This window comes from Protomyctophum bolini (genome assembly GCF_963924005.1).
Source record: "Protomyctophum bolini genome assembly, chromosome: 9".
Lineage (NCBI taxonomy): Eukaryota > Metazoa > Chordata > Actinopteri > Myctophiformes > Myctophidae > Protomyctophum > Protomyctophum bolini.
In genome coordinates this window covers 16312762-16384850 of record NC_137870.1, presented here as the reverse complement: position 1 = coordinate 16384850, position 72089 = coordinate 16312762, and the positions used below count along the sequence as shown (strand labels likewise).

At 40.8% G+C, this 72089-nt stretch overlaps 2 protein-coding genes across 8 annotated transcripts in view; both read right to left on the bottom strand.

Annotated features, from left to right (window-relative positions):
- Positions 1-22386: 22386 nt before the first annotated feature.
- On the bottom strand, positions 22387-48784 carry aasdhppt (aminoadipate-semialdehyde dehydrogenase-phosphopantetheinyl transferase). Of its 4 annotated transcripts, none has more exons than XM_080772293.1 (9): positions 48772-48784; positions 48250-48401; positions 45047-45160; positions 43841-43967; positions 42073-42194; positions 40227-40385; positions 38680-38748; positions 38256-38447; positions 22387-22462 (listed from the first exon to the last, which is right to left on the bottom strand). In XM_080772293.1, exons 1-8 carry the CDS (start codon positions 48779-48781, stop codon positions 38259-38261), a joined length of 942 nt encoding a protein of 313 aa, XP_080628419.1. In that variant the 5' UTR covers positions 48782-48784; the 3' UTR covers positions 22387-22462; positions 38256-38258. The 4 variants fall into 4 exon arrangements, with proteins under 4 accessions (XP_080628419.1, XP_080628418.1, XP_080628417.1 ...); XM_080772292.1 differs by lacking the exon at positions 22387-22462 and adding an exon at positions 37412-37701; XM_080772291.1 differs by lacking the exon at positions 22387-22462 and having other exon boundaries at positions 37412-38447.
- A 5076-nt stretch (positions 48785-53860) lies between these two features.
- The window catches only part of gria4a (glutamate receptor, ionotropic, AMPA 4a), a 152625-nt gene continuing 134396 nt past the window's right edge, over positions 53861-72089 (bottom strand). For 2 of the 4 annotated variants that reach the window (XM_080772323.1, XM_080772324.1), the window contains exons 16-18: positions 65217-65331; positions 62656-62793; positions 53861-57564 (exon numbers count right to left, since the gene is read on the bottom strand). In XM_080772323.1, the coding sequence (XP_080628449.1) occupies positions 57382-57564; positions 62656-62793; positions 65217-65331 (436 nt within the window). In that variant the 3' untranslated portion in view covers positions 53861-57381. Of the gene's footprint in view, positions 57565-62545; positions 62794-65216; positions 65332-67391; positions 67507-72089 lie in introns of all 4 variants that reach the window. The other 2 variants (XM_080772326.1, XM_080772325.1) reach the window with 2 other exon arrangements.

Below are 72089 nucleotides of genomic sequence, written 5' to 3'. Positions count from 1 at the left end.
CGTGCTATAGTATGCCGTACGGTAGGGGCTATAGCCCATGTTCAAAAATGATAAAAAATGAGGATAACATTTTTTTCAAAAATTCAAAAAACAATGGGCTATAACCCATGTTTTTTGAAATTTTGAATTTTCTTCAAATCCTCAAAAATGATGAAAAACGGCGTGCTATAGTATGCCGTACGGTAGGGGCTATAGCCCATGTTCAAAAATGATGAAAAATGAGGATAACATTTTTTTCAAAAATTCAAAAAACAATGGGCTATAACCCATGTTTTTTGAAATTTTGAATTTTCTTCAAATCCTCAAAAATGATGAAAAACGGCGTGCTATAGTATGCCGTACGGTAGGGGCTATAGCCCATGTTCAAAAATGATGAAAAATGAGGATAACATTTTTTTCAAAAATTCAAAAAACGATGGGCTATAACCCATGTTTTTTGAAATTTTGAATTTTCTTCAAATCCTCAAAAATGATGAAAAACGGCGTGCTATAGTATGCCGTACGGTAGGGGCTATAGCCCATGTTCAAAAATGATGAAAAATGAGGATAATTTTTTTTTCAAAAATTCAAAAAACAATGGGCTATAACCCATGTTTTTTGAAATTTTGAATTTTCTTCAAATCCTCAAAAATGATGAAAAACGGCGTGCTATAGTATGCCGTACGGTAGGGGCTATAGCCCATGTTCAAAAATGATGAAAAATGAGGATAACATTTTTTTCAAAAATTCAAAAAACGATGGGCTATAACCCATGTTTTTTGAAATTTTGAATTTTCTTCAAATCCTCAAAAATGATGAAAAACGGCGTGCTATAGTATGCCGTACGGTAGGGGCTATAGCCCATGTTCAAAAATGATGAAAAATGAGGATAACATTTTTTTCAAAAAATCAAAAAACGATGGGCTATAACCCATGTTTTTTGAAATTTTGAATTTTCTTCAAATCCTCAAAAATGATGAAAAACGGCGTGCTATAGTATGCCGTACGGTAGGGGCTATAGCCCATGTTCAAAAATGATAAAAAATGAGGATAACATTTTTTTCAAAAATTCAAAAAACAATGGGCTATAACCCATGTTTTTTGAAATTTTGAATTTTCTTCAAATCCTCAAAAATGATGAAAAACGGCGTGCTATAGTATGCCGTACGGTAGGGGCTATAGCCCATGTTCAAAAATGATGAAAAATGAGGATAACATTTTTTTCAAAAATTCAAAAAACGATGGGCTATAACCCATGTTTTTTGAAATTTTGAATTTTCTTCAAATCCTCAAAAATGATGAAAAACGGCGTGCTATAGTATGCCGTACGGTAGGGGCTATAGCCCATGTTCAAAAATGATGAAAAATGAGGATAATTTTTTTTTCAAAAATTCAAAAAACAATGGGCTATAACCCATGTTTTTTGAAATTTTGAATTTTCTTCAAATCCTCAAAAATGATGAAAAACGGCGTGCTATAGTATGCCGTACGGTAGGGGCTATAGCCCATGTTCAAAAATGATGAAAAATGAGGATAACATTTTTTTCAAAAATTCAAAAAACGATGGGCTATAACCCATGTTTTTTGAAATTTTGAATTTTCTTCAAATCCTCAAAAATGATGAAAAACGGCGTGCTATAGTATGCCGTACGGTAGGGGCTATAGCCCATGTTCAAAAATGATGAAAAATGAGGATACATTTTTTTTCAAAAATTCAAAAAACGATGGGCTATAACCCATGTTTTTTGAAATTTTGAATTTTCTTCAAATCCTCAAAAATGATGAAAAACGGCGTGCTATAGTATGCCGTACGGTAGGGGCTATAGCCCATGTTCAAAAATGATGAAAAATGAGGATAACATTTTTTTTTAAAATTCAAAAAACGATGGGCTATAACCCATGTTTTTTGAAATTTTGAATTTTCTTCAAATCCTCAAAAATGATGAAAAACGGCGTGCTATAGTATGCCGTACGGTAGGGGCTATAGCCCATGTTCAAAAATAATGAAAAATGAGGATAACATTTTTTTCAAAAATTCAAAAAACAATGGGCTATATATAACCCATGTTTTTTGAAATTTTGAATTTTCTTCAAATCCTCAAAAATGATGAAAAACGGCGTGCTATAGTATGCCGTACGGTAGGGGCTATAGCCCATGTTAAAAAATGATGAAAAATGAGGATAACATTTTTTTCAAAAATTCAAAAAACGATGGGCTATAACCCATGTTTTTTGAAATTTTGAATTTTCTTCAAATCCTCAAAAATGATGAAAAACGGCGTGCTATAGTATGCCGTACGGTAGGGGCTATAGCCCATGTTCAAAAATGATGAAAAATGAGGATAACATTTTTTTCAAAAAATCAAAAAACGATGGGCTATAACCCATGTTTTTTGAAATTTTGAATTTTCTTCAAATCCTCAAAAATGATGAAAAACGGCGTGCTATAGTATGCCGTACGGTAGGGGCTATAGCCCATGTTCAAAAATGATAAAAAATGAGGATTACATTTTTTTCAAAAATTAAAAAAACAATGGGCTATAACCCATGTTTTTTGAAATTTTGAATTTTCTTCAAATCCTCAAAAATGATGAAAAACGGCGTGCTATAGTATGCCGTACGGTAGGGGCTATAGCCCATGTTCAAAAATGATGAAAAATGAGGATAACATTTTTTTCAAAAATTCAAAAAACAATGGGCTATAACCCATGTTTTTTGAAATTTAGAATTTTCTTCAAATCCTCAAAAATGATGAAAAACGGCGTGCTATAGTATGCCGTACGGTAGGGGCTATAGCCCATGTTCAAAAATGATGAAAAATGAGGATAACATTTTTTTCAAAAAATCAAAAAACGATGGGCTATAACCCATGTTTTTTGAAATTTTGAATTTTCTTCAAATCCTCAAAAATGATGAAAAACGGCGTGCTATAGTATGCCGTACGGTAGGGGCTATAGCCCATGTTCAAAAATGATAAAAAATGAGGATAACATTTTTTTCAAAAATTCAAAAAACAATGGGCTATAACCCATGTTTTTTGAAATTTTGAATTTTCTTCAAATCCTCAAAAATGATGAAAAACGGCGTGCTATAGTATGCCGTACGGTAGGGGCTATAGCCCATGTTCAAAAATGATGAAAAATGAGGATAACATTTTTTTCAAAAATTCAAAAAACAATGGGCTATAACCCATGTTTTTTGAAATTTTGAATTTTCTTCAAATCCTCAAAAATGATGAAAAACGGCGTGCTATAGTATGCCGTACGGTAGGGGCTATAGCCCATGTTCAAAAATGATGAAAAATGAGGATAACATTTTTTTCAAAAAATCAAAAAACGATGGGCTATAACCCATGTTTTTTGAAATTTTGAATTTTCTTCAAATCCTCAAAAATGATGAAAAACGGCGTGCTATAGTATGCCGTACGGTAGGGGCTATAGCCCATGTTCAAAAATGATAAAAAATGAGGATAACATTTTTTTCAAAAATTCAAAAAACAATGGGCTATAACCCATGTTTTTTGAAATTTTGAATTTTCTTCAAATCCTCAAAAATGATGAAAAACGGCGTGCTATAGTATGCCGTACGGTAGGGGCTATAGCCCATGTTCAAAAATGATGAAAAATGAGGATAACATTTTTTTCAAAAATTCAAAAAACAATGGGCTATAACCCATGTTTTTTGAAATTTTGAATTTTCTTCAAATCCTCAAAAATGATGAAAAACGGCGTGCTATAGTATGCCGTACGGTAGGGGCTATAGCCCATGTTCAAAAATGATGAAAAATGAGGATAACATTTTTTTCAAAAATTCAAAAAACGATGGGCTATAACCCATGTTTTTTGAAATTTTGAATTTTCTTCAAATCCTCAAAAATGATGAAAAACGGCGTGCTATAGTATGCCGTACGGTAGGGGCTATAGCCCATGTTCAAAAATGATGAAAAATGAGGATAATTTTTTTTTCAAAAATTCAAAAAACAATGGGCTATAACCCATGTTTTTTGAAATTTTGAATTTTCTTCAAATCCTCAAAAATGATGAAAAACGGCGTGCTATAGTATGCCGTACGGTAGGGGCTATAGCCCATGTTCAAAAATGATGAAAAATGAGGATAACATTTTTTTCAAAAATTCAAAAAACGATGGGCTATAACCCATGTTTTTTGAAATTTTGAATTTTCTTCAAATCCTCAAAAATGATGAAAAACGGCGTGCTATAGTATGCCGTACGGTAGGGGCTATAGCCCATGTTCAAAAATGATGAAAAATGAGGATAACATTTTTTTCAAAAATTCAAAAAACAATGGGCTATAACCCATGTTTTTTGAAATTTTGAATTTTCTTCAAATCCTCAAAAATGATGAAAAACGGCGTGCTATAGTATGCCGTACGGTAGGGGCTATAGCCCATGTTCAAAAATGATGAAAAATGAGGATAACATTTTTTTCAAAAAATCAAAAAACGATGGGCTATAACCCATGTTTTTTGAAATTTTGAATTTTCTTCAAATCCTCAAAAATGATGAAAAACGGCGTGCTATAGTATGCCGTACGGTAGGGGCTATAGCCCATGTTCAAAAATGATAAAAAATGAGGATAACATTTTTTTCAAAAATTCAAAAAACAATGGGCTATAACCCATGTTTTTTGAAATTTTGAATTTTCTTCAAATCCTCAAAAATGATGAAAAACGGCGTGCTATAGTATGCCGTACGGTAGGGGCTATAGCCCATGTTCAAAAATGATGAAAAATGAGGATAACATTTTTTTCAAAAATTCAAAAAACAATGGGCTATAACCCATGTTTTTTGAAATTTTGAATTTTCTTCAAATCCTCAAAAATGATGAAAAACGGCGTGCTATAGTATGCCGTACGGTAGGGGCTATAGCCCATGTTCAAAAATGATGAAAAATGAGGATAACATTTTTTTCAAAAATTCAAAAAACGATGGGCTATAACCCATGTTTTTTGAAATTTTGAATTTTCTTCAAATCCTCAAAAATGATGAAAAACGGCGTGCTATAGTATGCCGTACGGTAGGGGCTATAGCCCATGTTCAAAAATGATGAAAAATGAGGATAATTTTTTTTTCAAAAATTCAAAAAACAATGGGCTATAACCCATGTTTTTTGAAATTTTGAATTTTCTTCAAATCCTCAAAAATGATGAAAAACGGCGTGCTATAGTATGCCGTACGGTAGGGGCTATAGCCCATGTTCAAAAATGATGAAAAATGAGGATAACATTTTTTTCAAAAATTCAAAAAACGATGGGCTATAACCCATGTTTTTTGAAATTTTGAATTTTCTTCAAATCCTCAAAAATGATGAAAAACGGCGTGCTATAGTATGCCGTACGGTAGGGGCTATAGCCCATGTTCAAAAATGATGAAAAATGAGGATAACATTTTTTTCAAAAATTCAAAAAACAATGGGCTATAACCCATGTTTTTTGAAATTTTGAATTTTCTTCAAATCCTCAAAAATGATGAAAAACGGCGTGCTATAGTATGCCGTACGGTAGGGGCTATAGCCCATGTTCAAAAATGATGAAAAATGAGGATACATTTTTTTTCAAAAATTCAAAAAACGATGGGCTATAACCCATGTTTTTTGAAATTTTGAATTTTCTTCAAATCCTCAAAAATGATGAAAAACGGCGTGCTATAGTATGCCGTACGGTAGGGGCTATAGCCCATGTTCAAAAATGATGAAAAATGAGGATAACATTTTTTTAAAAAATTCAAAAAACGATGGGCTATAACCCATGTTTTTTGAAATTTTGAATTTTCTTCAAATCCTCAAAAATGATGAAAAACGGCGTGCTATAGTATGCCGTACGGTAGGGGCTATAGCCCATGTTCAAAAATAATGAAAAATGAGGATAACATTTTTTTCAAAAATTCAAAAAACAATGGGCTATATATAACCCATGTTTTTTGAAATTTTGAATTTTCTTCAAATCCTCAAAAATGATGAAAAACGGCGTGCTATAGTATGCCGTACGGTAGGGGCTATAGCCCATGTTCAAAAATGATGAAAAATGAGGATAACATTTTTTTCAAAAATTCAAAAAACAATGGGCTATAACCCATGTTTTTTGAAATTTTGAATTTTCTTCAAATCCTCAAAAATGATGAAAAACGGCGTGCTATAGTATGCCGTACGGTAGGGGCTATAGCCCATGTTCAAAAATGATGAAAAATGAGGATAACATTTTTTTCAAAAATTCAAAAAACGATGGGCTATAACCCATGTTTTTTGAAATTTTGAATTTTCTTCAAATCCTCAAAAATGATGAAAAACGGCGTGCTATAGTATGCCGTACGGTAGGGGCTATAGCCCATGTTCAAAAATGATGAAAAATGAGGATAATTTTTTTTTCAAAAATTCAAAAAACAATGGGCTATAACCCATGTTTTTTGAAATTTTGAATTTTCTTCAAATCCTCAAAAATGATGAAAAACGGCGTGCTATAGTATGCCGTACGGTAGGGGCTATAGCCCATGTTCAAAAATGATGAAAAATGAGGATAACATTTTTTTCAAAAATTCAAAAAACGATGGGCTATAACCCATGTTTTTTGAAATTTTGAATTTTCTTCAAATCCTCAAAAATGATGAAAAACGGCGTGCTATAGTATGCCGTACGGTAGGGGCTATAGCCCATGTTCAAAAATGATGAAAAATGAGGATAACATTTTTTTCAAAAATTCAAAAAACAATGGGCTATAACCCATGTTTTTTGAAATTTTGAATTTTCTTCAAATCCTCAAAAATGATGAAAAACGGCGTGCTATAGTATGCCGTACGGTAGGGGCTATAGCCCATGTTCAAAAATGATGAAAAATGAGGATACATTTTTTTTCAAAAATTCAAAAAACGATGGGCTATAACCCATGTTTTTTGAAATTTTGAATTTTCTTCAAATCCTCAAAAATGATGAAAAACGGCGTGCTATAGTATGCCGTACGGTAGGGGCTATAGCCCATGTTCAAAAATGATGAAAAATGAGGATAACATTTTTTTAAAAAATTCAAAAAACGATGGGCTATAACCCATGTTTTTTGAAATTTTGAATTTTCTTCAAATCCTCAAAAATGATGAAAAACGGCGTGCTATAGTATGCCGTACGGTAGGGGCTATAGCCCATGTTCAAAAATAATGAAAAATGAGGATAACATTTTTTTCAAAAATTCAAAAAACAATGGGCTATATATAACCCATGTTTTTTGAAATTTTGAATTTTCTTCAAATCCTCAAAAATGATGAAAAACGGCGTGCTATAGTATGCCGTACGGTAGGGGCTATAGCCCATGTTAAAAAATGATGAAAAATGAGGATAACATTTTTTTCAAAAATTCAAAAAACGATGGGCTATAACCCATGTTTTTTGAAATTTTGAATTTTCTTCAAATCCTCAAAAATGATGAAAAACGGCGTGCTATAGTATGCCGTACGGTAGGGGCTATAGCCCATGTTCAAAAATGATGAAAAATGAGGATAACATTTTTTTCAAAAATTCAAAAAACAATGGGCTATAACCCATGTTTTTTGAAATTTAGAAATTTCTTCAAATCCTCAAAAATGATGAAAAACGGCGTGCTATAGTATGCCGTACGGTAGGGGGTAGGGGCCCATGTTCAAAAATGATGAAAAATGAGGATAACATTTTTTTCAAAAATTCAAAAAACAATGGGCTATAACCCATGTTTTTTGAAAATTTGAATTTTCTTCAAATCCTCAAAAATGATGAAAAACGGCGTGCTATAGTATGCCGTACGGTAGGGGCTATAGCCCATGTTCAAAAATGATGAAAAATGAGGATTACATTTTTTTCAAAAATTCAAAAAACAATGGGCTATAACCCATGTTTTTTGAAATTTTGAATTTTCTTCAAATCCTCAAAAATGATGAAAAACGGCGTGCTATAGTATGCCGTACGGTAGGGGCTATAGCCCATGTTCAAAAATGATGAAAAATGAGGATAACATTTTTTTCAAAAATTCAAAAAACAATGGGCTATAACCCATGTTTTTTGAAATTTTGAATTTTCTTCAAATCCTCAAAAATGATGAAAAACGGCGTGCTATAGTATGCCGTACGGTAGGGGCTATAGCCCATGTTCAAAAATGATGAAAAATGAGGATAACATTTTTTTCAAAAAATCAAAAAACGATGGGCTATAACCCATGTTTTTTGAAATTTTGAATTTTCTTCAAATCCTCAAAAATGATGAAAAACGGCGTGCTATAGTATGCCGTACGGTAGGGGCTATAGCCCATGTTCAAAAATGATGAAAAATGAGGATAACATTTTTTTCAAAAATTCAAAAAACAATGGGCTATAACCCATGTTTTTTGAAATTTTGAATTTTCTACAAATCCTCAAAAATGATGAAAAACGGCGTGCTATAGTATGCCGTACGGTAGGGGCTATAGCCCATGTTCAAAAATGATGAAAAATGAGGATAACATTTTTTTCAAAAATTCAAAAAACGATGGGCTATAACCCATGTTTTTTGAAATTTTGAATTTTCTTCAAATCCTCAAAAATGATGAAAAACGGCGTGCTATAGTATGCCGTACGGTAGGGGCTATAGCCCATGTTCAAAAATGATGAAAAATGAGGATAACATTTTTTTCAAAAATTCAAAAAACAATGGGCTATAACCCATGTTTTTTGAAATTTTGAATTTTCTTCAAATCCTCAAAAATGATGAAAAACGGCTTGCTATAGTATGCCGTACGGTAGGGGCTATAGCCCATGTTCAAAAATGATGAAAAATGAGGATAACATTTTTTTCAAAAAATCAAAAAACGATGGGCTATAACCCATGTTTTTTGAAATTTTGAATTTTCTTCAAATCCTCAAAAATGATGAAAAACGGCGTGCTATAGTATGCCGTACGGTAGGGGCTATAGCCCATGTTCAAAAATGATGAAAAATGAGGATAACATTTTTTTCAAAAATTCAAAAAACAATGGGCTATAACCCATGTTTTTTGAAATTTTGAATTTTCTTCAAATCCTCAAAAATGATGAAAAACGGCGTGCTATAATATGCCGTACGGTAGGGGCTATAGCCCATGTTCAAAAATGATGAAAAATGAGGATAACATTTTTTTTTTAAATTCAAAAAACGATGGGCTATAACCCATGTTTTTTGAAATTTTGAATTTTCTTCAAATCCTCAAAAATGATGAAAAACGGCGTGCTATAGTATTCCGTACGGTAGGGGCTATAGCCCATGTTCAAAAATGATGAAAAATGAGGATAACATTTTTTTCAAAAATTCAAAAAACGATGGGCTATAACCCATGTTTTTTGAAATTTTGAATTTTCTTCAAATCCTCAAAAATGATGAAAAACGGCGTGCTATAGTATGGCATGAATTGAACAAAGGGCATTGTTCAATTCATCAAAACATTTAGAGACAAACAAATAGACACTTATATGTAGTTAAAGCAACAGAGTTAAGCAACAGAAACAAACAACAATGGATTCTACAGTGTAAAGACACCAATTTAATTATAAATGTCAATAAAGTTGAATATCTAATAATATCAATTTAAAATGTATTATCCAATACAAATTTCCTTACCATTTTTAATGTTTTAGTTTTGTATTGCTATTTTTATTTGCTAATTGTAGATTGACCTACTTTTTGTTTCTGGCATTCCGCTGCTTGTTATTTTTTATTTTATTTTCATGTGAAGTACTTTGAGTTGCATTTTATGTATGACATGTGCTATTTAAATAAAGTTTAATATGTGAAGTACTTTAGTTGTCAAGGATGCAGACAGAGTTGAACCCAGGAGCAAAGTCACAACAAACTAGAGTATAATAATAAAGTATTTAATAAAGAATTACGAGATATCTTACACAGGGGAATGCAGGTAGGAATCAGGCATGAATCAGAATGACATCAAAGTCAACACATGAACAGGCAGGACATCTGTGACACAGGTTATGAACTGACAATGAGTGTTTGTACTGAGTCCAGTTTTATAGTGAGCAGGTTGATTGGAGAAGTGTTCACTGCTGGGCTGATTAGGTAGTTGACAGGTGTGTAAATGGAACTGGGTGTGCTGGAATGGGATATGGGAGGCCAGTGTGGAGACTGAGGGAGAGACAGAATGTGACAGAGTTGCATTTTATGTATGAAATTTGCTATATAAATAAAGTTTACACCACTGACTGTCCCTCCATATAAAATAAAGGCGAAAGTCACAAAAGAAAATTGATCAGTTACAATTCCAGACTATGAAGAATCATTTAATAAAGGAATACTTCCAGATTCAGTTAAAGATTAGCTACAATAATTGTGATATTAAAAGTTAAATGCTCGTCATGACATAACAGACAGGAATGGGCCGGACCCTGCGCGCAGGTGAGGATCCAGTCTTCTCCTTGTGTGGGCAGGGTTAGATGAGGTCAGTGTCGTGATCTTCATATGGAGATGGCCATATATGGTGGTGTGAGTTGTCACGAGGCGTGATGTCATGAGGCGTGACTATATATGGAGGTGTGATGTCACAAGGCGTGACCATATATGGAGGCGTGGGTGACTGACGGACGGGAGATGCACGTTTTCACAGTGAATGTAAATATTATTTATTTTAAATAATACACTTGGATTTTCTTTTTTTATACATTTTGGGGATCTTTTAAACACTGCTCTAATAAATAGATCATATTCTGAGGTATTATTTTTACTACAGTTTTACAGGCGCAAAATAGTGTGTGAAATTCTTTGTCGTACTGACATGGCATGTCTCAAAATGTCATAGTGCTTTGGCTGATTTGGAGAACAGATCCTATATAGACGCCTTGTGTTACGAAACGGTTCAAGTCTAGGGGTTTTACTGCCCGTAACATGTATGAAAGAACAACACGGCTCATAAAAGAGTATTTGCTTTAATACTCAATTCAATAAATAACAAAGTGGCTTAAGTGCATCACAAAATGGTGGACAGAATGATAAACAGAATGGCTCTGTGAGCCCAGAATTATAGAATAACTTACATGACTGATGAACAAACGACACAACCTAACACACAGACAAATGGAACTACAACTAAACCTGACATGAAACACATAAGCAGTCGGCTGGAGGGAAGGCCACACGCTGGAGTGCTCTCACACCATACGCAGCAGTGTTCCCACCCCGAAGTCCACACAGAGACCCCGGAGGCACACTGGCAGGCGTGAAGGCGTCAGTTGGACGCTCAAGTTTTCTTCTTCGTGGGGTTTTTAGACAGCTGGTGGATGGAAAAGAAGCTCCACCTCCGCGCCCGACGGACGCGACGGACAGCTTTCCGGAACAGCTTGCCCCAGACTCAAATGGAAGCCGCGCACAAGCGTGAAAATGAAGCGCGTCACACGGCAGTGGTAGGCACTAGCCAATGGAAAAGATTCAGCCTGCAGCCCATCCACTGGGCGGGTTTCACTTGTAGTTTTCTTCTTTCACGGAGTCAAACGCCGCCCCCCCCATGTCGAGGGATACAGGGAGACATCTAGGCAGTGGGCACCTCGAAGTAACATTCTGTCCAAATTGTTAACAAAACATTGTCTGAAGAAATGTAAAGCAGTGGTTCTCATGTTTGCTTCAGATCACCCCTGTAATATTTTCATCCATGGAACCCCTGGCTGAATTACATTGTCATTTACTGTAACCCTGATCCATGATGACATTGAAAATAACTTCATACTTTATAAAATAGCCCGTATCTTCAGCTTCCACTTCCCTCGTTATCATCATCTCCATCACCATTCTCCGTGGTGGTCTAGTGGTTAGGATTCGGCGTTCTCACCGCCGTGGCCCGGGTCCGATTCCCGGTCAGGGAACACTGTTTTATGATGAATTCATGTTCTGTTCTTTAACTATTATAGAAGTGTCTATTTGTACGTCTCTAAATGTTTTGATGAATTGAACAATGTGGACCCTGTTGTAAACAAGTGTAATGCTTAATGGGGTCGTCCACTCACAGTTAACAGTCTTTGTATTGAGTTTGTGCTTGAAATGTACTGACTTGAGAGAAATGTACTGTTAAGGGCAGTACAGTCTCAAGAGTATGGACTGCCCTTTATTCTGCAAACTGTTAATAAATATTTCAATCAATCAATCAAAAAACTCCTTCTCACCGCCACTAGTGTGGCCTCGGCCGGGAGGCGAACTCGGGTTGTCAATTCCAAAGGCACGTACATTAACCAGTCGACTAGAGAGTGATAACCCTATAGCCAAGTAGCAACGCAGCAGCATATAGCCTACACTAGAATGCGCCTTTGTGTCAACATCTTGTCACTCACTTGTCACTCTCACGCCTACTTCGCCAACCAAGAAATAGAGGACTACAGGCCTTTAAATAGGCTTCCGTGTGCGTCCCCTCTTGGGACCGCCCAACGCCCCGGAAGGCAGTAAACTGAGACCTGACGCGACGTCCAACTGACGCCTTCACGCCTGCAGTGTGCCCGGACCCAGAGTGAGCTTTATAGTCCAGGAAGCAAGGCCTGAGCTGCCACAGGACCAATCCGAGGGCTGATCAGGCTCCAAGCCAGGCCCTCCTCCGGACGGCAACACATTAGGGACAACAATGCTCAGCACCTGCAGGGGACAGAAGCAACAACCAGTACCAGGCAACATAATAGGCGCTCCTCCTATAACCTAGTACCTGCTAAACAAGCATACTAATAAATATATAGAGATATGATCACATCCGCTCTATATATATTGATCATCATTAATCAAACATAATCAAAACAGCCAACAGCTGTCACACCTTGTTAACAATATAGGAGCCAATTATTTTTGTATCCCTTTATTCTTCCCTACATCCATTCCTGTGTTACCTCCGTTACTGTTCCGTATGCTGGCTTAACTGCCAGTGAGGAGCCTCTACCGGGAGGACCTTCATTTGGCTCAACTGCCAGTGAGGAGCCTCTACCGGGAGGACCTTCATGTGGCTCAACTGCCAGTGAGGAGCCTCTACCGGGAGGACCTACATCTGGCTTAACTGCCGGTGAGGAGCCTCTACCAGGAGGACCTTCATCTGGCTCAACTGCCAGTGAGGAGCCTCTACCGGGAGGACCTTCATCTGGCTCAACTGCCAGTGAAGAGCCTCTACCGGGAGGACCTACATCTGGCTCAGTGAGGAGCCTCAACCGGGAGGACTGCACATGCCATAATTAAATTAATTATTTTTTGACTATAGGGTTAATAAACCACACTTGTATTTAGTAACTGGCTAAATTTTGCGCACTTTTCCCAAACTAGTGAATATTTTCACTAGTGAGAGAGATCCCCATTTTCAGGATTCAAATTCAAAAGCATCAGTAGCAGATTGACATGCTCAAAACGTGTTTTGATTCACACCGCATTTCCAGCTTGAGAGAGAGAGTGTAGGGGTGGTTGTGAGAAGAGTGTTGGAGGTTTTTTTTAGGTGAAATAAATTAGTTGACATGAGAAAGCTGCATGTGGGGCTTTGTGTGGATTTCAAAGGATGATGAAATGACAAAGATGAAGGCTTGAATTCTCTCAATGAGGCTATTAGACATTTGAGTGCTTCGCTGCACCATGTGTGCCTGTGTGCGTCAGTGTGTGTGCATGTGTGTGTGTGTGTGTGTGTGTGTGTGTGTGTGTGATGAAACAGGGTTGTCACACTTTCCAGTGCCACTGTGGCCTGGTGACCCTTAGTTAATTCTGTTACTGATTACAATGCCTTACTTCATCATACAAAGTTGTAGTTTCAGTATGTTTCTTTTTTCTTCAGCTGAATGATAATTTGTTGCTTACACATCAAAAGGTCACAGGGGGGTTACGGCCGGAAACGTTTTGGAACCATCGGCCTATAATAAAGTGCAGTCTTGTTCACAGCAGCACAGGCGAGATTTAACCATGAGTGCTCCAAGCAGAATCTCACCACACCGGAACCAACTAAGAACCATACTTGCTCGCACAAATGTAAAAAATAACACTGAGGATTATACTATGGTGACTCCCTCACATCACCTAAAGTCATTTAAACTTTGGAATTCACATTAAGGTTGCAATTTGCAATCCACTTGCATGTATAGGCCTACTATTTTATATTTAATTAAGTATTCAATTGTCCACTTTCATTTACAAACACTCTTGCCCTGAAGGACTTACAAAGGACAATGTTTTGAGTAGCCTAAGCGCCATAAAGTGAGTATGATGGTAAATGGAAATCAAACCTAGCATCTGTCTAATTAACGTACTTCTGCTTCTGAAAAATAAGTAAACAACACGAGAGGACCCACCGTGAACCCTGAGTTTAAAATCATCAGGGAGTATGCAGGGAACAAACAAATTAAATTCAATTCGTTTTTTGTAGTTGTGTATAAACCACCTCCCTGATGGTGAGGCCTGATATGATGGAAGATTTGCATGAGGGCTGCCCTGGATGGACAGATGGAGGAGGAGCTAACCTCCTGTGGGAGAACCCTCTGGAGGGAGAGAAATGAGCAACAAACCAGGTCAATGAAAACAAGCCCAAAAGAAGCAACTAGGCCACATGAGGACTATTAAACCTATATCAACTATTTGACCGAATTAAGATGTCCCCCTCAACCCATGCTTAACCTTCTATCTTTTTAGCGCACTTCTCTTTTTATTATTTTTCTTTTCTCTTAATAAAGTTGGTTCCTTTTATTTTATGTAAAAAGTGACTTTATAGAAAAGTATATAAATCTGAGGTATCATTATTAATTGAAAATAGACGATCTACAATTAAGCTCACGATCTGCTACTTTTGATACAGTTGTTTTACAGTTGTTTTGATGTTTCTGCCCGACAGCAGCGATACGAGTGCCTGTTCAGATCATAGGTTGCTCTCTCCCCACCCACTACAGATTGTAGAATTCAGTTCTAAATCTAATCTAACATCTTCGGGTCCCTGGCAGCATATTTTCAAATGGGCTGCATGACAATGTTTGACAACATCTGCCCTAAATGATGAGGACAACTGGGCGGAAATCATTACGCTCCTTTAGGTAATGGACATAATTGACCATTTAATTCAGCAATGCTCTACATGCCTGCTGATGTCTTTTAATTCTATGTGTCAATTATCTCTGCCAACCTGGGGAGAGCAACGGACTGACCTCATGCTTCCTCCTATGCAGTCCAAGGAGTCCAAGCCAATTACTTGCGCAAGCAGAGCGCGCAAGTAATCGTTTCGCTTGGTCTCTTCGAAGTGAAGACAAGTTTTCTTCAACGGTAAATCTGTGCCTGGTTTGCTGGGACTAGTTACAACATTACGTCATCCTTGAGAGAGTACATGGTGTGTATATGACGTAATGTTGTAACTTGTAACTTGTAACTTGTAACAACTTTTTGGAACCAAGTAACCACAGTATACTGCTAATCAAATTACAACTACATACTCTGTATGTAGTTGTAACTAGAACAACTACATACAGTCTGTGCCTGGTTTGCTGGGACTAGTTACAAGTTACAAGTTACAACATTACGTCATATACACACCATGTACTCTCTCAAGGATGACGTAATGTTGTAACTAGTCCCAGCAAACCAGGCACAGATTTACCGTTGAAGAAAACTTGTCTTCACTTTTTGGAACCAAGTAACCACAGTATACTGCTAATCAAATTACAACTACATACTCTGTATGTAGTTGTAACTAGAACAACTACATACAGTCTGTGCCTGGTTTGCTGGGACTAGTTACAAGTTACAAGTTACAACATTACGTCATATACACACCATGTACTCTCTCAAGGATGACGTAATGTTGTAACTAGTCCCAGCAAACCAGGCACAGATTTACCGTTGAAGAAAACTTGTCTTCACTTTTTGGAACCAAGTAACCACAGTATACTGCTAATCAAATTACAACTACATACTCTGTATGTAGTTGTAACTAGAACAACTACATACAGTCTGTGCCTGGTTTGCTGGGACTAGTTACAAGTTACAAGTTACAACATTACGTCATATACACACCATGTACTCTCTCAAGGATGACGTAATGTTGTAACTAGTCCCAGCAAACCAGGCACAGATTTACCGTTGAAGAAAACTTGTCTTCACTTTTTGGAACCAAGTAACCACAGTATACTGCTAATCAAATTACAACTACATACTCTGTATGTAGTTGTAATGTGATTTGTAATTTGTAAATCTGTGCCTGGTCTGCTGGGATGTATATTTCAACAAATTTGAAAGTATTATTACGGAAATTGAAGTTAGAGACACATATTACTCTGATCATGATTTAGTATTAATATCACTATAGTACAAAATGAAATACATTTAAAACAATTGACAATTTACAATAAGTAATAAAATAATTATACTGTATAATATATTTTAATTCAGTTTATATACCTTTTTTTTCATCACATATCAATGATTCATTTTTCTGTAAAAAAGTAGTTAGGTAGCAAATAGTTACACGTAATGATTATACATTTCAAACGTTCCTTCACAGAGATACTGAGATGTGATACTTTCCAGCGGTCGAAAGTACTTGCGCGCTCTGCTTGCGCACTAGTAGGCCATTTATGGCCTACTAGTGTGCAACAAGCAAGTATGCACTCGGCAGAGTGCAGTTCTAGTTCTTTTAATCTTTTCACCTGACAGGGGGCAGTTTCCCCATTTGGCGCGTGGAAGGAACACGTTATTCCAACCAGTTATTTTCCCCTCCATCAGGCGCTCCGGCTGGCCAGGGGGAGGCAGTGTAGAGACCAGGATTAGTAGGATTACTGCACGTGTTTTTGTGATGTCTAACTAAAAGGCATCTTATGTCGCACTGCTCTGTCCAGTCTTATCCTCTCCTCCTCCTCCTCTATCCTCTCCTACCCCCCCCCCCCTCCCCTCCCCAGTGCACCCATCGTCTCAGTCCTTGTATACTGCGTATTATGTAAATATGCGCCCCATTACACTAATTGGCTGCAAGGTTAATTTCACGGAGTTATCGTCGGTGCGTACGCGCATTTGTGTGTGATTCCGATTAGCATGAAGCTTGTAAAATGCTGTGCATAAAATGTGCACAGCACAGGGTACATATAATTTTGGGGGTACTTGACATTTTCAGAAAATGGTTAGGATTTAGAAAACAATTGTAGAATCGGCCTCAGGTCTTAATGGGTTCAACTGCTGTTTGTGTTATAATGCACACTGATAGCCACATTGAAGTGTCATTATTTTTCGGTTTTTCCAGCGCGAATAAAACCATCAACCTGTGTGAATGCAGGCATCACCAAAATTTTAGCACATTCAAGTTCAGTTCATTACACAACACGCTCCCGGTGTAATGTACTTAAAACTCAGAACATTGTATTTTCCCAAAGCATCACGCACGCACGCACACACACACACTTGTATGTGCAAATGAGAGGGCCAAAGTTCATGTAATTCACACAGTGCTTTGTGACATTAGCCAAATTAAGCAGGACTGAATTATGCTAATTATGCTACTGACAGGACTGCACTGAGTTATGAGATGTTGTGCATTGTGTGCGTGCCGTGCGTGCGTGTATCACAGTGACAGAGCAGTTTCTTATAGTTGTGAATTATGAGGTCGTTATTCAAGATGTCATCCAAGCTGAAGAAATGCAATTACAATCTCTCTCTCACAGACGGCGCACACACAATAACAAATATATTCACGTTATTCCGTATTCATTAGAGAGATTGAGCAAGACAAGGGGTTGAGCGGCCGCTTGGGAACCCAAAGGTTCCTGCATGGGCTCCCCCAGTGTTAGTCAAAGTGTCCTTAAAGACGGCTCCCCCAGTGTTAGTCAAAGTGTCCTTAAAGACGGCTCCCCCAGTGTTAGTCAAAGTGTCCTTAAAGACGGCTCCCCCAGTGTTAGTGTCAAAGTGTCCTTAAAGACGGCTCCCCCAGTGTTAGTCAAAGTGTCCTTAAAGACGGCTCCCCCAGTGTTAGTGTCACTAGTGTCCTTAAAGACGGCTCCCCCAGTGTTAGTCAAAGTGTCCTTAAAGACGGCTCCCCCAGTGTTAGTGTCAAAGTGTCCTTAAAGACGGCTCCCCCAGTGTTAGTGTCAAAGTGTCCTTAAAGACGGCTCCCCCAGTGTTAGTGTCAAAGTGTCCTTAAAGACGGCTCCCCCAGTGTTAGTGTCAAAGTGTCCTTAAAGACGCTGAACCCCTAATTGTTCCCAATGTGCAGTTTTGTATACTTGCTTCTTACTAATTCCTCCTCCATCAGTGTATGATTTTTTGTGTGTGATTGGGTGAATATTATGCACAATCAATGTAAATAAAGCGCTTTGGATGAAGGCGCTCTATAAATGCACCATGCCTACTAGGCACTAGGCAGTACAACATGACAAAATAAACAAGTCGTCTCTGTCGGGTGGAAACCATCTATGTCCAAAACTGTTACTTTCAGAATTTTTTTAAACAATAAAGGAACCTGTGAGTTTCAAAAGCTCTAATGTACTTATTATTTAGATACAAGCTCTTGTTCATACTTTTCATTCGTTCAATATGTATAAAAACCCACAGGCATTACTAACTTTACCTCATGTGGGATCTGGGTCTTTTCTGTTCTCTGTGGGGACAGCTTTTGCTGAAAATAGTGCGTCGCACCACGCTGTGAGCTTGTCGATCTGCTATTTTCTGCGAAAACTTTCCCTACAATAGGGATATAGGTTTTAAGTGGTATAAACATTTATTTTAACTCTGTCTTTTTCTTTTCTGTGCACGTGACCCCAGACAGTTTTTAAGTTGCTTTCGATTATGATATCAATCTTTTCAGACATATCCAATTCCTATATAAACCCATTATATTTTAGGATTAAAATAAATAAATGAAATATGGAGATGCAATCGAATAACGGTCTGCCTCACAGTAATGACATAATAAGGATCCATAATCCTGTGTTATCCATTAATTCCTCATTTTCTGGACAGTGTTTGACCTATGACATATGACCAGAGAGATGTGGGGCTGAATCCATCTGACTCATTTACTGTGTTCTCGCAGGTTAATCCGTCTGACCCAGTCCATAGATCTTTGACTCAACCGCAGCGCCGACCCCATTTCAACCACTTAAGTCCTGTTTGACACGTTGTTTTACGGTGTTGCACACAAAATACATACACATCAATAGCAGATTACACTTATACTGTAGTACGACATAGTAGGCCTATGTAGCTTTTCATGATTTTCATAATTTTGTTATCATTGGAAACTATGAAAAATTATATACTATATTATGTCGTCGAACACCATAAAAAACGACATACTATAACATGTCGTTTTTCATGTTTTTCATTATTTTTGTTTTGAAAACCATGAACACTATTCTGCCTCACTGTCCTGCATTTGGGTCCTCACCACCACCACCAGATCATGACAGAATGATCCGACCAGACTGGCGTCACTGGACCCAGCGGCCACCTTTAGTCCTGATGTCCAGCATTGATTTGGCCCCTACTTACATTTCAACCCCTGTCCTTTGGACCCTGTCTCGAAGGACTCCGCAGTGGAAGAAAGCTCCGGGGGGTTCCAGCCCCTTTCCCTGCCGTTTGGACTCTATTTCCCGTCTGCAGTGGAAGAATGCTCTGGGGCAGGGGTTCCCAAACTGTGGTGCGTGCACCCCTTGTGGTGCACGAGCGCCCTCTAGGGGGTGTGTGACATGAAAAGGGTACTGGCGGTTTTATGGTGTTATTGAACACAAACGGCAAAATCCGGGAGAGGAGATGTGTAGAGCAGGTGCTACACACCAGCTTGTGTCTCAGAGCAGAACAGATTCTGCCATAATCATATTAAAAAAATTATAATTTTCGATCAAATACAACGAGACTGAGCGTCGGGGGCTCAGCTAGGTCAGGAGGTAACAGCGGGTTCACGGCCAAAATGTTTGGGGACCGCTGCTCTGGGGGGTTCCAGCTCCTGTCCCTGCACTTTGGACATTTTTATTGTGTCATCGGCGTTCCTGTTCGAGCAGTGGAAGACTGCTCCAGGGGGTTCCAGCCCCGGCCTCGCCGCCTGCATGTGTCAACCTTAGAGTATATATTAATAGAGACGGCACCCGGAGGAAACCCTGAGGCGAAATGGACATAGTGGCCGAATTTGGTATTGCAGCGCTGGGCCAAACACATGAACATGCTGGTCCGTTGACTATCATTGCGCACGTTCATGATGACACGTGAATGCTGAATGCGTGCAATGATAGTCAACGGCCAGCACGTTCATGTGTTTGGCCCAATCAATCCCAGAATGCACTCTGTTCCTACCCGGAAGGAGGAGTGTAATCGCCTCATGCACTTTTGAGCAACTTAATGCAAGTGGATGGGAGGAGATATCGGGTGCCGTCTCTATTAATATATACTCTAAGCCTTAGCGTCTAAGGTGTCAACCTGTCCTGAACTCTCATTTTCAGCACACACTTCCCGTTCTTGTCCCCTCTCCACGCACGCACACAGTGCAGACACTGGGGTCTGATCTTTTTATGACAAGTACTCCAGTACCTTAACGCCATTTGAGCAGGAGAATGCATATATACTTTGACTCAAGTATACTGCGGTTGAGTAGGCTACTTTGTCCACCACTTCCAATCACCAACCTTCACCATGTCCTGCGTTTCTTAGCCTGTCACTGGACACGCCCACACTATCAACCTGCCAGCCTGTGTGTGTTCATCTGTAAATCATTGGAGGGGTGTGTCTTGCCCATAATGAAACAGTGTTCTGTCACTCTTGTCCTCCCTCCCTTCTGCATCTCCATTCATCTCTTCATCACTCCATCTCCATCTTTTTACCATCCCTCTCTTATCCTCTTCCAGTAATGCCAGCAATGCCAGCATAACTCCACATTCTAACTTATATTGTATTTGTATGTATTTACTGTGTGTACAGTATTACTATAACCAAGTGAGGAGCTAATTCTAGGAAGTAGAATTTGAGAAGCAGACATTGTTTGGACCATTTCCTGGTTTTTACAAGTAGAAAAAAAGATGCATGGGGTGTAGGTGTACAGGTAGGGGTATAAGTGGTTCATATAGGGATAGTTATGCATGATTTACACGTAGTTGCGCGCTGGTGTTGTGCACTGTGACGCGTTGTGAGCTTGTAGATCTGCTATTTGTGTGTGTGTGTGTGTGTGTGTGTGTGTGTGTGGCCCACAGGGACACATTTGCTTGTGATTCTCCTACTTCCTGGAACATGCCGTAACATGGTTACCATGCACTCGTTAGTCACTCATTTAGACCAATCAGATTGGTCCATAATCCAATCATTCCGCATAGATTATGAAACAAATCCGTTACTCCACCCAACCCTCAACCAAGGAGAAAGACTGTGTGTGTGTGTGTGTGTGTGTGTGTGTGTGTGTGTGTGTGTGTGTGTGTGTGTGTGTGTGTGTGGTAGGTCACACACAGCATGCTTGTACATGAAACTGTGTTCTATTGTGAAAGTCAAAGGAAGCATTGAATAAATCCATAAATCAGAATGGTCACTGTGACCTAATGGTGGCACAGAACAGCTCAGTTAACAGTAACAACAGAGGATCAGTGTTGATAGAAATGACTTTGGTCTGCTTTTCATGTGAAGTCGCTTGTAAATATTGATAAGCAACTACACTATTTCTAAAGTTGAGCTTGGTTCCTAATGTTGTTTATCCAAGTGGTTCGCAAACATTTTCATGCCAAGGACCTCCAAATTAACATGTAGAATATTTGTTATAATCTCTCCTATCACAATTATCTTAATTTAAAACATGTTCAAGAAAAACAGCCACAGTTGGAGTGAGGTAATGTTACATTCTCAGAGGGATGAGTATAGCAACGATTTATGAGAATACTGAAGACATGATTGATTCTATAGCGTCACGTTTACGTTACCATCAAGACACATAAGGCGGTCAAATGAATCACACACACAACTATTGCCAGGATTCGTATTAAAAACTTGAACCCTAGCAATGTTATTAACCCATTAAGACCTGAGGCAGACTCAGTTGTTCTCACACAAGCTTTTTCAAAAATGTTTGGTGTGTAGAGGGAAGAAAGAGCAGACCACGTAGCCAGAGCTCAAGTCAATTTGCCAGTTTAAGTGGTTAAATTGAAAATACTGGTGATAGCCAAGTCTATGAAAAAGGTGTAATTAAAACAAAAACTATATGTAGAGTGGAGGGGGGGGATCCCATCTTCATCTCTCTCAGCCAGGGGGTCCTTGACCTGAAAAACGTTGAAGACCCCTCCATTATAGAAAAAGACGTGTGGTATATTCTACTCACATTTACACTGACTAATTAAATCTACTTGAGACAGAAAAGGCTGAGCAAACTGCAGGCTGTAGTCAAAAGCACCGGACGACCAGTTGAAGAAAATCAGGCAGAGAGATGAACTGAAGTGTAGAGTTGACCATTTATTGCAACAAAAGCAGCAGAGCTTCCCCGTGGAAAATCATGTAGCAGCAGGAACACTAATCGTTCTGCAGTAATCAGTCCCGCATTAATAAGTTCAAAGTAACACCTGAGAAGACAGGGGTAGAAAATAGAAGAAAGAGAAAGATTACAATCAGCTAATCAAGGGGGCGGGGGACAGGTGAACAGGAAGGGCTGTGCTCGTGGGCATGATCTCAGTGGTATGGGATGGGACATAGAAAGAACATGAGAAGGATAGCTAAACAATAGGAAGATAGGCTGCCAAAATGTCAAGCTAACTTTTTCACATAGAGGAAGAGTATAAAATGAGAGATGCTCGGGATACGAAGATACAAGGCTAGTTGTTAAGATCTGGGGATTTAGGCTTACAATTAGGACAACATTCAGGTTAGTAGGATTAGGTATTTATAGGATATGTACGGGTTAGGGTTGAAGGGCTATTTATAGTCAGCGGTGAACTGGTGGTGACTCGCACCGAAATGAGACCATCTACAAGCTGCAATGTGAGCTTGTAGATCGGCTATTTTCTGTGTGTGACATGTGGCTTATGCGGATATATATATATATATATATATATCTATTATATATTTGTAAAGTTGTACCCAACACATGGCAAGAAACCCAAAGCCACGAACAGCTACGTCGCTACTGCAACGCCCACAACACCATCTTACACACTACACTCACACACACTCACACGGGCAGTGACGTCACACACTTACCCTTCGCAGTGTTCGGGACCTATCTCCTCATAAGGCGCCCCTCGCCAACGCTGACCACCAGCCGCCAAACAATGGTCGTTGCATTGGCACCAACACTGCCTCCCTTCCACACTCACGCCGCCAATGCATTTGTTTACTACAAACATTATCGCCCCAATCACCCACACCCCCGAGGCTTCCCTACACGGAACACTAACCACTGTTGCCTATGCTGTTGCCCCAAAAGGGCCAGAAACAAGGCCTTTTAACCACGCTGCTTACACACAATACAACTCGCTTACAATTCGCAAACCTGGCAACACTGCCCTGTCTTCTAATAGGCTCACACTACAAGCTCTTAGAAATTCAGAATCTGTTCTCTCTCGGCTCTCGCAGGAGAAGACAAAAACAAGGAAGAGGAATTCTAGGCTTGCGATTTCGCTTATTCCTTCTAAATCTCTGTATTTAAAATATCAATGACTCAACTAATCCCTTAGTTACATCAACATTGTTCTTTGCACGAACTTGGTTCCTGCCTAAATATTACCATTACAACGATCGCATTGGCTATTTTCGCCTGCCAGCCGACAGCCGAGTACACACGCCTGCACACACACGCACACGCATGCCTGCCTTGCACACACACACACACACACAGGAATAGCCATGCAGGCTATACGGCGGCGAGACAGCACGTTATAATTTTCAGTTTCATTAAATAACTGTCTTTCTCAGCACGTGCGCACACAACATTATTCAAGTGAAATGCGTAACGCCAATATTGGGCTAATATAGGCTACCAATACAGGACGAAATAACTGACAGGAGTGACGGTGCTGTGCTGTGAGTAAACTGACAACGCTTGGCTTTCTGACATCCCTTTCTCACAATCTACAACAATACATTTGCTACTAACATTAGGTTGTGGCGAAGTAGAAACGTGGAGAGCAGAGTGTGTTTTGGACAAACAGGCTAGGTATTGGTGTTGATTTGGGTCAAATGGAGTCTATATGGCTAAAGATAACTCATGTCGGTGGGAGAGGAGTTATTGTGTGTTTTGGACAAACAGCGTGGTGTTGTTTTGTGTCAGCTGAAGCTTCATGTGTTTGTGTTGGAGTGCCTCAGTGTGGCCGTACAGGTCATGTGCAACCTCTTCCAGAGAGAGATGGAGACACTAAATCTCAGCTGGAGAAACATGTTTGCATGCATGCATCGCTGCCTTGCATGCTGTGTGCTACTGTTGAGTCTGTCACTTACTTTCACTGATTTATGGCATACTATGTTAATTTAAGAACTCTGGACATATAGGTCATTGTTTATTAACTGTGCACACGTGTAGCCTATTGTATGTCAGACTGTATGTCTGTCCCACAGTCACAATCCTTTAGTAATTAGGCTGTGGAAATATTCACACTACTTTTGGATTTGCAGGCCCGGCGCCACAGGGGGCAAAGGGGTTATATGGTTACAGACAAAACAATGGTACATTTCCAGGCATTCAATTACATTCCATTGCTCGAAAGGAAGGAAGTAAGGATGCATCTTAATTATCTCCCATCTAGAACTGGAAAAACAACATTCCTCACCTATAGGCCATCCTTGGGGTGGGGAGGGGTGCTAATGTCATTGTTGCAGTGGGCAGGGTGCTTAAGTGGGCAGCTACTGTAACTAGCCAGGGGTGCTAATGTCATTGTGCTGTGTGTGGTCAGGGTGCTTAAGTGGTCAGCTACTGTAACTAGCCAGGGGTGCTAATGTCATTGTGCTATAATAATAACTAATAACCCATCCGTTACTACATGTGGAGTCAACTCCCGCAATTTCCTTCTTCCCATAGTGCGTGGCGAAGTAACTCTGGGATGAATGAAATTCTATATATTCTATAAATTATATATATATATATATATGGCATTCATAAAATTGCCAGTCAGAAAAAAATGTCTTCACAATTATAATAATAGTACCGTGTGTGTGTGTGTGTGTGTGTGTGCATGCATGTGTGATTTCCTCAGTGTCTCCTCTCCTTTTTCGTGGGGGGAACCCAATTTCGAGATATTAAATTGGATGTAATCCAGTTAGATTAGCCAATAATGATAATAAATAATACATAATGATCATACATGATGCTAATACATGAGGGTGGGGGGGGGGGGGGGGGGTTGATGTAATTTCACAACCAAGAGCTGAAATGGTTCCTCCATTCTGAATAAGGTTTATTTATACAAAACCCACGTTCTCTGTCTGTTCCCTTTCGCCAGAGCGCGCACGCACGCACGCACGCACACGTGCACACACACACACACACACACACACACACACACACACACAATCCATTAGTAGGAGCATGAACAGTTGAACACCTTGTATGTGAGCTGAGGGGGAAACAGATTTGTGTTAAAAGGCGGAGGGCAGGGGAGGAGGGGAGGGGAAGGCCACGGAGTGAGGAGGTGTTGACTGAGTGCCTGTGTATGTGGGATGTGTCTAAATATAATATAATTCAACAGAAAAGTTATACACTGAAGTAGGGCATTAACTTAACCCATTTAGACCGGAGGACGATTCTACAAATGTCTACTAAATCCTGACAGTTTTCTGAAAACCCCATGTTTCTATGTCAGTGGTTCTCAAACATTTTCATGTCAAGGACCCCCAAGATTATATGTAATTGGCCGCCGACTCCCATCAGAAAATATGTAGTTCCAGAGACCCCCCACATGCAAAGACATGAGTTAAAAACGTTCGCTTGGAAAGTAACTATATTCCAAGATTTTTTGCCACATTTTCACGATTTTTCAAAAATAGCAGACCAACAAGTTCATAGTGTGGCACTCGGTGCCGTGCTACGAGCTTGTAGATCTGCTATTTTTCAGCAGCTAAAGCATAACATAATAAATAATGCTTAAAACACCAAAAGGGGTTACCGCCCAGAATGGGTTTAAGAAACAAGTAAAGTGGAGATACAAGGTGTTTGTGTGATTGTGCATATCGTTGTTGGGCAGAAACCTCTAATCTAAATATTGAAACTTTGTGTATGTTTTCGTAAAATGTATGCCCTGCTTGTATCACACTACAGTGTCACTATAGTGTAGCAGATCTACAAGCTTGAAACGTGGTGCAAATACGCAAAGTGACACGTTTTGAGCTCGCCGATCTGCTATTCTTGCTTTAAAACCATATATGGCCTGAATGGAGAGAGGCTCACATCCACAGACGTGATGAGGGGACCAATGACATGTTACCGGTACTTAGACAGCCTTGCATCGCAGTTAAGGCCAGTACAGTTACTATCAAACTAGACGCAATGTGAACACAAAGCCTGCTTCAGTGCAATCAACCTCTGACCCTATGATTAGGGATGATTACACTGAGGAAGACGATGCCAAAATGCGTCCAACTTTGACATGTTGCCTGCTTTAATGCGATGTGATGCAATGCAATAGTGTGGTCTAGCAACAATAATTCAGGACTCCTGGATCACTGCCCTCCACACTAGCATCAGGGTCTTGAGCTCTACAATGTTTTTAGCTCCGCTGTACACTTAGCGCCAGTTTGCTTTCCACTAGTTCCGGGTGCCTTACACAGTGCCTTCTCTTTCCGACTTTGCCTGTGACCCATGGTAGGCTTACCTTAATGACAACCGCTGGCCTATTTACCATGCTACAACTAGAACACCTCCATCCAACCGACCGCACTAATGAAAACCTGCGTGCACTCGCGTGTGTACGTGTGCATCATTCAGTCATCTGTACTAATATAATATAGTGCTGCAGGCAGAACTCTAGCATCGGTCACAAGGGCATGCAAAAGACAGGGAGAGAGAGATAGAGAGCCTTTACTTCCATTTGTATGGAACTGACAGAGTTAGAGGGTAGAGGTGAAGTCAGACACAGACTAGATGGAGAGAAAAACACTTGAAGGAGAAAGGTAGACAGCACGACAAGATGAGAAGCAATATTGAAACATGTAACGTGTGCGTGCGTGCGTGCGTGCATGCGCATGCGTTTGATTTACAGACAGACAGACAGACAGACAGACAGACGGACGGACGGACGGACAGACACTAAGTTTCACTCAATCAAACTAGTTGCACATAGACGACAAGAGGTGAACATCATATGGGGTTCCGGTTATTGAATACCAGGTCGAGACCCAAAAGAGAGATTAGACATTTTGGTGCAAACTTTTCATTTCATTTTTATTTTCAAGTACGCAGACTACGCACCTGATCCAGAAAGGTTGAACCACTGAACTAGAGGAGAAGAGTAGGACACCAGACAAATCTGACATATCGCTCACCCCAGACTTGTGGGTGACCAATCTGAGCCCACTATTCACTTTTTTTACTTACTTTGTAACAGCCCTTTGGAAATAAATCTTCCACACCAAAAAGTTCTAGACCAATATCTACGCAGTGATGAAAAAGAAAAGAGAGATAGAGAGAACCGTGAAACATAAGCATAGGTTTAAGTGGTTAAGTACTAAACACACTGCCTCTGTATACATCATATAGAAAGTACACCATCTCCAGATGTATGTTGTTGTGAGATAAGAGAAGGACCGTATAATCAGCAATAACAACCCATTTCACTTCTCCGAAGGATTATCAGAACTGAGTCACAGCCACGGACCTAAATCCTTGATCCTATGATGACTTTATTTTATTATGCGGACTGTAGCCACATAATGAGTGCTCATTTATCATTCTCGACGTAGGAAGCCAGATCCGACCACAGGATCCCTTCTCACGACAGGGTTCGCTGTGCGATTTACGTGCAGTTCCTATGTCGTCAATCACGGCGTGAGAATGGCCCGCGTTGACAAGCGTGGTAGCTGTTAACGATCGTCATTCGCTGTCGAAGGTCTCGTCACAGCAGAGTTCACGCTGCATACAGAAGCGGAACGACGGAATATGTCGGAGAAAGATGTGCAGATGGATATTTAACGTTGCAAATCCAACACCATTTGGTTTTATCCTATTTCACTCGCTACCTTATTTGTGTGTCACAATAATAGACGCTATATACAGCCATAATCCTCTTCCTTCGTTCACCAAGTACACTAATGAAGGAGAAGACGCAGGAGCAGCTCGAACAGTTTAAGACATTTTATTCAGGTGATAGTATAAATAATGACTGACGTTTCGATCTTACTCTGAGGAAGAACGCAACATCGAAACGTCAGTCATAAACTGTCTTCTAGACAGCTTCTAGATTCCCTTTGTTTATATTAATACTTTGGCATATGTTGGCTCACTATATAAACTATACAGCAGTGGGTCTCAAAGTGTGTTCCAGGTAATGCATGCTTGTGGTTGCTTGAGGGGTTTCCAAATGGCCCCTTATGGGTGTGTAACTCTCAGGGCTGTATTTTGCGTGTCTTATGTACCATGTCTTATTCCCTAACTTGAGTAAACTAAAGACCTGGAGGCGTGATCAATGCCATTTGGCTATTCTGAGTGGCCAAAGAGCATTGATCACGCCTCCAGGTCTTTAGTTTAGTCAAGTTAGGGAATAAGACCTGGTACTTAAGACACGCAAAATACAGCCCTCAGAGTGTACAAATGGAACACATCAGGTCCATTTGGTTCCATTTGTACACTCTTAAGAGTTAAGATAGAATCACTATTCACTTTACAAACAGACATTAAAAACACTGGACCAAAAGCCCAACCGTTACCACCATTGCCATATAGTTCAAAAGTACAACTTATTTACATTTGACAGCTTCAAACATTTTGCAGATGCTTGTCTCATTTTTTAAATCTTAAATGGACTTGCACCTCCACCACTGAAACAGTACATAGATCGAAGGGACAGTGGTGACAGAGGAGACTGTGAAGTGCCAATCAGACGTAGTGCGTTTGGTAAAACAGTCTTCTCTGTTAATTCAACCTGAAGAGGTGGCTAAAAACAAATCAAATCTGTAATTCTATTTATCACTGGTGTCATTTCTCAATTCACTCTGCGGTTGTTTTGTTTTGTTTTTGTGTGCAATGTTTTATTGTTCTCGTATTGCATTGTAGTGTATTGTATGTCTTTGTATGTTTAGTTTTACTACCTTGTTAAGAGCCTGCTCAGGGACTACAGATGTAAATTAGCTTATGGCTAACTCTGGCACATTTACACGGAAGTGAAAACCTGAAATGTTGATTAATGAGCATTGTCCCTGTCAAATAAATAAAGGCAGCCTTGTAATTAAAGGGTTTTGAGAACCACGTGTTCTACACTAAATGGAACGGAGTCTTAATTGGTATCATTGGTAAGGAAGTAAGGGAGAGGCCCAATATCTTTCCAATACGGCTGCTGTGCATTACATTTTATTCCGATGTAATCCTTTTGACTTTTTATACGACATGTTTTTCTCCCAGTTTGAATTTGAATTTCTATTTAACTGCTTCGTCTGAGTATAGGTGGGATATGGGGCGGGATTTGTTGTTGTGAATGTCAGAAAAGACCTTGGAAAGAAAAGAAAAGTGGTAAAAAAGGATGTCAGAAGAAGAAAAAGAAAAACAATCACAGATGTGGTTGACAGTGGTGCAGATACAGTCAATAACTCACTACCAGTAGTGGAGGAAATACTACCTAATTTCCTATGTAAGTAAAAGTAGAAATACTCTCTATACTCCAAGTAAAAGCCCTGAATTAAGTTTTACTTGAGTATATGTACACAAGTATTGGTATATACTTAAAGTACCAAAAGTATAAAGTTCAAATACAGTATAAAATAAGGCTTAATTGATCCATGCATGTTTTTAATAATACATTTATATTTGCAATGTAGCAACTAGTAACTGAAGTTCTCAAATAATTGTAGTGGAGGGAATATTCACGCGAGTAGAAGTAATTGTAGTGGAGGGAATATTCACACGAGTAGAAGTATAAAGTATTGGACAATGCTCGTTCTTCCAAATCTAGTGTGAGTAAATGTACTTAGATACTTTCCAGCACTGCTACTCTTAGCCATTCATGACACTTTAAAAGAGATAAACTAAAATCTGAAACATAAACAAACATATTTGACTAAAGGTTGTGGTTGTGGTCTCATAAACGTCGCATCTTAATCAGTTTGCTGATACGTTTGCCAAGGAGCGACATGAAGTTTCTGCTAATTGTTGGACATTGGAGGGAAAAAAAAGTTCCTTCCCGATACTGATTCAGGACAGCTTGGTCCTTTAATAATGCTTCTATTTTGCAGTTTAATTGATATATGAATTAATTACTGAATTCATTTGACCCATTCTTGACATTATTCCGGTAGTGTCTCTGCCCTAGCGGTCGCTTTATCGCCTTTAAGGTGCATTACTGGTTTAGATGTTAATTACTTGTATGTGACCTGTCACCCCTTTGTTTTAATCAATTTTGAAATGCCCATTTATTATGTCCCCTGTTAGTGTTACCCCTGTTTTGCCATTTTTGGTCATATAATATATGATTATTTGTGAGTGAACGCGTATGTTGTTTATCTCCATAGGTTTACTTCCATTATAGTATGCTTCACGTTGCATCGTGGTGGTTTAAATGAAGCATGTTTGATGAGCACTGTCTGGCATGTCAGTGAACTGGAGGATACATGCATTAACACACAGTGGCAGGCAGTCACTCACAACACGTCCAATCAAATCTAATCAACTAAACTCATGAAGTATATAGCTACATCATATTTCTGCTCAGTGGCCTTGTGGTTAGAGTCTGCCCTGCAGAGACTGGGAGGTCAGGGGTTGGATCCCCAGGCGGGTCATACCAAAGACTCTAAAAGAAAATGGGACACAATGCCTCCCTACTTGGCACTCGGCATCAAGGGTTGGATTGGGGGTAATAACCCTGCGACATATAGGGCTGTATTTTGCGTGTCTTAAGTACCAGGTCTTATTCCCTAACTTGAGTAAACTAAAGACCTGGAGGCGTGATTAATGCTCTTTGGCCACTCAGAATAGCCAAATGGCATTGATCACGCCTCCAGGTCTTTAGTTTACTCAAGTTAGGGAATAAGACCTGGTACTTAAGACACGGTAAATACAGCCCATAGTGTCATGTCCAGGGGTGTAATTGTACATCATATAGTGTCATGTCCAGGGGTGTAATTGTACATCATATAGTTTCATGTCCAGGGGTGTACTTGTACATCAAAGCTGCCTCACGCTACAGAAACAGGAGATAGGCTCGGCAAAACTTACTTACTTCATTTTACGCACGCACGCATGTTAGTAGTGCAACTAATTGGGAGAACCTTTTAGGTGTGTGTATGGCAATTTTATGAATTATGTTTTGCACCGTATTTTGTGTGTTGGCATCATGAACTAAACAGCTTGTAGCTCTGCTATTGTCAGCGAGGAGAAATCACACATACCGGTATTTCTATCCATAACCCCTAAATCTAACCTCCAAATACCTAATCGCATTATGCGTGTACACACACACACTAATACATGCTAATGTTTCGGATTACTCAAGTGTTCTTACGTCTTGGTTTTGTATGCGTGCACACGTGCATGTGTGTGCGTAGGCATGTGTTGTCCTTTGATTGTGTGAAATGCGCCGTGACTGTCTAATTACACGTTGGCTTGCACACTGATTGATTCAGGGCAGGGAATAAAAACAACACCACGTCACATGACAGATCACTAGTACAGTGCATGCTTCTCAACCATTCTAATTTTATGTACTTCGGTGTCGGATCGGTGGTTTTGGAAACCACATATCCGAACCAGTGCTAATTATTTTAGTCTTAGTATTTTGAATAACATACCGTTTAGTCTAAGTCCAATTTAGTCTTCTGAAAAACCTTAGTCTACTTAGTCTTAGTCAACAAAATGAACACTGCTCCGAACGACTACAGACGTACAGTAACAAACCCGATATTCCCATGGGCATAATGTGTTTGTTTATGGATATGCCCCAGTCATAGTGACATGCCTATACATGGGCGACAGCGTATCAGGTCTGTTTATGGTTATGCATCAGTCATAGTGACATGCCTATACATGGGCGACAGCGTATCAGGTCTGTTTATGGTTATGCATCAGTCATAGTGACATGCCTATACATGGGCGGCGGCATATCAGGTTTGTTTATGGTCATGTCTGAGTCGTGGTGACATGGCTGTGGTGCACCGACCCTACCATCAGGATAGAATTTGCTATATTTGGGATGCCAATTGAAATCCTCACTGTTAAATTAAGTATATGTAACTTGGACCTATTACGGCTCTGTTTGACAGCGGCTTTGGATTAAAGACGTAGTGAAATGACAAATGTTTTTCACACTTTTAGACTATATCCGTGGTCATCATTATGGGCATACCTAACAAAAGATGGAAAACCATTCCATTAAATTTTTGTGTATTTTTATATCTAAATCAATGTTGTATTACTTCCTTTGAACGAAAACATGATACGTGATGACGTGTCGAGTCCTGCATGAATAAAAATGAATCTTGATTTCATTCGCCATGTTTGATTCCCATCGCTGTGCGTTCCTCCAAACACAGCTGGTCTCGATTACAAAACTACTCAGTTTTTAATCTCATTCAAGATGATATCCAGACAGTGTTTTACTAATTTTAAACTTAATCAGCACGCTAAAATATATATCTGAAAACAATATAGGTTAGAAATAAGCCACGTAGTAGCTGCATGCAATTGCCGCCCGTCTGTATCTGACTTGCAATGTTTTGTAAACAAACAACCCCACGCGTCGCGGAGCTACGTCCCATAGCCTGACACTGACAGCCTGACATTGGTTCAGAAGCACACAGCCTTCCGTTTTAGACTGAAACTTCAGAATAAAATGCCCAAAAAGCCATTGCACCCCAGCTTTAAAAAAATATCTAAACTGGTGCAATAAATATATATACACATTAATTATTCTCTCCCTGTGGCGCCCCTGGTGGCCACCATTTAAATGTGAAAACCTCCCGTCCTTGTTTGTGAAGAAAGATGAGATCCTAGACAGGGGATTCCCAGCTCGGCGCTCCAAACCACACATCACTGTGTAATTGTGTGATAAATGACAGTTTAAATATCATGCAGGTCTGTGAGGAAAGACGGCCCCAAATGTCTCCATGACCTCGTTCTGCACAGAACATCACATTTAATTTGGGGTGTAAACCATGTAAACCAACTAAGTCGATCCACATGACAACATTGCTTTGTGTTTCTGTTTAAATGTAGTTAATTTACTTGGACGGACACACACACAGACACACACACACACACACACCCACACACAGTCCTATGATGAAGCCATCTGCTACAGTGGGCAACAGGTTTCCTCTTCACCGCACGCATTAGGATGCATATACCTTTGGTGGCCGTGTGATGACGCATAGCTTCAACGAACCAATGAGGTATTTGCGTCTATATATCTATCCACAGATGGAGGCATAATGGCTAAACCCATTAGGAGGGATAGAGAAGAATACAGCAAAACCCCTGTTTTGCCATTTTTGGTCATATAATATATGATAAATTGTATATTATTTATATACTTCCATTATAGTATGCTTCACGGACTGAAAATGGCGGACCTGCACGCTCACAACGCGTTGCATCGTGGTGGTGTAAATGAAGCATGTTTGATGAGCACTGTCTGGCATGTCAGTGAACTGGAGGATACATGCATTAACACACAGTGGCAGGCAGTCACTCACAACACGTCCAATCAAATCTAATCAACTAAACTCATGAAGTATATAGCTACATCATATTCCTGCTCAGTGGCCTTGTGGTTAGAGTCTGCCCTGCAGAGACTGGGAGGTCAGGGGTTGGATCCCCAGGCGGGTCATACCAAAGACTCTAAAAGAAAATGGGACAAAATGCCTCCCTACTTGGCACTCGGCATCAAGGGTTGGATTGGGGGTAATATAGGGCTGTATTTTGCATGTCTTAAGTACCAGGTCTTATTACCTAACTTGAGTGAACTAAAGACCTGGAGGCGTGATCAATGCTCTTTGGCCACTCAGAATAGCCAAATGGCATTGATCACGCCTCCAGGTCTCAAGTTAGGTAATAAGACCTGGTACTTAAGACACGCAAAATACAGCCAATAGTGTCATGTCCAGGGGTGTAATTGTACATCATATAGTTTCATGTCCAGGGGTGTACTTGTACATCAAAGCTGCCTCACGCTACAGAAACAGGAGATAGGCTCGGTAAAACGTACTTACTATACTTAATTCATTTTACGCACGCATGTTAGTAGTGCAACTAATTGGGAGAAGAATACAGCAAAAAGGCATACAGATAAACTGCAAAGTTTACAGTCACCAGAAAAACTTGCTAGATTCCCCAATTACACAAAACAAACCACAAATCACTTTAAACCTAGAAAACATGTGGCATTGATGGCATCCTAAAGTCATTGATAAAATGCAGACCTCAAATTCATTAGTCCTTAGCTGTGGGAATTTCCCCAACGCCTGGGACCATGAACTGATAAGGCCACGCCACAAAAGTAGAGACAATTTTGATCTTGATAATTATCGTGGGATCTGTGTCAACAGCAAACCTCTGGGGGAAAAAAACTAAAACGCAAACTCAATCAATCACAGACCTAATATTTTCCCTCACTGAAAGCAAATCTTCAAATCACAGCAAATTATCATACAACCAAGTAAACAAAAACAAAATCTAATTATTTGTTTCAATTTGGCACAAACTGGCACTGGAGGAACAATCTATGACATCACCAACTCAATGTGCAGTTTGTGCACCAAAGCAAGTGCGCCATTACCGTTAAAAAAACAAAACACAGACTCCATTCTTCAAAGCCGGAAGGTTGGACAGGGAATCAGGGATGCAGCCATGGTTATAATATATCAAGCTGAACATCACAATTCAAATCTGGAACAATCAACATCTATTGATCATTAAACATAAACATGGTCTGAAAATGCGCTGGGCCGCAAACACTTTCAAGTGGGCCCTGATCCCGAAAAGATTGAAAATCACATTAAACACGTGTGTGAGAGAGAGAGAGAGAGAGAGAGAGAGAGAGAGAGAGCGAGAGAGAGACCTGATGCATGAGCAGCAGGTGTACATGTGACAACGCAGCCAGCCGTGTCATTACGTGTCACACAAATACACGCAAACACTGAGGTCAGACCGGGCAACCTAATTGTTTAATGGCGTGGGTCGGCACTGAGTTCCCGGCTCCTCCTGTCCACATGTCAAAGTGTCCTTGGGCAAGACACTGAACCCCAAAATTGCCTCCTCCAATGAGTCGGTCGATGCTAGCTTGCCAACATTGCTGGATTTGACTATTTGCCGAATGACCTCCAAATGTATAAATAAAGGGACCATTGTAAAGCGCTTTGAGTGCTTTCACTCTCTGAAAAATGTGGAAGACCCCTGCTAAAGAATAAAAAGCTTTGATGCAGCAGTACGTCTTGGAATATCCATCTTTTATTCCAACTCGTAGCGACTGGCGAGACTAAAAACAAACAGGGGAGAGCAAAACAAATCGACGTCGAAAAATCCCCCAAACCAGATTATTATCATTATTATTGTCATCCGGTCTGAAACCACACCTAGACTGGATCACACAGTGATTTAGTAACACAGACCAGGCTTTCCTCCTAGGTGGAAAGCTTGGTGACACGAGGTTAAATATACTGTATACATTTATTCATTCCATACATATTTTCCAACATAGTAGGGTTAGTGGGGAGGGGGGTTTACCATCAACTTTCACCAGCTATATATATATATATATATTAGGGCTGTCAAACGATTGCGTACGATTGCCAATAAAATAATATGGGTCGCGCATATTTAATAGTCGGTCGTCAACCGGAAACCGGTTTTAGTAGGCCTTAGGGGTGTTTCTTCTCTGTATGTAGTGTTTTATGTTGTCTGTTGTTATTGGACCCTGAGTCTTAACAAATAAAGTTGATTGATTGATTGATTAAAAACTGTGTTTTTCCCTCATCCAGATAGGGCTAAACTACATAGTGCAAAGTGGATGGGATTATGGGATGTATGGGGTGGGTCATCCAAGCATGGATGAATTGTGTTAAAAGTTTATTAATTAATTTCACAAATGAATTAACTCATGGAAGGTCTTTACTCCCTGGAACAACACATTTTGAGATGAGGGTCAGCGGCAAAAAATAATGATGGTGGTCATTGACATGAAAAGGTTTGAGAAGCACTGATTTAGCAACATAGGTTTTTAAAAATGTTTTAGAAACAGCCTCAGGGTTAAGAGAGGACTTGTACACAGCTGGTGCAACAGGCTGCAACAGGCTGACTGGAGACTCTAATGCAGACATGACTCAATGTCCCCGACTAAAATAGATCCAGATGGAGGGAGAGAGGGGTGAGGGAGGGAGAAAGAGAGAAAGGGATGACAAAGAAGAGGGGAAGAGAGGCAATGAGACGGGAAGGACGTAGGAGACAGGAGCGTTGTGAAAGACAAGAGAGATGGAGGGATGAACTGAAGCCTGTAGACAGGAAAGAAAGACCAGATCGATGTGGGAATGAAGCACATGCATCACACGGGCGCACGCACACATACACACACACACTATATGTGTGAGGACATCTACGTTACAATTCTTTGCCAATTTCAACCTTAAACCTAAAGGCGAAATACCAGATCTGGGTGCATACATACTGTGCAGACAGGTGGCTTTTCTTTGCTAGCATTTAACTTTGAATAATTAATTAAATTGAGTGGCCTAAACATTTTCTTTCAACATAATCTTAATTAGGAAGTTGTCTTAATCAGTAACAGCAGTCAATACTCTACCTAACCCGTAATCCTAAATGTCTATAATATTAACCTAACCCGTCTTACTTTCACATGAACGTACGCACGCACGCACAATGAAGACCCAGATGGCTGAGCAGAGGAGAGAAGAGAAGGAGCAGAACCAGACAGAAGAAGCATCACATTAATGGCTATATTAGATAAAGGTGGTTCTGTGGGTATTAACCACTTAAAACCGCAGCATCCGAATTGTGGTGAAAGCTTGATATTAAGTTAGGCTAGATAATAGCAGATAGACAAGCTTGCGTTGTGACTGTGAGCTTGTTTGATCGGCTATTTTCAGCGAAAGCTTTCCCCACAATAACAGAAAACAGAATACCAGCACTCAATTCATCGTATATGGTAGATACTTCTGGTCAAACATTACTCAACTGTGAGTGAAAGTTGCTCTGTCAATTTTTTACTCGAATTTAACTGCCAGAGTAAATAGATAGATAATTCAGCGATTTCAAATTTACAGAATATTTATCTCCAGTATGATTGATCCTCCGATCGTTGATAAACACAACGTTTTTGTTTCTTTTCGACCTCTAGGTTCTCTAGTTACTTAAAAAGAACTTCTCCATTGGAATTAAGAGTCTTCCAAACCATTACCAAGACGTTTTTTAGAGACAGAGGAAGAACAACTGCATGTCAGGAATCAGACTTTATGCTTTAATTGCGAACTCATCACACATGGAGAGATCTTCGGCATCAATCTTTACATGGCTTTGCTATACTAGCTGACCAATACATACAGAAGGACAGTGAGGTGAGGGGATTGTGTACTCCCAACAAGGAAGGACAGGTGATGATCTCACTCCCCTGGACAGAGAGATATGGGGTGACCGGCGACCGCTGCATCTCACTACAAAAGGTATCTGACCAAAATAATGGACACAATTGTACATTTAAAAAGTAGTTCACCCAAAACAGTCATAGTCTGAAAGAGCCCTGTGCTTTTCTGGGCATAGAGGGGCAGAGAAAACTAGCACTGGAAACCTCCCCACCCCCCGTGCTAATGTTTTGTAGGTCCACAACACCGCGGAGAACACTGACGTCACCACATTTGGAGCGACGCCCCTCTGCATTCTTATTGGTTAGCAAAGTACAAGGTTCACTCCCACTCCTATGCCACTTTCCTGGTAGGCTCGCCCAGGCTTTTTTTCTTATTTTTTTCTCCTTTGAAAACAAAATGCCTCCAGTCCCTGTAGTAATTTGAGTAATTTGATGACCGGCGAAGTCTTCGGCAGTAGCAGTAGTACCTCAACTCGTTTGTGTCTCTATGACTATAGGAATCTTTTAGCACACACAAGGCTGCATGACTCTATTGTGAATCTTTTTTCCAAGGCTGCAGCGCATGCACATGGCCCTTATGAGCTGCCGCTCCTGGTGATGACATACAGGATCCAAGAATCCAAGAAGAAAGGCATACCTTTTAATGTCTATTGTCTCCCAGTGTCTTGTGTCTATGTGGACTCTGTCTCTCCGGGGCGTCAGCCTTCCTCTCAAAGCTGTCCCAGTAGGTGGGGTCTTCCTCCGTCAGGGGCATGGCCGAGCTGATGAGGTCACTGAATGACACCAGTGTGAAGGGATAGGGAGGGATAGAGAGGGATGAGGCCAGAGGCTGGGGGTGACAGAGAGACAAAATGTTACTAGGGAACGTTTAGATGCATTCAAGTTCTCAGTCGCCACGACTGATTTCAGTCATTTGAAATTTTACAGTCAACATGCCTTTCTCTAGTCTACAGATGTGTTACGCACGCTAAAACCTTGGCAATGCGCGATTTAATGCTGCCGGCAAGACGGTTATTGAAGTGGTTGCACCACTTAAGAATGGACATGACAATATTGCTCACCCCAGCTCCGGGTGTCACTGGGGGTCCGATCGCTACAGCAACATGGTGGTCTGCATCCAACAGGCTCTCCTGGAGAATGACACACACACACACACACACACACACACACACACACACACACACAATTTTAGGAAAGTGATTATATGAATGGCATTTAAGTTAGTCTTATAAAAGGGCTGCTTCTTCCGTTTTGATTTGGTCTTGATTGGCCTTGTGACTGTTTGTTGTTAAAGGGGGGAGGGAGGAAGAGGGAGAGAGAGGGGGGGGAGGTAGGGACTGATGGAGGCTGTTTCCTCATTTTGTTGCTGTCGGGCATAAACCTTGTATCTCCATATTTGAACTTGTTTCTTTCATAAACTAACGCCGTACTTCATACAGGTAGTGAACATAGCACATGTGAGATTGCTTGTAGATCGCCTATCTTCACTATAAATATAATGATTTTATATAATGTAAAAAAGAACAGCTTTGGACATACAAGGTTTCCACCCGACAATGATGAGCAATGACTCACTGAATGAAATTGAGAGGCTGCGGTTTGATTGAAACCACAAGTGGAAGACAAGAAGGACTTCTAGACAACTTGAAACGCTAACGACACTTAAAGCTACAGTACGGCTCAACCTGGAGGAGAGGAGAAGAGGAGGGGGAGAGGGGAGGAGAGGAGGGGGAGGACGAATGCGGGAGGAGGGATGAGGAGAGCTGAGAGGAGAGGAAAAGGGGGACAAAGGAGAGAATACTATTCTCTCCTATTCCCCTCCTAATGTGGGGAGATGAGGCGAGAAGTGGAGAGAGAGGATGGAAGAGAGGAGAGGAGAGGGGGAAAGGAGAGGAGATTGGAAGTGGAGGGGAGGGGGTAGGGTAGAGAAATGATGGGAGAAGGTCAAGGGGTTTAGAGAAAGAAAGGGATTGAGGAAGACATGAGGAAATGGATTGTGGTAATGTGTCATCATGGTGTTGGGGACAGCTAGAGAGGTGGTCTCTGGTGTGTGTGTGTGTGTGTGTGTGTGTGTGTGTGTGTGTGTGTGTGTGTGTGTGTGTGTGTGTAAGAGTCACTCCTGAATAACTATGCGGATGCTTTCAGCAGCAGGCTCTCTGCTGGACAACACAGAGGGCCTGGAAGAAGTGATTCCACCAAGCCTTTTCATCGTTTAATTCTACGCACATCCATGTCGTACAGACTGGGCCTGAGTGGATCCATATACTGTAGGTAGCAGTAAATCAAGCTAATAGATTATAAACTAACATATTGACCATCAATTTTAATAAAAATAATCGATTCGTTTTTACAAATCCTATATTGTTTTTTACAAATCTATTAAAATTGGCTTAAAGGGAGGGTGGGCGGGCAGAGCACATTGTCACGCTCATGCCAGCCATAACCATATAATTCCCAATTCAGCTACGCCCAAATATGGAGTGTGTTGTCGAACCTCAAGGTGTTGTCATGGCATCAGGTGCAAACAAATCAGTCAGCTCCATATACAGTATGGGCACAAAAGGGGGCATGCCCATACATGGGAAATTTGACCTCTACTAGTACTCACCTCAAACATCCAGTCCTCCTCCTCATCGTCCAGATGCATCTTGGTCTGGCGTATGGCCCGGCCCTCTGCGACGGCTTCAGAGCAGAGGTGAAACTCCACACGCTGCAGGTCAAAACCCAGCCCTGTGCCGATGGCTTTGATGAAGCTCTCCTTCAGTGCCTTGATGGACAGAGCCAAATCATCTTAAAGTTAGGATTAGGTATAGTTTTTGTGAGGTTAGGGTTAGGTTTAGGGCCCCGAAAACTAAAATAGAAAAAACATTTTTGTCAACTGAAATAAATGAAAACAAGAATAAATAAATAACTATAACCAACTGAAACAATATTGTGTGTTTTCAAAACTAACTAAAACTAAATGAAAGTCTAGATATAATGACTTTTTATAATGCCTATTTTTTTATATACGCTTTTTGGGATGATATGAAATCTTAATCCATTTATTTCAATGTACCAGTTTTACACCAGCTGTCGGCACCACACAGTATGGCACCTCACGTCTATGTTGTATATAATTCAAACTGAATTAGGACATTTTTAATTTGGTGGGTGTGAGGATCCATCCCTCCTTGGGTATATAGCAAGAACAGCTGAGCTACAAGGTGTTGTGAGCTTGTAGATTGGCTATATTTTTCACCTTTTTGCTGTACATAAAATGTCCCTCCTTCTGTGTATTTATTTACAAGTAGAACCTTGGCCTCATTTCACGACGAGTACAAATTCACACACATACATGAAAGTGTGAGGTTGTTAGCACACACATATGAAAGCGTGACTATACAGTATAACGTCGCTGTCGGGCAGAAACCTTGTCTGTATTTCAACTTTATACGTTTTGTTTTGTGAATGAATGCCCAACTTCATCATGATGCAGTGTCACACAAACGATCTGAAAATTGGGTTTTTATGAATATTGATTAACACCTTAAGGCCCCATGCCTATTTAACAAATATTAACAAGAGCTTAATGGTTCCATTGGAACACAGGTTATTTAATTTATTTCCCAGTTCCTGAAGAGTAACAGTTTTGTACATACATGGTCTCCCCCCCTGACAGCGACCATACAGTATAACACACACTGTGCATTAATATAACAGGCGGTTTTGTGTAAATATTGTGGCTCCAGACAAAACACTGCTCCAGAGCTAAAGAACCACAATAATCGTATTTATTACTAGGCTATCACTATGGCAACTGTTGAGCACTCGCATCAGTCAATTAGTCAGCAATGATATCAGCCGATGTCCGCCACGCCTGTTTTGCACCCTCTCAATCTCACAATTATCTTTACTCTAGTGCCAGGGACCATTTGGGGGCGTTGAGTTGTGGCACAGTAGCAATGCAATTATTACTTTGCACAAAGGCAAAAAGATGTGTCATCACACCCTGAAGAAGGCTCAATGGCCGACACACATTGGTGTTTTTTGTAGCCCGTATTTAAAGGCCTTTTACTTTCCATCTCGAGTGCCTGGATATGAATTTTTATGCCTTTGTGGCATTTTTTTCCTCTCTCTGAACATTGTTCCCTTTCACGAGCAGCGATGGTTTGAGGCAATTATTTTATGACAATTAAAGGAAGGGTAAATTATATGTTTTTGGGTTAGTTTGTTCAAAGGTTAAAGCGTTATAATCTAATAGTAGTCATTGTTTGTTCAGTAACAGGGATCTCCGCATCTCTCCAGCTCTGTAATAAAAATGACATACATTTTCAGGTGAGTTCAGCCAATCAGGAGAGAGTACCGATTTATAAGTCATTACTTCCAATTTCACTTGTTTTTTCCTGTATCAGAAATATCACTTATCCCTACGTTTAATTCTAGAATGACATAATTGTGGTTGCCAGGGTTACCCAGTGGCGGTAGAAAGTGGTGAGTTGCTGGTGCTCCGAGCCAGATGATTGGATGACACTCCACTCGTGCTCCGTAAAGTGACGAGTCATGATGCGGAAGAATTCTGACACGCTACTGCTTCCTGGAGAGAGCGGGAGAGTGAGAGGGGGGGTTCAGTGAACAGAAATAGAAGGAAGGAAGGAAGACGGGTAAAACCAGACAGAAAAAGGTGATATAGGTTATGATCATTCATCCGACATGCATCTCTTTACATTTGGGCCAAATGTTAAGAGGAAAGGTAACGTGTTCACCGTAACTTGGCCTAATTCTGTTTTATTCACACAAGTGATTCTCAACCTGTGGGTCAGAGACCACTGACCATGAAGGTATTGCATGTGAGCCCCCAAATAATAATAATAAATTATTGTTATTGATAATAGAACATTAACATTAAAACTGTCATGTAAAAAACATTTGTATTATTATAATGTTTTTTTTCTCCAAAACCTTGAAAATGTGTTTTCATTGAAGTAGATCAATAGGTCTTTAGTTTAGTTTGATTTATTTGCACATAAAATGTGTGCCCACGCGTGTGTGCACAGGGACACTGTGTGGCCATGACAGGAAATACAGCTGTAACCAACAACCAAGATTAGAATGACATTTTTGAGGAACACTATCCCCTCCAGGACCTGAATGAAAACAAGACCGCAAAGACTGTTTTTGGTGATATGCTTTTAGACTGTACTCTGTTTACATTTCTGTCTAATAAAGTATTCAATCAATCAACGTCTGGCCTTCAGAAATTACATAATACTAGAGCGATGCTTGTGGGGTCTCTACAGCGGTGCCCATTGGGCACTGGCCTACTTGGAACGATGCAAGTTGGAAATGAATGCCCCACCCAGATATTATGTCTGTGTCCCTTTTATGCCCATATGGAGTTCTTTGTCAGGCATGCCCAAATATGGAGTCTATGCAGACGTCAGAAAGATGTCAGAACATATGGACACTGGGCAGGGGCCCTGTCCAGAGGCCTTTTTGGGGCAGTTCTGTTCAACCGTGGGTCCAACCGACTCAACACCGGACACTGCACCCCCTGTGGAGGGGTGGAAAGCGTGTGTCAAATTTGGTGGGGCGGTGGGGCGAACGGTTCTCGAGTTACGTGGATTACAGACGTACAAACGAGACTTGGTGCATTTATAGTTAGATGTTAGCCAAATCTATAATAGACTGACATAAAAAACAGCACCCCACGTGATGACATGTGGCAGCCAAGTCTACAGACATTATAATGTTTGTTTAGAGCACTTTAAGCAAATATAGTGTACAATGTTTGAATAAAGAAGTGATGCGCCTCACTTCACACAAGTGTGATTTTTAGATCAAATTCTTCTCTTTCATGTACAACGGTTAGAAGCCCAACCATGCTACAATTACTGGTTTGATGCTGACATTGCTGGGGCCCTGTGTACTTCTGTTTAGGACATGTGACATATTGCCTTCTTACTTTTATTGATTTCTTCTTAAACTATGTACATACCTACAGTATCAGTTATTACATCTGCTACTATTATTGTACTGCTATCCCACTACTACTTTAAACATGTACCATACACCACCGCAGGCATATTCACCCTGCCATGTTGATATCACATCTGATCTGTTCTGTTCTGTTTTTCTGTCTTTCTTCCTTCCTTCCTCACACTGCTTGTACGCCAAACGATTTCACCCACTTCCTTACACCTGCATCCCTGCGAGGTGACAATAAAGTGGAGTTGAGTTTACCTGGCATGGTGGTCTTCATCACATCCACACCAACCTGCAGTCCCTGCTGAGCAGCCAGCACCGCATACTCCCCCTGGTGGGAGATGTTGAAACTCCAGGGCCAGGCTACAGAACCCAAACCGGTCACCTTAGAGAGGTATAATGTACAACAGGGATTCTCAACCTTCATGTCAAGGACAGGACCCCCAGTTTGATATGCATTAGGCCACGGACCCACATTTGATACCACTTTCTATTATGCCTTTCATTTCCACTTTTTTTATGAGATTTACTCATATTTGCTCAATATTTGAGCTTTTTCCCCCCAGATGTATAATACATATACGTGTGTGTGTGTGGGTGTGTGTGTGTGTGTGTGTGTGTGTGTGTGTGTGTGTGTGTGTGTGTGTGTGTGTGTGTGTGTAATGGTGATTAGCAGTGGCATTGGTACTTTTACTTCATTACGTCTTCCACCACTGACAGTCATCTTTTAAAAACATCTCCTTTTAAAGTCATATCATGTGAAATACATTGATTGCGAACGCAGTGAGCACTTACTATGAAACCTAGCAGATCATGTCTGTGTGTCTGTGTGTCCGTGTCTGTCTGTCCCGCTATCCAAATATGGAGTGTGTTGCATCAGCAATCACTCAGCTCCATATATGGGCACAAAAGGGGCCAGGTCCACTCAGCTCCATATATGGGCACAAAAGGGGCCAGTGATTTGTTTGTTGTGGACCTGGCCCCTTTTGTGCCCATATATGGAGCTGAGTGCGTTCGCTTCCAGCGTTCGCACGTCTTACTCGTAGGTGCAGTACTTAATTCAGACTAGTCATTGGTCTGACAAACGACAACCCACCTCAAACCCTAACCTAACCATAACCGCAAACATGGGAGCAGCGGATGTCCAACATGCGACAATGCTCCGTCGGAATTACGTGCGGACCCCCTAGTATGAACTAAATAAGAAACTAGACTTTCACACATTTTCACTGTTTAAAAAGAATAGCAGATCTACAAGCTCATATCGCAAAGTGATTTTTTAATATCCAAAGTATAAAGTAATGGTAAGTGGTTAAAATGATTGTGATGCTATAGTTTTTTCTGAGAACCAATGTGCTATCTATATACAGGAATAAAATCTAAAATGACACAGATGCTTTCCCGGGTTGAATGGTAATGTGGAATGTTGACATTGTGACTGTTGTTGACCCATTCAAAGTGTACCTTCGGGGGGTTGGCCAGGTAAGGTTTCCCTCTGGGAGAACGCTCCAGTCGGACCTCTGACCACGGAAGCTCCAACTTCTCACATATGAACCTCCGCATCAATAACCTGCCAGCCTGGAGGAGGAACAGACACCAGGGTTAAAGGAACCACTTTCATCACATTGTCAGAGCTGGTATATGGACTTCATGTCTGCTACATTACTATAGCGGTGGAACGCAAACTTTTTTTCCCCTTTAAAAAAAAAAAACATTTTCAATGACCAAATGGACACAGGGTTAACTAGAACTGCACTCTGCCGAGTGCATACTTGCTTGTTGCACACTAGTAGGCCATAAATGGCCTACTAGTGCGCAAGCAGAGCGCGCAAGTACTTTCGACCGCTGGAAACTATCACATCTCAGTATCTCTGTGAAGGAACGTTTGAAATGTATAATCATTACGTGTAACTATTTGCTACCTAACTACTTTTTTACAGAAAAATGAATCATTGATATGTGATGAAAAAGAAAAGGTATATAAACTGAATTAAAATATATTATACAGTATAATTATTTTATTACTTATTGTAAATTGTCAATTGTTTTAAATGTATTTCATTTTGTACTATAGTGATATTAATACTAAATCATGATCAGAGTAATATGTGTCTCTAACTTCAATTTCTGTAATAATACTTTCAAATTTGTTGAAATATACATGATCTAAAATACTTCCGAAATCTGTAGTTGGATTTGTATCTCAGTGATGACGTAAGAGAAATGGTCAGCTGTGTAATCTGGTCCCACCAGATACCACATTACGTCATCGTTGAGAGCTGGGACCAGAGTACACGGTGTGTATATGTATGACTAGCTCTCAGTGATGACGTAAGAGATATGGTCATCTGTGTAGTCCCAGCAGACCAGGCACAGATTTACAAATTACAAATCACATTACAACTACATACAGAGTATGTAGTTGTAATTTGATTAGCAGTATACTGTGGTTACTTGGTTCCAAAAAGTGAAGCCAAGTTTTTTTCAACTGTAAGTCTGTGCCTGGTTTGCTGGGACCAGTTACAACATTACGTCATCGTTGAGAACTGGGACCAGAGTACATGGTGTGTATATGACGTAATGTTGTAACTTGTAACTAGTCCCAGCAGTCCCAGCAGACCAGGCACAGATTTACAAATTACAAATCACATTACAACTACATACAGAGTATGTAGTTGTAATTTGATTAGCAGTATACTGTGGTTACTTGGTTCCAAAAAGTGAAGCCAAGTTTTTTTCAACCGTAAGTCTGTGCCTGGTTTGCTGGGACCAGTTACAACATTACGTCATCGTTGAGAACTGGGACCAGAGTACATGGTGTGTATATGACGTAATGTTGTAACTTGTAACTTGTAACTAGTCCCAGCAAACCAGGCACAGACTTACGGTTGAAGAAAACTTGGCTTCACTTCGAAGAGACCAAGCGAAACGATTACTTGCGTGCTCTGCTTGCGCAAGTAACGACTTTAAGCTTAATGGTTAACGTTTTGACATTTGCGTGATTTTATACAATCCAGAAACATAATGTTGTATGACTTACGTCATCAGAAATGGTCATCTGTGTAATCTGGTCCCACCAGATACCGTGGGCTTTCAAACAAGTCAAACAAGTCTGTGCCTGGTTTGCTGGGACCAGTTACCACATTACGTCATCGTTGAAAGCTGGGACCAGAGTACATGGTGTGTATATGTATGACTAGCTCTCAGTGATGACGTAAGAGAAATGGTCATCTGTATAATCTGGTCCCAGCAGATACCACATTACGTCATCTTTGAGAGCTGGGACCAGAGTACACGGTGTGTATATGTATGACTAGCTCTCAGTGATGACGTAAGAGATATGGTCATCTGTGTAGTCTGGTCCCAGCAGACCAGGCACAGATTTACAAATTACAAATCACATTACAACTACATACAGAGTATGTAGTTGTAATTTGATTAGCAGTATACTGTGGTTACTTGGTTCCAAAAAGTGAAGCCAAGTTTTTTTTAACCGTAGGTTTGTGCCTGGTTTGCTGGGACCAGTTACAACATTACGTCATCGTTGTGAACTGGGACCAGAGTACATGGTGTGTATATGACGTAATGTTGTAACTTGTAACTTGTAACTAGTCCCAGCAAACCAGGCACAGACTGTATGTAGTTGTTCTAGTTACAACTACATACAGAGTATGTAGTTGTAATTTGATTAGCAGTATACTGTGGTTACTTGGTTCCAAAAAGTGAAGCCAAGTTTTCTTCAACGGTAAATCTGTGCCTGGTTTGCTGGGACTAGTTACAACATTACGTCATCCTTGAGAGAGTACATGGTGTGTATATGACGTAATGTTGTAACTTGTAACTTGTAACTTGTAACATTACGTCATATACACACCATGTACTCTCTCAAGGATGACGTAATGTTGTAACTAGTCCCAGCAAACCAGGCACAGATTTACCGTTGAAGAAAACTTGGCTTCACTTCGAAGAGACCAAGCGAAACGATTACTTGCGCGCTCTGCTTGCGCAAGTAATAATTTGGTTCCATTTGTACACTCTCAGAGTTAGAGACATGCCTATAAGGGTCCATTTGGAACCCCTTCAGGTAACCCTGAACTTAGGTCCCTCACTTTGAGAAACACTACAATTATATGTATGCAATCTTACTGCCTACTGTGATTGAATTTGTCTTTATCTATAATTCTAAATTTATAATGAAGGCCAAAAGTATATAGGCTACAGTGCTGTTTTTTATTATTATTATTTGTGACATTTTTCATAGTGTGTGGCAGCAGCGCCATCTAGTGGTTTCCAGGACGTTCGGCACCACGGTCTTTGACTGACTAGGTCTATTTGGATTCAGAAACACAGCATCATTCTCACTGGCACTGCAGCAATGTCAGACAAGAAATCCAGAAGATTTGTACCTAAATGGCTAATATGCTTTCCTCGGCGTATAAAATTGTCCCAGTCTGGTGTTTCTTTAAATAGGTACCGAGTGGCAAAGCCAAATACAAGGGGAATTAGCTCAAATGGTAGAGCGCTCGCTTAGCATGCGAGAGGTAGCGGGATCGATGCCCGCATTCTCCAAAGTTTATTTTCTTCTTTCCACAAGTCGGTTTGCACATAAATGTTTCTTTGTTGTTCAATACATGCATATACATTATTATTATTATAATCACACTCACCATTGCTGATTTGGCGTCCTTTGCGAACACGAACTGTCCGATCCTCTCCTTCTCTTCGGGCTGGACAGAGCGAGCCGCATGCAGCCATTCAGCCCTGCTGGGCTTCCATGAGCCGCAGCGAAACGCCCACCGCACAGACCCCATCACTGGTACTGCAGACCCCACCACAAACAACCTGTTACCTGCCTTAACTGTTATGGACCCTAAAGGTTTGTAAGTGTACAAATATATACAAAACTGACGTCACTTAAATTGACACTTTCACAGTAATTGAACCGAAGTCACTACCCCACAACTTCGGCGCTGGTTCATACTAATGAAACTATCACTAACTACTAGTAGAGAGTCAGACTACAGACATGAACTAACAATAATATTCCACGGAGCTGTCAACGGACCAATCTATCTAGGAAGACATGCACATTTAAACGTAACCTGTCCTAAGACGCCTGTAAAAGCAGTGCCAGTATGTGGAAACATTGTAAGATTTCGCGCTGTGCTATCGTAGTGGATAGTGTTTACATTGTTGCATCTCTAAGCATGAGTCCGGAAGAGGAAGACGGAACTCGTGACGTATGTCTCTGCATTGTCCAATGGGAGCGTGTTTACAGTATCTCATCAACATGACGTATCTTGGGTCAATTCACTTTTCAGGCTAAATAAGAAAGAATGAAATTCAACCCTACAATTCATAATTTATATATATTTTCTTTTAAAACACTTTCTGAAACACTGTTGTACAACTCTTCAACTCCTGGCTTTGTGAATTCCATAACTTTATACCTGTAACAGAAGTGCACATTTGTTTTAATGTTGTCCAAGCAAACAGATATATGTTTAAAATCATATCTTCTTCTATGGTCCATATCCTCTGAACTAAACTCAAATATCTTCTGTAATTGTTTTGGTAACAATCTGTTTTTCGCTCTGTACACCACTAATAATGTTTGTAGTTCAACCAAATCCATGATTTTCAGCAAGCCTGCTCTGAAATCCTCTTTATGAATAATTATTATCGCTCTTTTTTGTAACATAATCAAAGGAGTCATATTACTCTTATATGAGTTGCCCCACGCTTCCAAACAGTAAATAAAATATGGTAAAACCAGTGTGCAATACAACATCCTCATGCAGTATAGGCCTACATTCGTATCCAACTCATATTTTACTTTGTTCAAAATAAATATACTTTTGGCCACCGTGGCCAATCAGGATGGAATATGATAAATCAAACAGACCTGTCTTGATCACATGACTATAGAGATCATGTGTACCGATTAGCGTGAAATTTGGATAAAATCTGAAGGAGTAATAAGTAATGTGTTTTACATATGTGGGCCTCCTGATGTCGCTATAAAGAGTAGATGTGAAAAATACAGGGCAAAGGTTTTTCCTTGGCCTCTAGAGAGTGTGCATACAAAGTTTTAAACAGATCTGTGCAGTTATAGGTAATAGGCCAGTTATAGCGCCACCATGAGGCTGATTTGAGAAGTTTCAAGTCGCATTTGTTCCTCGGACTATAGTGGGAATGTGCCTGCAAAATTTCACGGAAATCACACAATGTGTTCATGATTTGCGGCATTTTGTTCAAAACTGAATACTCATGCATTATCTCAAAGGGCACCTACGGACGGCTGCAATTCGAAACTGGCCCCCGTAAAATCTGAATCTGAAAAAATGTGAAAGACCAGTTTCGTTGAGTTGCTACAGAGAGACGATGTACCAATTTGCATGATGTTTGGACAAAATCTGTAGGTGTAATGTCCAAAAATGTGTTTTGCAAATATCTGGGGCAGAGGTTCAGCTCTGGCATCCAGAGAGTGTGTGCAGAGTTTGGCTGCGATCAAGCCAACGGAGATTAGCTGTCCACAGACGTACGGACACACGGACACACAGACACACGGGACTGCAAAACATACTCTCCCCCAAGCCTTTGGCTGGTGGAGACAAACTGTTCTTCATTTAGCTGCATAGGAGCCTAAAGGTCAATTTATGCTTTGCATGACTAATGATGTCAAAACGACAAAAATGGGTTGTGGAACTTGTGGAGCACCTTTGCAGATGGATCACCATCACGTACCTCTGAAAAATGAATGGCCACAACATTGTGACGCCTTCACAATGTTGTGTAGTCGACGACGACGTAAGACGACGTAAACTATACCTATACCACAAAGACAACTTTCACTTCCTTTCAATTCCATATTTCGTGGAATTTTGGTTCCATTTGTACAATCTGAGACCTAAATTATCACTAAGGAGTAAGGATTGTACATTGTAGAATGGTGTCCCAGAGATAAAATTCATATCAAATGGGAGTCCGTGGTCTATCTATTCTATTGCATCAAACTGTAGGTCCTTGAAAAAAAATCACACCTGTGTGAAGTGACTGGTGCAACTCCGTGTGGGGGTCCCCGGGGAGTCCCCAGAAGTGCCAGACAGAGTTAGCGTGTGGCGGTCCCCAGGGGGTCCCTGTACCGTTAATGTGTGTGTGTGTGTGTGTGTGTGTGTGTGTGTGTGTGTGTGTGCGTGTGCGTGTGCGTGTGTGTGTGTGTGTGTTATGCTGCGCAACGGGAGTTCCATTTGTACACTCTCAGAGTTATGGCGGTCGTTTGAGTAACAAGTAAACACTGTGCTGCACTAAACCCAAAAAAATCAGTATCAGGTAGGAAGAGGCCAAATATCTTGCATAATATGGCTGCTGAATGCGTAGAGCCTATAGTCCTCACAAAGTGTTATTTCTCAAGTTCTACTTGAAATAATGAGACAGGAATGATGTCAGCACTCAGCAGCAGTGGATAATATGATGGTATATGCATGGGACCAGAGTGTCATTGAGAGGAGGCAGCAGGAGATTGGAGGAGGTATGGAAGAGAAAATGGGACTATGGCTCCTGCAGTGCCGGTTCTAGGCCTTTTGAGGCCCTAGGCAACATATTTTTCTGAGGCCCCCCCCTCCTGCTTTGCCACGCCGGGGGGGGGGGTCCGGGGGGGGCGCAAGCCTACCCGGGGTCCAGAAAAAATTGTAAATTTGCCATGAAAATGCTTCAATCTGGTGCACTTTGAGATCAAAATTAAGAAGCTAGGTGGGGGCCACATGTGGCCAGTAGCCCATGTAAGGGATAGGGGATACATGAAAAAATATATACAATAGCACGCCGTTTTTCATCATTTTTGAGGATTTTAAAAAAATGAAAAAATGAAAGAAACGATGGGTTATAGCCCATGTTTTTTGAAATTTTGAAAAAAAAAGTTATCCTCGTTTCTCATCATTTTGGACCATGGGCTATAGCCCATATCGTACGGCATACTATAGCACGCCGTTTTTCATCATTTTTGAGGATTTGGAAAAAATGAAAAAAACGATGGGTTATATTGAAGCGTGCACCTACACACACACAGGCGCACATGCGTATGCACACCTGGACCTGTAAATGAACAACACAAAAACTAAGGCACTGGTGTCGGACTTCTGGTTTACCGGAACGGGGTTCAACTCCCTGCAGTGCCCTGCTCAATGTGTTGTATTTACCGGAAAGGATGGGAAACATTAGCAAATTGCGGAGGATGGGAAACATTAGCAAATTGCGGAGTGTTTAAAAAAAAATCCGCAATTTCCGCAATTTCCAATTTCCGCAATTTCCGCAATTTTCAATTTCTGCAATTTCCGCAATTTCCAATTTCCGCAATTTCCGCTCCTGACATGGAGCGGTCGGTCGGTGAGAGAGCCAGAGAAGGGTATGGGTGGAGAGAGAGAGATAATGCGTATAGGTGTGGAGAACATAGGATGGAGGGAATAATGTGTGCATGCGTGCGTGCGTGCGTGTGTGCATGCGTGTGAATTGGGTGAGGCTAAGCGGGTTGAGCAAGCGATTAAAGTTGTCATTTCAGCCCATCTTAGAGAAAATGGGAAAGGCTTGTTCGTAATGACCTGGGAGTGAGTGAGTGTGTGTGTGTGTGTGTGTGTGTGTGTGTGCGTGCGTGCGTGCGTGCGTGCGTGCGTGCGTGCGTGTGTGCGCGTAGAGGTAATGGGAAATGCTTGTCAGTGGTGGTCGTGCACCAGTGAGTGTGACGTCCCGCGGGATGAAGGAAGTGGAAAAACGGCCAAATCACAGCGAGGGATCTTTAACCCCTTGTCTGCCGCTCCCACCAGAGGTCATTCAGCTGAGAAATGCTGTCTTTCTATAGCGCCTTTTATCCAAAGGGCTTCACAGTCAAGTCCATTACTCACTTTTACATTGAGTGTGTCATTTTCTAAATACTTTTTATTTCTACTCCAGTGGCAAATAATGTATACTTTATTACTTTATTACTATTAGAAAATGTTACTTTATAGATTTAGATTATTAGAAAACGGGCAATTCTATTTTACACATTTGGTCCACGATATCCCGATATCCAGGATGACCAACGTCATGTTCGATAACTGTTTAATCTTGTATATCCATATTTTACCATTTTATACTTTGTCGTACTGTATGACTGTGTTGTACAAAAGCAGTTAAACTAGTTTGGTTTTGGACATTTGAAAGTGGTTAAGTCTGTGTGAATATCATAAACATCTAAGCCTATTAACACAAGTTTGTAACTAAATAACTAAATTAGACCCATTGGAACACAGGTATTTTTCCATTTCTTGGAAAGTAACAGGTTTTTGCCATACAAGGTTTTCACCCGACAGTGACTTCATGTTTGCAAAGAAGCACCATATTGTCAAACAAATAATCACGCAGAGAGATCAAAGTTTGGTATTGATGTTTTACTAGAAAAAAAATAAACCAAATCAAATGGAAAGGAAGAGAGAGAAATAAGAGTGTTAAAGCCAAGAGTGTTTAGTGGACAGTAAACAGCAGAGATCAACTTTTAGCCGCCTGGAAATTAAAATATTGTGTGCTGGAGGTGGCTTAGCAAACAGACAGACAGACAGACAAACAAACAAACAAACAAACAAACAAACAAGCACCATCATCTAGACATAAATGTTCATGTAGGTGTTTTGGAGAAGGCTTTCATATAGCGTAACTGTCTCTTTTTATGGTTTTTATCTTGACGGCACCTTTCAACAGAACAGTATGATGATAATCATATAATAGGGTGAAACACTCAAAACAATTATTATTTGAACTTTTGTGAAAACCCATTTGACATTTGAAATTGGGACAACTCTGGCCACACCGGGACGTCTGGTCACTGACCAATGCTCAACACAAAGTGGAATTTGACTTTAACTGCCCACAGCACTCCTCTGAGACACAGACTTAGCAGACACCGATGGTGCCATCTTATAATGAGCATTAGTGGGGACCCATTACACGAAGATAAGGTCTGAAAGTGATTAAGTGCTCGCCCGAGTGCAGGTTCAGGCCATCAGAAGACGTCAGGGGTTCTATTCTCCAGTCCTTTTCCGATGTCTGGTGTGACTGGGGATCATTGAGATGCACTTTGCGCATTCTGGTAGTAAACACAAGATGAAGGGGAAAGGTGAGAAGATGAAAGGAAGATGAGATGGAGAGACGTTGGTGGGAGGGGGGCGGTGGCGTGGGGTAAGACGGTGCAGTGATGTGGATGGATATGAGGCCAAAAGACAGGAGAGGGAAAAGAGAGGTGTTGAATGGAAGGCTGACACCATTTTCTTAGAGATATATATAATCTTTTGTATCTTTATCATTATATCAACAAATTGACGCAGAATTGTATTTTGTTATTCAATTGTCCTTTTATAAATTATGTTCATTCTTCACTCCACTATATGTAACACTCTGAAATGTGCTATACAAAGATAGCTAATTTGCCTTGCCTTAGTAAGTACAACATTGCTGTTGGGTGGAAACCTTTTAAATGCCCAAATCATTCAAAATGGTGAAAATAGCCAATCGACAACCTCGCCTCGCAGTGTTGTGAGCTTGTAGATCGGCTATTTTCACTAATTATGTGCAACACTCTTGTATGATGAAGATGAAGCAATTCTTTTTTTTTAATAAACAAAAAAAGAACATGAAACGTTATGAGATTTCTGCCCGACAGCAGCGACAATATTTGTGTTACTGTAATTCTATAATACTCCAATAATCACATTTTTGCTTCCTCAAACTTTCCCATCACAAGATATTTCATCTGCTCTTTATCCCAACACAGCAGATTCAGAATTAGAAAGTGGCTCATTTGAATGCAGGCAAGTCAACCTTTATCCAAATGTCCACAATAGCTCTTGTCAAAGTGAAAAGTGCCACTCATTTTGAACGATGTACAGACCCAAAGTGAATGCCCAAAGCAGCTGATATTATTTAAAGGGGACCTATTTACTTACGTTATATGTTTTTCAGTGGTTCCCAAACATTTTAGTTCAAGACCCAAAAGCGAAATCTTATGTCTCCCCAGGACCCAAACTAGTGGATTTTTTCCCCTAATTTAATTGCATTAATAAAAAACAAAACAAACAAACAACAAAAAACGAATCTGTGTTTTGGGAAACAGTGCTAAAAACATACTGGTCCAGTGACCTCTCCTTCCCATCAATGAAAATGACAGTTGACCAACGGTAAATGACAGTTGACCAACGGTAAATGACAGTTGACCAACGGTAAATGACAGTTGACCAACGGTAAATGTCAGTTGACCAACGGTAAATGACAGTTGACCAAACGATTGACGAAAAAAGCCTAAAGAAGAAAAAAAAGGTGAGACGAACCAACGAAACCATGAGGAAACAAAACACTGATACTTCTCATGTGGGTGCAGAGGAAACAACCCTGTGTATGACACATGTTTACGTGTGACTGTGCCTGTGCAAGTGTCACATAAACATTCAGTGTTGACGAGGACACACAAAGACAAGTGGCACATCAATATTGTCTAGTTATAAAAAACAGCCGTTGAACAGAACAGTATGCCGTGGCCTCCCACAATCTGTAATCGTTGTTTTTCTATAGCTTTCTATAGACGTATAGATATATATTCATTTGTATTATATATAATATGTAGATTTATAAAAAAAGATTTCTTCTTAATTACAAGTAGTGGCATTTTTTCATCTTTTATATCCATTATTGCAATGAATAGTTTATTTAAGATGGTTAAAAAAGAGAGGTGAATAAAGTTTTGCTATGCAAGGTATTTACAACGGTTTCTTAAAAAGCAAGCTTTCTGATATGGTCGTGTAACCTTTTCCCCACACACTGTTAAATACATTGATCCCAAATGACCCCCAACGTGATCATTAAATAAACTACTTTTGAAATAACTGTATAGTAGCTAAGTCTATAGAGCCAGACCGATATATCGGCCATAATTTTACAACATCGGCATCGAGATTTATACAGCTAATGTGTCACAATTTCAAACGACTTCCAACCTGGTGTCCTTATAATTGGGCAATCTAAAAAATAGCAGATCTACAAGCTCATGAGTTATTTTTGTATCTATCTAAACCTGTTTACAGTTCTGCAAATAGTCTGTTTTTCAAATTGAAATAGAAAATGCTGCACTGTTTTAGGTTGGATTAGCATCCCGACGCAAAGATCTGGCATCAGTCGGGCTCTAGTTACTGTACATCTGCTGCACGTAGGCCTATTCTATAGTGAAAATAACGTACAGTAGACAAAGATTGGGAAGGTGGTTGTACAAACAGTGACATGTGTGACCATGCACAAAATGAGAAGCTTGGAAACCGCGATTAATCTTTTCAAAAGAAAGGCTACTTTTCCCAAAGTTGTAGGAAACAATAATAGACACATTGATACCTGAAGTGCATTGGTGTTGGTAGTCATTTGAGATCCACCCCATGTAATATATTGTATATACACATATATTTTACACATATGTATATACAGTATATGTGTTATGTTTACGACGTATATATTTATAGCTTTCCTCCCCATCATGTTTCACAATATACAGCCTTCTGTTTCACACTCTGCAAAAAAGTGATCATCTATTAATTATTTAGCATTTACTACTGTCATGAAGATGTTTGTTGATGAAGAATTTCATTAATTACTACGTTTTTATTTTCTTTTTACAAACACCTGTGGATTCTATGGCTGTGTTTCAGCCACCTGCGCAGTGAGTTGGAGGTTATTTCTGTTTTGTCTTTCTTTTCTTTTTCTTTTTTTTTTGACCGAGTATCATCATGATTTCGTCTTGGAAACCGGCCCAGTATGTGGAGTAAGAAAGCATGTTTGCTCGTTCAGTTCGAACAGTCCATGGCAACGTATCAGGTTTGCACAGTCCGAAGATTTTCAAGTTTACAGTTTTCTGGTCTTCTAAGGATGAGTTATTTTTTTCTGTCTCTCCTGGTGCTCAGTCTTTGCAGGCAAGTCAAAAATGACGATGAATGACGATGATGATGACGATGACTCGTTTGTTCTTGAAGTGTGATTTGCTAGTAAGGCGTTGTCAGGGTTGTTGGTGTGGCTTTAAGGTCGATATCGTCCAAAAGAGCAGTCCTTTCATCGTTGGCCTTCGTCATCATCATTGTCATTTTATTCATAATAACCGTGTTTTCCTGTCCCTTTGTCAAATGGTTAATGGTGTGTCCCCCAAAAAATACTCCAATGAGATTTCGGGAGCAGTCGTCATGGTCATTTGTTTTTTAGTTTTCTTGTCCCTCTTCGTTGAACTTCACTTGTTTGTAGTAGAATGGCATCAAGAGAGTGAGATGGCTGTGTACTGTGCATGTGTGTGAGTGTGTGTGTTTAAGCGTGTGTGGCGTATGTGTGTGTGTGTGTGTGTGTGTGTGTGTGTGTGTGTGCGTGCGTGCGTGTGTGTGACTGTGTGTATGCGTGCGTGCGTGCGTGTGTGTGTTTGTGTGTGTGTGTAAACATGTGCGAGAATGAGCGTCGTCTTGACGCACGTGTACGTCCTAATGTACGTACCGTATGTCACGTGCGTGCCGTGTACCACCGCATACACATGGAGCTGTATGTAAATGTAACCCAAGTCAATGCATGAACGTTGTCGTGTATGCGTAATTCACCTACTTGTACAATGTATGCATATGAAGTGTGTGTGTGTGTGTGTGTGTGTGTGTGTGTGTGTGTGTGTATGTGTGTGTGCGTGTACGTGCATGTGTATGTGTATGTGTGTGTGTGTGTGTGTGTGTGTTGACATAAGGCACGACGGGTGTTTTTGGTTCTCAGGGCAGGCCGGAGGAGATCACCGCAAGGCCAGGGTGTCGGAGAGAGGCGTGGCCTATGTGAGAGGCGTGGCCTATGTGCACGGCTTTCGGGCAGTCCGGGGTCAGGACACGCCCGTTCTCCCCCACGCTTCCCGTGATGGACAGACGGGCCTTGTTGCGCATGGCTTCAGAGAACGTCAGCTGTCCACATGAAGTGAGCAGGACAGGAGAGGTGGGGGGGGGGGGGGGGGGAAAGAGAGAAAGAGTGAGATTTTGCGAGAGAAAATGCCCTGGACACATACGCTAATATACACACAAAACGTATGTGCATGCATGCGCACACACATGCATCCGTCTACATGTACTACACACATGTAAACACGTTTGAGTTGTGGAACGCCAGGCAGCTCATAATCCATACACGTATTCATGTTATGATGATGACCCTTACAGGTCCATTCATACACTCGCAGAGTTACAGACATGTACAGTAAGTGTCCGTTTGGAACCCTCTCATAACCCTGAGAGTCCATGGACCCCACTTTGAGAACCACTGATATAAATGATCCAGTCCTATAGCTGATCAGGATACAGCAGATAAACAAAGTAACAGTAACATTATCACCGGTAACCTGCATTTACATAGCCGTGACTAAACCAATTTACTGCTAGGGGCCTATCACCAAAGATGGAAGGCTTTCAGTAATTTAATGGGCTTAATGTAGGCTACTCTAGGACCAATGGTTTCATATAACAAAAGCATGACTTTGTATATCACTTGAAAACAAGGCAGGTGCATATACAAAACGAGATGAGCCCATTGCCAGCTCAGCACCGTTCCAGTTCCATAACGATAAGGGTCGGGGTCAGTAATATTCTATTTTAATAAGTTGCACATAGTACCTGACAATGAAAGTATATAAGATTTTGCATCTAGAAATGATATGAAAACGGGTATTGTTAACAAACTTTCAAAAGAGCAATTGCAATGAGGAAGAAAAGCATGGCCAATTCATCACAAGCCTTGACCCGTCCTTGGTTATCAGCTTCGGGTTTTGATTTATGCTAAGCTCCATCCCGTTGGTGCCAGGCCCCTCCCATTTGGAGCTACATATTTTAACATACATGTCACAATGAAACAGTGTATACATGTAACATAACAATGCACATATTAATGGCACTGACGAAGGCCTGCGCGCCCAAACACGTTTGTCTGGTTTGACTGCGGATCATCATTATTAAACAAGACTCTTACTACATATTAATTTAATAGCACTATGAAACAATATGTATCATAATGATAATGGATTATGGGTTGTCTGGCATTCATGCAGTAAAGAGTGAGCTACGTGAAGGCTTTCTATCACGTCACAGATAGTTCACATGTCACAAACTATAGGCTACCACGTGCTGTGCAAACATGAACAGACCAACAAACAAACAAACAAACAAAAGCAGAGAGCAGGCAGCAATCAACAACAATTTTCAATCGACCCGTGTGTTTTGGTTTTAGACATCTGCATTTCAACATGTGACCATGCATTTCAGGGCTCTGGGTATAGAGTCTCAACAAGGTATGGTAAAGATTTTTCGAAGGAAAGGATTTGGAAGGTGAGGACTTTGCAGAGACAAAGGGGAGATCTTGGGAGTGATTTTGGTGTCAGATTTATAGAGAGGGATCGACTGACTATACTGCTCAGAGAAGGCATGATGCGTTGAAGAGAGTTACTCAGTGATGTTTCGTTAAAGGATGACTGTTAATCTTGGATTAAAAAGTACATTTACTCAAGTGCTCAATTCAGAGGTTCTTTTACTTATTTTCTTTTCAGTACATATTTGAAAACTGTAGTCACTTTGTTGATTTAGATTATTCAAAATGTACAGCTTACAATGCGTGGCATCACACGTCAGCAATTTTCAAATTGGTGTTAGACACATTTGGCATGTTTCTTTGTTTCTTTTATAGGTATGTTTTGATGCCAATATGTTTGTACTAAGAATACAGAACATTTCCTTGTAACACTGCATTTCTATTGTTATATCGTTACACATTTTAACAACAACAATGTCCTGCTGACAATAGATGAGAGGCCTTATATACTAAAATGTTTGAAATATTATATTGGTTTTAGAAGTGATTCTGTCCATATTAGATCAAAGATAAAAATTTAATATAGAGACTAAAACTGAGAAAAACACTTTAATTCTGTTATGGAATATTTTAGGACTTGACGACTATCTGCTTGATCAGTAAAGTAAGTTAGCCTTGCCGAGCCATAAGGTCCATAGGGCAGAAGCCTAAATTTTGTTTCTGTAGCGTGAGGCAGCTTGATGTACAAGTAAAGTACACCCCACTGGACATTACGCTATTATGTCGCAGGGACCCTTAATGCTGAGTGCCAAGCAGGGAGGCATTGCAGGGTCCCATTTGTCAGAGACTTTGGTATAACCTGGTCGGGAATCGAACCCCGACCTCCCAGTCCCAGGGCGGACACTCTAACTGAGCTGCACTGCTTGATCAGTACATGAGTATAACGACCGGGATTTGAACCCAGGTGTAGCGCACAGGAAAGGTCATAATGTCAAGGAACATCTTCCTAGGTCCATGGTTCTCAAACTATTTAATTTCAAGGAACAACTCAGAGTTACAGACCCTGTGAGGGTCCATTTGGAACCGAGTGTCTCTGGACCCCACTTCTGAAACCACTGATACGCCAAGTTATGGGTATCGGAATCGGGAAGGAAAAACGATATCGGTACGGTATACATCTCTACTTGAGACCCCATGTCTCTCTGCTTCATCAGAACGGTTGTTTTCTTATTACTTTCTGTTCTTTCCTACAATATATCTGTTATGACTCATATCCGCTGTTCACTTAATGCATGACCAGCAGATATGAGTCAGACTCATAACAGGATATTGTCACTGTTGGGAGCTGGAAACCCTTTCTGTCCAAAATTGTGTGTGTGTGTGTGTGTGTGTGTGTGTGTGCCAAACAGTAACAAATCGATACACAGTGATAAAGTAATAATAACCATAGCGTTCGGTACGTGATGTGCTGATCCAGCAGATAAATGTCAATCCTAAAATGCATCGTAATCATAACAAGATTATATCAAATGCTTTGTCCCAGAAGTTGTCTCAGTTATTAAAGGAAACTACAATCCAGTCTCCGTGGCACGCAGGTATACGTTAAGCTTCTTCCTACATGGTGCTTGTTTATGTCCTGGCATGAGTCCTGCCTACTTTATTAAACTCTCTGTATTACAGCTGTGATGGTTGAGAGAGAGAGAGAGAGAGAGAGAGAGAGAGAGAGAGAGAGAGAGGGGGTGAGGGGGTTCTCTCTTCTTCACAGACATGGATTAAGCCTAAATCCTACACTAAAAAGAACATTGAACTGTCGTAGAAACGAAACCCTATAGTGTCTTTCCCTTTTCACAGAAGGGTCAACATCACTGTTCAATGGAGATTGTAACACCCCCAATCAAGGTTGGTGAACATGTCAGCAGACATTTTTGGACTGTATAAATACGCTGCAAAAGCATGTACTGTATATACTAACATACATACTTTACATATGTACGCACGAACGCACGCACGCACGCACGCACGCACACACACACACACACACACACACACACACACACACACACACACACACACACACACACACACACACACACACACACACACACACACACACACACACACACACACACACACACACACACACGCACACACGCACACACACACACACACACACACACCTTTACTTCAACATCACTGAAGTAGCAACTCTATGAGGTGTTTAGTTGACCAGTTATTCGTTATCATGACCATTTCTCCTGATTAGGACGTTAGATGAAGGGGAGCACAACTCCAGCCCTGAATAACACTAAATAGTTCCAACGAACATCCCAACAGTTTCTTGCCATCTCCCCTTGCTACACCAGCAACCTGCTCCATGTGTCTTGCGGCAAAAACAGTGTGGTAAAACACCAATAACTTTCTAGTTTCCTAACCACCTGACGAAATGACTCGCTTTTTCATGCCCTTAGAGATCATTCTGCAACTTATTATGTTTGAGCTACTTGGCAAAATTGAATGACAGCTTTATTTAGTATTTTTGTGTTAAAATGCTGTTGTAGGAGTGGTTGTGCCACAGGTTTGCAATACTTTGGCCAAATGACAAAGTCATATTTGTAACAACACTATATCCATTTAAGGGTATTTTTGCACATTTGTCACAGTACATTTGCACATGATTACATGTTGTACCTCTGGTAAAACAGACCTGAGTTGCAACTGCACTTGGTAGGCTTTGTTCTTTCAGACTATAGCCTACGCCAAATCTCGCTGCCTGAAAATAACCGATCTACATACGTACTCACAACACGACACATTGGGGCGCATTGACAATTTTCCGCAAACAGTGTAGAACAGTGTATAAAACAGTGTAAAAATGACACTGTTTTATATACTGTTTTTACACACCCGTAAGGAACTGTTTGGAACCCTGGAGCCTCCCCCCCCCCCCTCCCTTATGTAAAGTACTGACTGCGGTGCACAGAGAAATGCACATTCTGTATTTATCCTGTTGGATATGTTGGGCATGGAGTTGTGTGTCCCCAGTACTACAAGGCTGAGTTCCTTCTTTTTTTCATCATTCCTAGAGTACAATGCAGGTGCCTAGTCAAGTCATTAACCAAGATCATCATCATCATCATCATCATCATCATCATCATCATCATCATCATCTGCAGCCAAAGACGATGGAACCAAATCTGCAGTCACACAAAGCGAAGCCCCGGTCTAGACCAGGGTGAAGCGTACTATAGATAATGACTTAACAAAACACAAATCAGAAGCAAACAATCTGAATGCAAGGAAAAATCGACCAAATGAAATCCATGAATTCAATCAATGAAAAAAACATAAAGATCAATAGTTAGAAATGTAGAATGTGAAAAGCTCTCAGAATGGCGAAAACAAACAAACGAAACATAAACACGAAAAGACGATGTTGGTTCCACAATGCTTGACCACATACTCAATACCACGGACAACATGTTAGCACGGGGCACACATCCTGCCGCGGACATCTACATGTCACAATACAAATAAACTCTACAGCCACATACAGTATACCCCCACCTAATAGGGTAGCACTCTAAATCCTACCCCTATATCTTGACCCCCTCGGAGCCGTACACGTTGTACCCCTCCCTATAAGTGGCTAGATTCTGGGTGCTGGGGGAGGGGCTGGGGCAGTGAGGGGGGCTAAGGTCCACCTTCATTCGCTTGGCTTCCGCCCGCGACTTGTAGCAGAACTCCACCAGGGCCACCAACATGGCCAGGCCCAGGCCCCCCACCAGGATGTAGAAAACCCCCGCCACGTTGGACAGGCTCAGGGCCTGGGACGACTTATCCTGGAGTGTGAGTGGTGGGGGGGGGGGGCAGGGAGGAAGTAGGTTGGGGAAGGGTGGAATTAAGGAGATGTGGTAGGGTGCAAGGGAGTAATTAAGGGTTTAGGGTAGAGTGCAAGGGAATAATTATGGGGTTAGGGTAGGGTGCAAGGGGAATAATTGAGGGGTTATAGGGTAGGGTGCAAGGGGAAGAATTGAGGGGTCAGGGTAGGGTGCAAGAGGAATAATTGAGGGGTTAGGGTAGGGTGCAAGGGGAAGAATTGAGTGTTTAGGGTAAAGGTGCAAAAGAAGAATTGAGTGTTTAGGGTAAAGGTGCAAAAGAAGAATTGAGTGGTTAGGGTAAGGTGCAAGGGAGGAAGTAAAGGGTTGGGGTAGGGTGCAAGGGATTAATTAAGGGGTTAGGGTATGGTGCAAGTAAATTGGGGTAGGGAGCGAGGGAGGACGTAAGGGGTTAGGGTAGAAAGGAAAGGGAAGTGCCATGGAGGCGGTAATGAGAACAGAAAGAGGATGGGGTACAGGGATAAATGAGGACACAAGGTTAGACAGAACAGGAATATGAGACAAGGATACAAAGTACTTGTCATTTTATCATTGCACTAGTATCATATACTACACTACGACTAGAGTTACTACTACTGTTACTACTACTGTTACTACTACAACAACTATGACAGACACTGCTTTAGCATCAATCTATTCAAATACACATTTTGCTACTGATTCTACTACGTCAACACATGTACAACACAACATAGATTAACAGCTACTCAAAACATGTCATTTTACAAACCTAAATGTGTAAAAAAAAACACAAAAATACTTTAAAAGATCCTACAGCAGGCCTTTGGTGGTGCGATGATCGATTCTGATTGACTGTCAGACTAGAGTATTATTCATCTCTGAGAGCTTCAGTGAAATTATAGATTATAACAGTTTCTCATCTATTCTTAGGCTGCAGTTTTTTTCTGATGCTGTTTCAACTAGAGCAACCAATGTACATCTTATTAAAAGATATACTGAAAATATGAATTAATTATAACAAAATGATCTCATTACAAGATACTATTTCCAGCGAATAGCCATGCATGTGTGCTAAGAATGACACAGATGCAATTGCTATAGCATTCATTCAGACTTTATGGGTCAGTGCATGAGATCAAACAGTATCAAATCTTCAGTGAATATATGGGTGTTGTTAACATGAAGAAACATAGCTTAATTGGTGTCTATGGGCAACTTTGTAATGAAAATAGAAACATTATATCCAATATAAAAGAAACCATGGCTGCATCCAATATTCAATACTACTAACATACTATTTAGTACGCCGAATTATTGGTAGTATATGACACTTTTTTGTATGTCTGAAATCTACTCAATAGTGTGAAATGTTTACAAAATTTAGGGAAACTTAAGCCCAAACCACACCAAAGGGTCGAGACGGGACGAGACGGTTTTAGCGGTGTGATATGTCCTGTTGCACGTCGACCCACGTCGACCCAAGTTGAACCAAGTGATTCAACTGGTTCAATTCAATGGCCCAAACCACACCAATGAGTTGCCATGCAACTCCTCGTAACCGTTTGGTTGCAAGGAGTTGCATGGCGACCCTTTGGTGTGGTTTGGACTTTACAGTATGCAATACTGGTGCACTATACACTTATAAATAAGTGTATAGTGCCCCATAATGCAATATGGTCGCTGTGACAATAACATACATGGCATGCAGCGACCAAACCTCTGGCGTAAAGTTAATTGCTCATCTATTTAAACATATTATTTCTCAATTATTAAACACACCGGCCTATAATGTAGTTATTTGTGTATAACTAAAGACGTGTCCAACAAAACATCATTTAACTGCTTTACACAGTGATGGAACAGTAACAGGTATGTGTAGTACCTATACTTTGTCACAGGATGGGGCACTTTCTCCAATATTCTGCGTGGTCTGATTAGTACATTCAAACTTAAACATGCTATTGTATTGTATGCTCTCAAAAGTATGTAGGGAAATCACAATTATGCTCTATGTGTGTGTGTGTGTGTGTGTGTGTGTGTGTGTATGTGTGTGTGTGCATACGTGCGTGCATACGTGCGTGCACACGCAGTACCGACCAGTGTATGTGTCTTTTCAAGTGTGATTTGGTCCTGCTTTTATCCGTTGCTACACACACACACACAAGGTTTGGCATAGAAGGGCTGCGGCCACCGCTTAAAAAATAGCATAGGGCCTATACTGAGTAGTATGTGCATAGCATGTGATTTCAGATGCAGCCATTGTGTTGTGTAGTCAGAATACTGAAGATGAACTGAGATGGTGCTGCTAATCTAAGCAACAGTTAAATAGTGTAATCTGGAGGGTGTTCAGGATGAGTTCAGGCTAGCGTTTCTGCGTGGGGGTTTCGCAGTAGCATGAGACTGACCTTACTTCCTGAGTCCTTGGGTCCACACTCTCCCTTGTCATACCACCATTTGTTTTTCAGTTTGTCTAAGACGCCTGCTTCGCTCAGTTTCAATACTGCAAGGTTTACCGGGGTTCTTCGCGTGTAAAAATAACATAAATAACATCATAGGTCATGTTATTTTATGTTATTAGTATAATTCACATTTGCATTGGAAAGTTTAGTCATACAAGAAGAGTAACGTCTTCAACAAAGAGCGAGTGACCTAGAGTGGGTCCCACTGAGTACATGTGTGTACGCTCGTTTTTTTGTGGGGCTGGGGGGAGCGAGGGGCTATAGGGGCGAGCTACAGACATATGAGTGGGACCCCCCTTTGTCACTTCATGGTAACGCACCCATGCTGCCCCGGCTGTCCCTGTCCCCAAACGGATGTCAGAGGTCAGCACCGTGAAGACAGGAATATTGGCCACAGGCTCACTCTATATACTGACGGGCAGCGAGAGAGACAGAGGGACAGCGCTGATGTTTTACTATCGATCTAGTGGTTGTCGTAGTCTCTTGAATTAGTTTTAGTCATAGTTTAGTAATCTGAAATGTTTTAGTTTTAGTCTGGTTTTAGTAGTCTAAATACCATAAGATTTTAGTTGATTTTAGTTGTATAATACTAAATGTATTTTGGTGGGTCGTGATGACGTTGAAATGTTTGATTCATACTCAGCTGTGTTCCAAAAATAGCAGAACTACAAGCTCACAAGTCACAACGTGTTTTAGATCAGCTATTTTTCGGACAGTGCAAGCAAGCAACCAATCATAAAGTTATTTATTTTAGTAATACCGGATCTGCTCTCCACCACTACTCCCTCCCTAACATTTTAGATCTGATCTCGACCACTACTCCCTCCCTGCTTAAGCCTTACATAAGCTTGTAGAATGGCTTTTGCTATTTTTTGAACATGTGGGCAATTATGAATGTTTTAGAATTTCTTAAAAACCCCACAATCTGGGTTCCTGATGGTGCCTGGCTGCCTGCACCTCATAACCCGGTGAAATATAGGGACTGCTTTTTATTAGACTACATTGCTATTGTTGTGATTGGTTGGTTGGGGGAGAGATAAATCTGAACGTCTGAATTAGCAATATTTGTCACAATATCTCATAGCTCGTAATACGATAACATTTACATTTCAAAAGAGTCTGTAGAAAATGTAATTGATACAACATTTTTGAGGAATGCCAATCAATTTGAGAAAAAAGAGAATAAAGAAAACTATAGCCTGCCAAGCTACAGTCGGTACAGGATTGTCTCTTATCTTAATTGGAAGTCTTTTAATCTTTTAGTCTCTATTAATTACATGTGGATACTATCATTTATTGATCTGCCATGGGCCTGCCATGAGCATGCAATATGCATGCATTTCACATGAACCGTTCTTTCAATTTCCATATGTTTATGTTCTTCTCTGCTGTCTCTGTCCTTCCCCTCCTCTCCCCAGAGCTGCCATCATATATAATTTGACTCTGAGAGGATACAACATACCCTTTCGTAGTCAAATTAACACTTCAGATTTCACTGTCTTGCGTGGGGCAGAAAATATTCCTGCCTTTGTGGTACAATAATTCCTCTTTTTCTTTCTGTTTCTCACCTTTGTCATTCTCTCTCTCTGTCATACTGGGTAAAAATAAAAATCCTGCTACAAATTTCCTGTGGGACAAAAACATATAATTAAGCTTTCTCCCAAGAAGGGAAAAAGCTCCCAACTTGTACCATTTTCACTTGGTGTTCATTTGAAAAAAAGAAGAAAAAAACCCACAATTAATTTACTCCTGAAATGAAACTATGAGCAACGGCCTTTGTTTGTCGTGGCTCACAGAGATTAAGCACCTCTCCTGTGTCACTGTGACTGCAGGAAAAAAAGCCACCCACCAGGGACAAGAGATGTGACATTTGTACAGTAACTGATCCTTGACACTTGTGCGCTTGAGATGTCACTTTTGTTGCCCCCCTATATCCTCCCTAACCGCTTTGCGACTGTTTGCCAAGGGCAGATGCGAGCGTTACGTACATCCCCGGGGTGGTGGGTTGGGGCAGGGGGCTTGGGGGGTGGGGGTGGGGGGGTAAACGGGCTAGCTGGTGAGCCGGGTCCCACCCCCTCCCCCGATGGTGGGGTTGGGGATGGGCAGACAGTGAGGGCTAACCTTGGAATCCCCGCCCCCGCTGCCACACTCTCCTTTGTCATACCACCACTTGTTTTTCAATTTGTCCAACAGGCCCTGCTCGTTGAGCTTGAGCACGGCCAGGTTGACCGCGTTTCTTTAAAGAGTGAAGAAGGAAGGGGGACAAGATAGATAAGATAGTTTGGTCAGAGCAGAGGAGGGAGGGAGGGATGGAGGGATGAGTGGAGCAGGGATGGATGGATGGGGAGAGGGAGGAAGGATGCACAGAGGGAGGGATGGATGCAGTTCACAGCAAAAAGGAGAGGGGTGGGGGGAGGCAGGCTGAGGGAAGAAGATGGGTTAGTGGGAAAAAGATTCACCCTGGACAACTCTCTCTCTCTCTCCTCTCTCTCTCTCGCTCTCTCTCTCGCTCTCTCTCTCGCGCGCACTCTCTCTCTCTCTCTCTCTCTCTCTCTCTCTCTCGCCCACTCTCTCACTCTTGCGCACTCTCTTTTTTATTTTATTTTCTAACTAGCCAAACACCCGCTGGCTGAACGTTGTGGGTGAATGGTCAGGCACTCAATGTGTTTATGATTTATATTGTCCCTGCGTTGGAATTGGGATGCTGCAGGTCCTGCAGGACGCAACTCAAATCTAGTGGGAGCGGGCAGTGTGTAAGTTGGTGTGGCTGGGAATGTGCGGTTCAAAAGAAAAGGTTACCCAAAAAGGTATATGCATCTATTTATTAACCACTTCAAACGAGACATAAACAATACGATTTCTGAACGAATCGGACCACTGAATGTACCGCTATTGTCTCTCCCCCTGTCTCTGTCTACCATGCAGTAGCATGTATTTCTCTCAGTCTTGTCTCTCTCCCTGTCCCTGTCTACCATGCAGTAGTATCATGTATTTCTCTCTGTCTCTCTCACTGTCCCCGTCTTCCAGGCAGTAGTATCATGTACAGCCAGGTATGTCTGTTTGTCTTTGGCACCATGCACTATTATAATGGGTGGCTGTAGGAAGGTGTCATCCACATTTTATCATCTCGCTGATCATGTTTTTCATGCTGCTCGCATGTTAATGTCCCGCTAGTCTGCTGACTGAGTGTGGCTGAGTGTGTGTGTGTGTGTGTGTGTGTGTGTGTGTGCGCGCGCGCGCGTGTGAGTGTGTGTCATGTCACGTGTGTGAGTGTGTGTGTGTGAGTGTGCAATGCTGTGTATGCATGTGCACACGCAAGTTGTTCACAGCCCTGGGGAGGATGACCTCCACACACAAATCAGGGACACAGAACAAGGCTAAAATAACACGGTCATGCTGTGTGCATGACGTCCGTCACATTTGCCAAAAAAAAAGCATACACACACAAACACATGGGCCCCATTTGGACAGTGACACACGACTTCAAGCTAGCTTTAGTTCACGCAGAAATACTTACTTTCTATCAATTACACACCCCATGAAGCCTTGAATTCACTCAATTTGAGAGTGAAGTCAATTTGAGACTCAATGAGACTAAATAAGTACTTTTTGTTTAAATTAATACAATTTGGTTCCGAAATAAATCGACTTATTTGTTCTATAATGGAGACGGTGTAAATGTATTCTGTGCTGCTGCGGCTTTTCTTTAGTTAGATTTAGCACCCTCTCTCTTTCACATCTCTCTCTCTCTGTCTCTCCCTCTCTGAAAGGCTGTAATCAACAACGCTCCTCTCATCCCAAAAGGTTAATTGAAACTGTCTTGTTTGGTATAGTCTGTCCGTCTGTCAGATAATCTTTCACCCTGTCAATCTGTGTGTGTGTGTGTGTGTGTGTGTGTGTGTGTGTGTGTGTGTGTGTGTGTGTGTATGAAGTGTCTTTATAACAGACACTTTATAACAAAGAAATATTTATAATGAGCGTTTAATATGAAGCCTCATAAGTAGCCTACATTATAAATTCTACTATAATGCATTCTATGCTGCCACATGTGGAATGACCTACTGTACCAAAACCCATTCAAGGTCTCGACTCCCTCCCCAAACTCAAAACTAACCTAACTAAATGACCTGACCTCAAAATACGTGGACACTTAGGTAGAAGCATCCTCTACCCCCCACCCCTCATTCTCTGTACATTTTGATGATTTGATGATTTTTACACGATTATGTATTGTATTACTGATTAATTAAGCACTATGGACCACAATGGACACTAGCTCCCAGGGATTTTTTTGTTAGGCTTAATGCAAATTTGGTGACGTCGGTGTTCTACTGGTGAGGGGAGGAGAGGGGAGCGGGGGAAGGGGAGGAGCATGGGCTCATACATTATGTTGGTGAACCAATAGGAAGTCAATGTCGGATTCCAGCGCTAGTCTGTCCCGCCCCTCTATGAAAAGCATAGGTCTCTTTCAGGCTATAGGTTAGGATTAGTTAGGCCTTTTAGCATAACTGTACTATACCTGTACTGTTAACAAACGAGCTAATAGTTTTGAATCAATCAATCAATCAATCAATCAATCAATCACAAACTGAGAGGTTTAGAGAGAGAACGTGTCCTCCAGGGTGGCCAAACAAGCAATGAACAATTACATCCAAAAAGGAGAGAGGTAAGAGTTATCACAATATAACATTCAGGTTAATACATTGACATTAATATAAAACAAAGCAAACGTTAAAATAAAAACTGTATCCATAGCTAATCAAATTAATACCAGTCTACTATCCATAATCATCACAGACATTATTATAATCTCAAATAATCTCTCTAATTCTTGCAGGGCCGGCCTGACGTGCACATGCATTCCAAGCCACGTGCACGCTCTTGAAGGAAGGTTTTCCAGTGGTTGGGAGAAGCCAGAGACAGCCGTGGATAGTCCTGTGAATGTCACGGGGGGCCAGGAAAAAGGAACTATCCACCCGCTGTCTGTCACTTTTCCCACGAAAACGGAAAGACCTTCGTAACGCGTTGGAACAATGTAACGTGACTTGGATTCTTGGGGGACATCATTGCGTGACACACAGGGTGAAGTTATAGAACAGGATGTGAGTTGTGTTGTTTGAGTTTGTTTGGGTGAGGCATAAAATGTCAATATTCACTAACAGACTTGGAAAGAAAGAGAAGAGCTCATTAATCAGAATTTGTTGAATCTTGTCTTGTTATTTTTCTTTCTACATTAGACACCAGTACTGTCAAGGAAAGGTGTATATTCTTCCATTCTAACAAGCTAACAATACAATCGCCTAGTGAAGAAAACAAAACCAAACAAACAATTCATATCTCAGAATCATATATTCTGCCACTGGAATAGTGAATTTGGAAAGGTAATGCAGTCTTCAACTCCCTTTCCTCGTCTTTTTTTTTAAGGGAAAAAAAGGAAATGCTGATGGTTTCTGTGTTTCGGTACCCAATCGGGATTCGGAGGTCTTTTCAAATGACCAGATGGGATTGACATTGGATGGATTCAAGTATAATTCAATCAATATTTATTTCATGTTTTTGTAAATGGGATTTTTTAAGTGGGATTTTTCATTTAGTGTTCAGTCCCCCCTTTGGCTAGGCCCCTCTACTTCCGGTTTTCTCACGTCCTGTTTCCTGTTCTTCTATAAATTCAACCCTTGTGGCTCTGGGTGTCATGGCAACAGTCAGGCCACAGCCTGCAGTGGTAGACAACTGGTCTAACATCAGGCTAATCATCATCATCATCATCATCATAAATACTAGCAGCATTATCATATATCTGTCACTGGGGATGGCATGAATGAGGACACAGTGGTTCCCAAAGTGAGGTCTGGGGACCCCCAGGGGCCCGGTGGTTCCAGAGAGTCCCCAGTATAATTATTAATTTGGCTTCAATATTTTACACTTTGGCTATTCAAAAATAGCACATCTACAAGCTCACAATGTCTCACAATGTCTCACAATGTGACACGTTGTGAGCTCGTAGATCAGCTATTTTTTTAATTGTTGAATTTTGGTGAACTTATGGAATAACTTGGAATACAACGCAAAAACTTCTTACAGAGGTCCCTGGCACTTAAACCTTATCAGATGGGGGAGTCCTTGACATGAAAACGTTTGAGAACCACCAACATAAGAGTCAGGACGGAAGACAACATGTACAGATTTACCTGTAAGGTGGTCCTGCGGAGAAAAGGGGGGGTTATGACGAAAACACAGCAAGGCAGGGACAGAAAGGACGAAGGACTGGAGGGGACAAATGAAACAGGAAGACAGCAACAGAACAACACAGCGATGGAGCTAAAGGGCCTCTATGTCAACAGGAGGGTAAAGACACAGATTGGTGCTGTCGAGTGGAAACCTTGTATATCCAAAACTGTTCCTTATTTATTATATAAAAGTAAATAGTGAAAATAGCCGATCAACAAGCTCACAGCGGGTCGCATCGAGACCTGTTGTGATCTTGTAGATCTGTTATTTTCACTGAAATATGGAGATAGGTTTCTGCCCGACAGCAAATAAGTGGATGTGTGATAAGAGCATCACAAATGAAAGACAGAGAAGTCAAGAAATGCCCAGAAACGAACATTGTCTCATACCCACTTCCCAAAACACACACATATCAACCACGTCATGTGAAAACCTCATATCTCCAATTTTAACCTTTTTCGATTTCTTAAACTGGAAGGCGGCATGTTCCTATAGTCTCATTAACGGCAATCTAAAAGTCAATACATTTAGTGTAAATATAAAAACAAACATCAGACGGGAAAACTTAAGACCCTTAATACTTGGAAAACG

What these genes read in the sequence shown, in the direction of transcription:
- aasdhppt (XM_080772293.1), bottom strand. An exon ending in AGGAGGACTGGATGTTTGAG is followed by an intron (nt 38,749 to 40,226) that starts GTGAGTACTAGT and finishes GTCATTCTCCAG; the next exon opens with GAGAGCCTGTTGGATGCAGA. An exon ending in CAGTGACACCCGGAGCTGGG is followed by an intron (nt 38,448 to 38,679) that starts GTGAGCAATATT and finishes TGTCACCCCCAG; the next exon opens with CCTCTGGCCTCATCCCTCTC.